This window comes from Larimichthys crocea, chromosome IX (genome assembly GCF_000972845.2).
Source record: "Larimichthys crocea isolate SSNF chromosome IX, L_crocea_2.0, whole genome shotgun sequence".
Lineage (NCBI taxonomy): Eukaryota > Metazoa > Chordata > Actinopteri > Sciaenidae > Larimichthys > Larimichthys crocea.
The window spans coordinates 5,821,675-5,893,522 of record NC_040019.1 but is presented as its reverse complement, the minus strand read 5'-3'; the positions used below and the strand labels follow the sequence as shown (position 1 = coordinate 5,893,522).

At 41.5% G+C, this 71,848-nt stretch overlaps 2 protein-coding genes across 4 annotated transcripts; both read right to left on the bottom strand.

Annotated features, from left to right (window-relative positions):
• Positions 1 to 13,452: 13,452 nt before the first annotated feature.
• On the bottom strand, positions 13,453 to 23,043 carry nrarpa (NOTCH regulated ankyrin repeat protein a). Of its 2 annotated transcripts, XM_027282040.1 has the most exons (4): positions 22,860 to 23,043; positions 22,285 to 22,410; positions 15,410 to 15,517; positions 14,720 to 15,204 (listed from the first exon to the last, which is right to left on the bottom strand). In XM_027282040.1, exons 1-4 carry the CDS (start codon positions 23,016 to 23,018, stop codon positions 15,082 to 15,084), a joined length of 516 nt encoding a protein of 171 aa, XP_027137841.1. In that variant the 5' UTR covers positions 23,019 to 23,043; the 3' UTR covers positions 14,720 to 15,081. The 2 variants fall into 2 exon arrangements, with proteins under 2 accessions (XP_010735253.1, XP_027137841.1); XM_010736951.3 differs by lacking the exons at positions 22,285 to 22,410; positions 22,860 to 23,043 and having other exon boundaries at positions 13,453 to 15,204; positions 15,410 to 15,589.
• Positions 22,448 to 64,513, bottom strand: exd3 (exonuclease 3'-5' domain containing 3). 2 transcript variants are annotated; one of them, XM_019272468.2, is made up of 21 exons: positions 64,236 to 64,513; positions 62,025 to 62,086; positions 57,676 to 57,740; positions 56,804 to 56,965; positions 56,213 to 56,398; positions 56,076 to 56,129; positions 55,862 to 56,001; positions 55,663 to 55,769; positions 55,503 to 55,576; positions 54,224 to 54,262; positions 53,946 to 54,112; positions 53,290 to 53,443; positions 52,970 to 53,168; positions 52,765 to 52,874; positions 51,920 to 52,103; positions 51,577 to 51,731; positions 49,831 to 50,049; positions 49,637 to 49,690; positions 49,409 to 49,540; positions 24,229 to 24,295; positions 22,448 to 24,046 (listed from the first exon to the last, which is right to left on the bottom strand). In XM_019272468.2, the coding sequence occupies exons 2-21, from the start codon at positions 62,050 to 62,052 to the stop codon at positions 23,697 to 23,699; spliced, it is 2,646 nt and encodes an 881-aa protein (XP_019128013.2). In that variant the 5' UTR covers positions 62,053 to 62,086; positions 64,236 to 64,513; the 3' UTR covers positions 22,448 to 23,696. The 2 variants fall into 2 exon arrangements, with proteins under 2 accessions (XP_019128013.2, XP_027137840.1); XM_027282039.1 differs by lacking the exon at positions 64,236 to 64,513 and adding an exon at positions 63,710 to 63,847 and having other exon boundaries at positions 23,120 to 24,046.
• Between the last annotated feature and the right edge of the window lie 7,335 nt (positions 64,514 to 71,848).

Here is a 71,848-nt window from a genome sequence, read left to right as displayed (position 1 = left end):
GAGAGGGAGGAGGGGTGAGTAGTAATGGGGTGACGAGGGAGAGAAAGGGAGGGCAAAGGGAGAGACAGAATGTGTGTGGTGGAGACGTCATTATGCAGGATGACAAAAGAAAAAGGGATTCTCTGGTCAGCTGCTGCTGCCACTGTCTATTGTCCTGCCGACAGAGGACCCCCCTCAACACACACACACATGCAAACACACACACACACATAACACACGCTCACTCTCTCTCCCTCTATCCCTCTCTCATGGGACTCTCTCATCTTCTGTTGGACATCACTTTCTTTCCTTCTTCAAGTTCAACTCTGATTACATGGCCCACCAACTGGCAGTCCCCAACATTTAAAGACCCTGCGAGCCCCCTCCCCTAAACCCCAGCTGTGTCATCTGAGTGTTTTCAGCAAGTCTGAGATCGAACAGATGTTTGCTCCAAGTCCAGAACATTTTTTGAAAAGGAGTTCATGCGTGGGACACACACACACACACACACATGCACGCACAACAATTCAGTACTTAAATATTACTCGAGTAGAAGTGACATTGTTTGTGTTGAAAAGCAGTCAAGTAAAAATGCTAAAATATTTGCTTTGAAAAAACGTGGCCTTCTTAAAGCGAAAGAATCTTTCCAAGTCAGCTCTTTGTCTGTCAGCGCCTGGGTGACCAGCAGCTGTCTCGTAAATAACTTTATGAGAGGCGAGAGATTCGTAAAACATTTAAATGGAATATCCACCTGATTGTGTCAAAACACGATCATGGAAAAAAAGAGTTTATAGAAACATTTATTAAAGGGTTTATAATTTACTATTACTTGACTGAACCTTAGATTCAAAGTTATTGGAACTAACCAACACTCTTTCATAAGTGGATAAAAAAATGACCCCTATTAGAATAATTGTTAAATTACTAATTCCTTATTAACTTTATTTACTCTGGACTTGACTACTCAAACTTCCTCCTCAAACTGAAAGTCACTCCTTCATCTTCAACTAGTTCAGAATGCAGCAGCTCAGCTTACTACTGGTTTTCACTGTGGTGTTTGTATCTTATTATTAGTATCTATAACTAACAAGAGAGGATAAATTATTATAAATATCCATAGGAATCATATATGAAAATGTGTATGAAGAGTCTGAGTAATGATAGTGAAACATAATTTTCTTAAAGCAGCTGAGGTAACAAGAACATAACAGTTCCTATTTCTGGGGATTATACACTAATGGAAACACATTATGCAAGTTATATTCAGTTTCTGCCACGTTCTATGAATAGAGCCCCCAAAATCTTACACACTGGACCTTTAAATAGTAGAAAATACATTTAAAAGAGGTGTTTCTCACTTTATAAACCTGGAAACCCAAAAGTTAATTTAAAGTGAAATGCCAAAATATAGATTTATAGTATTCTTTACAACTAATAAAGCTGTGAGTTACACCTTACACAGCCATTAAATGGTAGTCTACCTAATCCAGACTCTATCAGACTTTAGTGAACGCAGAGTCACTGATTTAAAACTGTTTTTAAAAAGAAAAAAGTGCATGAAATAGATGCTGAATCGGACTGAGAGTGCTTGTAATTAGTTTTGTTCCACATATTGAGAAGTTTTATTGTTTTTAAATAAAGGATTTTTTTATAAGAGGAGGCGATAAATTCAGCCAACTAATAGAAGCAGCTATGAATGAAGCCCCTTTCTTCCCTTTGTGTGTGTGCTGTGTATGTATGCGCCTCACGTAGTCGCCAAAGGTGCTGAGCTCTGCATTATCATTTATCTACTTCCCTGGCATTTCTTCTGGCACTGCGCAGCGGTATTTGAGTGTGCATCGCGTTGACTGAGAATCTCAGCATGGGATTACATGTTTGCGTTCATATACGGTCAGTGTGAGCTCATAAATGTGTAAACACAATTTTTCTGCGTGTCTTGGTTTCTGTGTTCAAATCAATCTAGACCAAATGACCCTTGACCAAATGACCTCAAGAATATTCAACCCTCCACTGTCTCCGCACAGTGTGTGTGACACAGTGGCCCATTCTCCTTTGATTGGCCTTTCTTTGACACACACAGAGGGTATATGACCACTCAGTGACACTCGCAGACAGACAGACACAATAGGAGACCCGGCGCATTCCTTTCCCCAGGTGGCATAAAAGACGCAGCCAGATCAATGGCCTAATGGGCTCCAAACCAATGGCCGACGATCATTAACCCCCGACGAGTGTCAGTTCCTCATACCCCTAGCCAGACTATTGTGTGACCACTGTGTGCTTGTATACAGACTATTGTGTAAGGCTTTTTTCTGTCATGTGGAGCTGGTTAACTGCTGGATGAGGGGTCTAACTTAGGGCATGAGATGTTGACATTGTGTCTTGTCTTGACCTGACAAAACTGGACATTAACATATGCCATAAAAAAGGTGCATGAAGTGATAGACAGTGGTGGAATGGAGCAAGTACTAAAGAACAGTTTAGAGGTATTTGTACGGACTTTTCAGAGTTTAAATATAAAACAAATGAGCATCTTATATAATATGACCTATTGGTATTTTAAACTACTGTATCTAACAGTATATAAAATTGTTAATTATGTTTTGTAATGTTTTACTTGGGTAGAATTTTAATAAAGGATTTTTACTTATAATTTAGTATGTTTATATTGTGGCGTTGCTGCTTTTACCTGAGTAGAAGATCATTCCACACCACTGTTGTTTCTCTAAGTTTGTTTTTAAGTTACGACTTTCTGGAAGCAGTTCATTATAAGTTATTTATTAAAGTGTCAGACATTTTGTGTTTTCTCTAAATTCAGAGTATGATGGTTTCTAATACATCATCCTCCTAGGGTGGATCGAGCACCACATCCGATGGATTCTGCAGCTGTTCTGGTTCATGATTTGTATAATATAACTTTACAAAGAAATTATTACTTCATCAACACAGAGGAATGCAGTGTGGTGTAATCGCTGGTTCAGCTACAAAACAGCTCAGAGTTCTGGACCAGGTTGAGTAGGTTTCATATTTTATACACACAAGGTTTAAGAGCACCAAAACAAACACAGAAAAAAAAACCCATGATGTTTCTGCAGGATAATTATACCAAATAAAAATAAGAATCATAATTTTATTTCCATTCCTGTACGCCATCCATTGTTGCCCTCTCTTCTTCTTCATTTCATCCCCCAACAGCTCCCAGATTCAGCAGGAGCTCACTCCATCCCTCTTTCTCCTCCAGGCCTCCACTCCAATTCCACTGAGTCCCTACAGCCGTGTGTGTGTGTGTGTGTGTGTGTGTGTGTGTGTGTGTGTGCGTGGAGGGCTGGTGGTGGGAGGACAATGGGCAGTAAGGGGGCTCGCTGAATAGGACCATTGAGTCTGCTCAGCCAAACAGAAAAGCATCTTCCATCTCACTTCAAAACCCACAGTTTCACTCTGTACAACCAGACCTTTATTCTCCATAATTACTCCCTGACACACATGTATACACGCATGCGTGCACGCACGCACACACACACTGTACATACACGTACTTCTAAATATATATGGATGCCCTAATCCCAAAAGTAACACAGGCAGGCTGACTCTTGACAGTCTAAAACTGTGAAAGTGTTAAGTGTTGTGTGTGAAGTGTTAGCTGTAAGCCCTTTGCACATACATCTATGAGGAATGAAAACTCTTATTGTATAGGTAAAGAGTATTTACTGTATCATCATTGCAGACACCCACAACAAGCACAAACAGAGCGTGTCATTCCTTAAAGACTGTTGTATGCTAGTAAATATACAGTTTCATGGCAGTAGGTGAAGGCTGATGTTTTTTTAATGAATAAAATATCTTCATTCAAATCTTCAGTTGTCGTTCATGCGTTCACACTGTTTAAAAACTTAATGTCACTAATTTTTCCGACATAACTGAGATCATTTTGATAAAAATCGCTGATCCATGACAGTTTCATATCCGAACAACCTGCCTTGTTGTTCTCTCTTCTCGTCATGTCACATTGACACACAATGTGTGTGTGCACTGCAGCTAGAGTACAGTAGCTTATATACAGCTTTGTTCAAGTCAAGATCACTTCCATGTGGCGGTGAAGAAGCTTACTGCTCTGCGTAGAGAGCTGCAATGTGATCCCTTTGAATGCCGTTGCAGTTTCTGCTGTGTTATGATGACAAATGTTGCAATGACAAATGTTGCAATGTTTTAATCTGTAGCAACATTGTCCATGACAGTGAGTGATAAGGTATTACTACATGTATTGAGGAGATGTTTTTGTGTGTAGTATTTGTGAGTTCTGGGACTTGAATATGTAATTGTAGATATCATTTGATGAAGAGCTAGTAGAGTTCAAATGTTGCCTGGTTCAGTCCAACAAAGTTTGGATCAAGTCTTTTTCCATCCCTTAATTTGTTGTTCACCTGCATCTGACTGAACTATAATATGGGATATGCACTCAGTCACCCTCCTGCATTCTTTGACACATACGGCCAGTGCATACGGAGATTCATTTCCAAAGCTATTTAGCTGCAACAGATGTGTCACAATATGTATTAACAACCTAATTCACTGTAAGCCCTTTGACAAGAGGTATTAATGTAGCCAGCCTGTCAGACAAAGGCAGCAGGCCTTGACAGAGAAAGTGCTGTCACAGAGTGCAGTATCACCGACAGTTCTTGTCAGTGTTACACTGAGCCATTTAAACTCCACCATGCTCGTTAGCCTAGATCCAGCCCTGCGGCCAGCCTTCTCATTGTGCGTCCAGCACACTGAATCATTGTGTAGGAGGATAATCCATACAGGGTAATTGTTACACTCTATTGCCATCTATCCGTCCATCTATCTATACGTCTATCCATCCATCTATCTATACGTCTATCCATCATCTAACTAACTAACTAACTAACTAACTAACTAACTAACTAACTAACTAACTAACTAACTAACTAACTAACTAACTAACTAACTAACTATCTATCTATCTATCTATCTATCTATCTATCTATCTATCTATCTATCTATCTATCTATCTATCTATCTATCTATCTATCTATCTATCTATATATCTATCACCCATGAAGGAACAAAGGGTGCAGGCAGCAGGAGATGTGCTGTTGTGTGTGTCAGGGGGGAAGGCTGTGTTGGCTGTATGTGTGTGTGTGTGTGTGTGTGTGTGTGTGTGTGTGTGTGAAGGAGGGGAAGGGGGGCTGTTGAAGCTCCATATGGGCACCCCACCCCTTGTATCAGCCCTCCCTCCCCCTGCAAACAGACAGATGTCAAATGGGACTTGCCTCCCTGATGGGGCACAGGGTCACACTGCACAGGGGTAAATAACAGAACAGGAGGGACAGAGAAATGCCTTCCTGCCACCCCTCCCTCATCCACATACCCCCATCCACGCTCCCCAAAACACACCAAAAGAGATGTATACACATGCTAACCAGAAAAAAAAAAAGCTGACACAAACATGCCAACACAGCCACAGCCACTGAATTACAATCCGCTTACAAAAAACAAAACAACAAACGTCTGGCATATTAATCCTGACTGTTCCATCCAATCGAGTCATTCAAAATCGTTTTCATGCAAGAAAAAAATAAAAAGATGATAAAAATGTATGTGATAAGTATATATATATATATATATATATATTATATATATATATATTATATAATATATATATATATTATATATATATATATATATATTTATATATTGATAATATTGATAATATGATTCATAATGATTGTTTTTTTATCAAGTTCATTGTATCATTTACATTTATATTTTATATTGAATATAAATTTAAATCAGTTTATATGTATGTTTATTGCTTTATTATCTTTCCTTTTTTTCCTTTCACAATAAAAGTCCATCCAGGAAGAAGCATTGCAAATGAGCTTAGGCCATAAATGCTATATTAAGGGTCATTATCACATTTAGTCTACCACCATTGATAGAAATAGGGTGGACAAAATAATGAATTGCAACTTACTAAAACAATCATGGAGAATGGACAGCTCTGAAACTGTTTTTACTGAACATTGAACTAACTGTCATTAAGTTAGCGCAGATTGCAGGGCTGTTTTGTATTAAACTACATTTTCCGCTTGGTGAATAAGTAGACATCTGAGTGTATTTCAGTCTAAATTACTCAACACCAAACTGTGACTGGTGTGTGTTTTGTGTGTGTGTGTGAAGAATGCATGTGTCTAGCACTATTTGACTCTGAAGGGAGATGCAACTCGACTCAAGGACAGGTGTCACTTGTATGTGTGTGTGGAGGTATGGGCTGCAGTCCTAAACAAAGCAGGGGAATGGACAGACACACACACACACACACACACACACACACTCTGTGTATTGAGCCCTGAATGGTTACGCCCGCAGGGCAGGAGTAAGGTTACTTTACATACTGCACTTACAGCTCCCTTTACCACTGGGGTATAAAATGGATTTAAATGAGAAAGAGGGAAACAGAGGGGTGGAGGGAGGGGGAGGAGAGGGGTGAGAAGGGGGAGGAGGGCCGGGGGACTCCCTTTGTGTAACAGGAGGTCTGCTGCTGCTCTGGCATGGCTATGGAGATGGAGGAGCAGGGTCACTCTCCCTGCTCTCCCTCCCTCTGTCCCTTTACTATAGGCTGGCTGCTCTGTCTCTCCTCCTCATCCCTCCCTCCCTCCCTCCATCCCTTCCTCCCTATTAGCATAGCAGCTGCCTGATACATGGCGTAGGGTGGGGAATGGCCAGGTTGCTGTGTGCATATGTGTGTGTGAGGGTGTTTGTCGGAGGGAGGGATGCTAAGGGGGGGGAGGGGGGGAGGATAGAGGGGGGTCCAGTCAATGGCGGTCCGTCTGGCTGGTGAATAGCAGCTAAAGCAGGCCCCCACAAGTTAGACAAAGGAGCCGGGAGGGAGGGGATAGGGTCGGGGTGTGTGAGGGAGATGGAGGGAGGAGGGAGGGGTGGAAGAATGAGGCAGTGAATGGAGCGCCTTGTCACTAGTGCTATGGAAAGAAGCCCAGAATGAACTGGAAGAATGAAAGAAAAGTTCAAAAAGGAGCGGAGGGCAAGGAAAAGACCGGCCCGACCACCTGTCTCTCTCTCTCTCTCTCTCTCTCTCTCTCTCTCTCTCTCACTTTATTTCTTTTACTCCCCTTCTTACTCACAGGCAGACTTTGGGGAGGGGGGGGGGGGGGGGGTGTTCACTCGGCGGTGTTTAGCGACAGACATGTTTTTATTTTCAGGGAGAAAGTGTTGTATCAGCAGGATTTAAAGCTCACTGTCATCCACCAGCATCACTGACTCCGGGCTGATTTCATTAAGGTCTGGTACTGTGGTTGAAACGATCACCATAGAAGTAAACCAGCATAGTGCTAGAGTGTCAAAAAAAAGGATTTCACAAAGAAAAAGTGCTGATGAGTTAGTAAATGAGAGGGACGTTAATATAGACACCAGGGAGAGTAGTTGTTGCCAAGATAACATCTAAACGGGACAATAGTGAGTCAGTTTATGGACTTTTTACAGATATCCATGATTTTATCACATCCGTAAAACAACACAAACAAACACACAGTTCACCCATCACAAGATGATTAGAGAAACTGTCTCAAGAGAGTTGTTGGGAAATTCAGTGTGCTGTTATCCTGAGAATGAGATCATTCCAGAGATTGACGTTTAACTTGTATGATACCAGTCTCAGGCAAACATCAGTTTTTTTAACTGTAAAAAATAATTACAATAAAGCTGTGAGCACAAAGTACATGCCAGGACTGCTAAAGTTCACACCCACACAGGTATTTTTTAATGACTCTGACTGATTAGATTGCTTGTCAGGTAGAAGTTGGGTGCAGCGATGGATGAGAAAAAAATTGCATAACCAAACTTTTATTCAGCTCATTTTCACTCCCAAGTCACCAGATGCTGAGGGTGAAAATGTGTTGCTGCTACAGAGGTGTAAATGTTAACAGTAGAGGCAGTTGTGGTTTCACTAAGGCCTGTGGGCTGTCAGAGAAAGAGCACGCCCTCCAACAATGTGTTGGGTGGAGAACAGGTGGAGTGATTCAGATTGCCACCTTTACCCATGCTGTCACAGTTTCTTTGGTATCTTTGTGCACATATGCAGTGATGACTGATGGGTTATATGTTTGTTGTTGTTATCTAATGTCAAGAGTCTCTATTTGATCATGTGACATGATACGATATATACGGTGGCCCATCATAATAGCTCACACTGAGGCTCATTGTAGTTCGCTTATGCCACTGGCCTGGTGCGTTCAAGTAACAAACAAAAAAAATCTTGCCACAAGGATAAATAGTTCAATTGTAGAAAAACAGTACGTCAGTTCACCTGAACAGCCTGACAGGTGACGTCCTGGTGTCATGTGGAGGGCAACATGAGGTGAAATCATAACCTATTGTGTAGCCTAATTCAAGATACTGGAACAACTGTTGAACGTTTCTCTAGGTTCCTCTTTATGTGGCTTTCATCACTGCACAGGTTCCCACAGTAACTCTAAAAGGCTCTCATATGTACACCCTGCATTTGAAACACGTCGCATACAAACCAACCGTTTGGTATTACGGTATTACCTAATCACCGAACCACTTTGAGGAAGTCATACACAGGGTCTCACAATCAAAGCTCCTAACCATTGTACGCAAGCTGAACATGAGCAGTTGTAAAATGAGGAAATCAGTGTTGCAAAACCAATTAAATTGCATTACATATATTACAAGATGTTCAGCTAATCTTGTATCTTACAGATCCTGTGTAACGCTTCAGATGAGGGGTGTAAGCATGGATATGAATATTTTATGAGCCCCTGAACAATGGCCTTTTGAATGGAGATGGAAGATTTTCACACAGATGCACTTGATTGCAGCTGCTGGACCAGCAACAATATTTTACTCGATTTATCTGTGGAGTAAATAGACAGACAATACATACACATAGGCAGGGTTATATTTGCCAATGTGGCCTGTTTATCATTAATAAAATGATTTGATGCAGATCTCTTAAGTTTTCTGGACTTTTTGCGATTCCCCAGATGATTTTTCATCAGATTTTTCTCTTTCTGCAAAATTCCTCCCAAAATGCCTTGTGTTGCCTGGCTGACTAAAGCAAGCTGCTCCATGCACAGGCCAGACCAAGAGAGCGAGGAAAGCCAAGGCACATGAAGAACCTATTAGGGGGCCTAGCAGCAAGCAGCAACCCTGGGAGGCCAGCCAACTCGGTGTGTGAACAATAGGGAACCCAACTCAACAAAAACATCCTGCAGAAGTGAGAGACTGGGAAGGAGAGAGGAAAGGGCAAGCGAGCAGCAAGCCAGATAGCCCGTTCGGCCTGCCACAGTATCAAAACACAGAGGGGCTGGTGTTTAGAGGAGCTAACTTTCCTGGTGTTGAGTTGGACAAAGAAATTCATCAGATTGGTGCACTTGGTGTGGCCGGTGCAGAACATTTGAGCTGAGGTCATAGACGGTTCAGCTGAAGCCCAGAAAGCAAGTTTAACGGCCGCTCTAACAATAGCACAAACTTTTACTTGCCAGATCAGATGTAAGATACTACTCCTTTTTATTCTTCACTCAAATTCAGGATGATACTGAAATGAAAACCACAACTGTCATTTTCGTCACACTTGTAACCCTCTTTACTCAACCATTTGCAACAAGCTGCAGGTCGGCAACCAGTGAATGTTACAACACAAACAGGTCCGACATGTGGAAAGATGTATTGTCGTGTCGCTTTTCCCACGACCCTCCCACAGCCGTGCAATATCAGTTGCAAGCCAGCATTTGCATGAAACGGGGGAACACATGACTCAATCAAAGGTTTCTTTTCAAATAAACAGGTGCAGAGACTCATGAGCACAATGCAAGCGGCCAAGATGTAACCCACAGTTAGTGCTTGTTTTACCAGTGCGAGGAAGAGATATAAAAAAAGAGAGAAAGAAAAAAGGATAAGACGCCAAAAACTGACTGTGCACCACAGAAAATGGTTAAAAATGAAGCTTAACTCAAAAATCACATCAGCTTCTGTTGGCTAGTATACAATGCACACATTAACACAGTGTTTCCTAACATTCTTTGGCTGCAAATGAATCGAGTTTCTTTTAAAATCATGACTCAACCGAATGAGGTGAGAGTGGTTAACAGTTTAACCGACCGTAGGGCCGTTTCTTGCATCATTACAGAGAGCCAGGAGACTTCAGAGTACATATTTCACAAGATAAATCACAAAAGAGACAAAAAAATAAAAAAGTTTCGTTCCTGTCCGAGCCTCAGACAATTGCGAATCAGCAAAGCTTTTCGAGAAGTAGAGTTTGAACTGCTTGCGGGTTTAGTAAAATGAAAGGAACAACGATCATTTTTTTTAAAAAGCGTATAGATAATGAATGAGATGTACTCAAGTGAGAGGCAAAAGCAGATCGCAAGCAGAGAGCTGAATTGTAGCGCAAAGACTGGGCCTTGGTGGTTAGAAAGAGAAGCACAAGAGAGGAGTGTGTGTTGGAAAGTTTTTTGAGTGTGTGGGGGTAACATAAAACCAGCTCTCCCACAACACACACAGGGGAGGGGACCCTTCTTTAAACTGAGCCTACCCACAATGCACTGGGCTCTTTTATCCCGGCAGTGAAAGGATGAGGCCAGATGAATGACAAAAGAGAATGGGGATCTGGGTTGGGCCCGGCTTGGAAGACAGGGGAGGGAAAAGAGAGAGAGAGAGAGGGAGAGAGAGAGAGGAGGGTAGGGGTGTGTTTCCCAAACCAACCTTTTCTATGAAAAATGCAGGAGGGAGGGAGGGAGGAGGGGTGATCGTATGCTTGGGAGATGAGGAAGAAATTGTATGCATACACAGAGAATTTGAGTTTAATGATTTCTTTACTGGCTTGTACACAAACGTACAAAAATAATACAGCACTCATCTCCACATGACATCACGTCATCATCACAGTGTTACAAACGTTCAAAAAAAAAATAAAAATAAAAGAATACAAACAAAAAACAAACAAATCAAACATGATGGAACATCTGCATCACTCATGAAAAAATCAGCTGTTTCCTCTTGCTTGAAATGAAGCAAGACCAGAAACACAACTTGGTCCAAAAAGAAGTCAGCACTTTTTTCTTTTTTTAAAAATCATCTCACTCATACACCAATCCGGCAGCTGGCTCCTTACATCATAAATGTTATGACCCTGGTAAGCCAAACAACCACACAACCGTGCAATTTTTAATCATGTTACAATGATCTTACCATCAAATGTATTATTCCCCTTTCAAAAAAAACAGGAAGACAGCACTTCAGAAAAGAAAGTGCCCCAAGATATCATCATCATCATCATCATCATCATCATCATCAGCGTCGATATATATATCCATATGTATATATACATACACCCAATCACAGAGATACACGCATCTTTGTTAAAAAAAAAAACATCATGTTTTTTTCCCACAAAGTAACACACACATTAGGACATTATCACCTGGAGCATATATTTATACAATAGTATTTTGTTGTGTTTGTTTTTTTTTCTATTCAGAAAAAAATTAAAATGTTGACACATAAAAGCCAACTTTTCAACAACAGTCATCAGTGCAATATTCAAAAAAACAAAACAAAAACAAAAAGAAAACAAAAAAAACCCCATCAAGTTTAAGACAAGCGATGCATCTTTCATGCATATTTCATTTGTTGCCTGATACCAATCTATACCCTTGATGTAGTGGATCTATCGCTTCAGTTACTTGTGGTTGTTCCAGGTTTTAAAATGGGATGTTGTCAGTCTGGATGACTGTTTTCACACGGCGACACAGGAGACCTCATGAGAAGCACACACACACACACGCACACACACACTCACACACACTCTTAACTTATCATGAGGTGAACCAGTGTTGCTGTGAAGCTTCTATACAACTGTTGGCCATTTGAGCAGTAGGCTTTAAAAAAAAAAATAATAATATCAACATCATCAACAAAAAAAAGAAACATACATACAAGCAGCATTGATACAAATGTTAGGGTGCCATGACTTTCAAAATGCAGCAGGCAAGTTTATGAAACCAAATTCTCTTTTTCTTTTTCCTTTTCTGTGACATCCTGCTTTAGTCATGTGTTGTTATTTTCTTAAGTCTTCATCGTCCAACAGTAATAGGGTCCTGCTCAGTAGTAGTAACTATTCCAAAGCCTTGGCTCCTGCAGTTACCCCGTACAGACACTGGGGGCGCACAAGGCTCCGCATTTTTTTGTGCAATAAAACTCCCTGCATTTATAAGTCATGCGATATAATTCCATTTTTTTTTTATGTATGACTGAAAAAAAATATATAGAAAACAAAAATCATACAGGCTTGATGAAGACAAGAGAGAAGAAAAGAGAGCGAGAAAGTGGAGGTTCATAGGAAAAACATGCAACAATGGCAGTGTGTGTGAGGGAAAGAAAGATACACAGACAGACAGACAGACAGAGAGAGAGAGAGAACAGACTCTCTTGCAGAAAACACAAAACGATGCTTTGCTTGTCAGAATTGGTTTGGTTGTAGTGTAGAATAAACTGTCCCGGCTGAGGATGCAGGATATGGGTTCATTGCATCTTCTGTATTGAAGTTGATCCATCGTGTCTGTCAGGCTACATACAGCACAAACATTTATAGAAAAAAAACAAAAAACATACTGGCATGCGGATGATCACAGACAAATTGTGAATCTGTTCAGGCTCCAAACAACGTGGCAGAGTGGTGAAAGAGAGCTGAACAACTTGAGAATACTTTATAGTCGAGGTAGCTGTCAAAAGGCAACCAAACACAGTCCTTTTAATGGGGGGGAGGTGGAGGTGGAGGAGGAGGAGGAGGTGGAGGGGAGAAAGTCCTCTTGATGGTCAACAGAGGGGTTTCTGGGGTTATGGTGGTGGTGGTGGTCTAGGTGGGGAGTGGCAAGTCTACCTCCACACGGGACAGTTTATACTACGAGTCTGAAGCAGCTTGAGTCACCCTAGATATTCTTACACTTATAGATTTGGAAAAAAAAAAAGAAGAAGAAGAAGAATCACGACATATTCAAAAATGCATCTTCTCAATGTACCTTCATAAATAAAAATAAAAAATAAAAAAAAGTTTTAAAAAACCCAGCCTGCTTTCACAGTGATGACTAGGATGTTAATAAAATACTGAAAGGAGATTATAAAGTGAATTCCAAATGCTGATTTTTTTCTATTTTCTTTTTTTTTTCTTTTGATACAAAGCGAAAGCAGCGGGGGGTTTTCTTTTTTTTTTTTTAATAACACAATGACCACTGGCAAAGTTGGTCGCAAACTGGCCTGAAAAAGGTGAACGCCAGCATGGCAAAAAAAAAAAAAAAAAAAAAAAAAAAGATCTGCAGCGCGCATCCAGCTACTGTCTCTTCTCTTAAAAAAAAAAAAAAAAAAAAAAAAAAACTCGGGCCCCCCACCCCCCCCTTTTTTTTTTTTTAAAAAAAAAAAAAAAAAAAAAAAAAAAAAACAGAAACAAAAGTAAAGCTATTGTGTACAGTACTTCACAACAATGATGGAGTCAGTTGTTGTTACATAATGATTACACATCTGAAAGCGTGTTGGATAGCCATAATGCCGCTCTTTGAGTAAAAAAAATAAAATAATAATATTAAAAAAAAAATGGATCAAATTAAAGACCTCTGGTAGCCAACAGAGGGCAACCCTTCTTCTCTTGTTCATGTGTCTTCCCTTTCAGATATTCCAGCATGCAGCCATGTAGCATCAAGTGCCGTGTTTCATATAAAATAACTTAAAAAGGGGTTTTACAAGTGAACAATGAGGAGCAACAGGTCAGATCTGCTGCCCTCCCTCACCTCCCCCTCCCACAAAGAAACTATTCAACTGTACTGGGGATGGGAGGTCATGGATAGGGAAGAGAGAGGAGAGGAGAGGAAAGAAAAAAAAAACTGGGCCATCTGCACTCTGGAGTACAAACACACACACAGACTCACACACACATGTGATACACAGACACTGGCTTCTTTTATAGTGGACGAAAAAGATCTAGTATACACATTCAAGAGGAAAGCTTTAGTACCAACAAAACTCACCGAAATGGCGTTTTTTCTTTTGTTAAAGATTCGTGTTGAAGCGCTGTGTATGAACCATGTGGTGCTTCACTCAGGAGTGCACAGAGGGCCCCGTTTGGTTTACAATGAGGGAAGATTATTGTGCAGGCCTTTTTTTTTTTTAATTTTCATTTTCTATAGAATTTGGCACAACTATGTAGATAATGGCAGTTTTTTTTTTTTTGTTTTTTTGTTTTTGCTTTTACAAGAGCCTGGCTTTCCCGTGTGTTGCAGTTTTATTTTTTCCACTTGTTGATTTGTTATTTTTCTTATTTTACCTGACAGCAGAGACAGATCACCGGGCGCCAGAGGAGTACTTGGCCTTGGTGATGAGGTATAGAACAATGTCTTGGTGGCCCCCGAAGGCGGCGATGTGTAAAGCGCTCCACCCTTCCCTGTTGGCCAGCCGGATATCTGCACCAAACTTCACCAGCAGTTTTACCAGCTCCAGGTTGCCGTCAATGACAGACTGGTGGAGGGCCGTCTGTCCTTCTGGCCCGAAGGAGTTGACATTGAACTCGCAGTTTGTCATGTTCTGCAGCAACGAGTGCAGCTCCTTGGTGTTGCCCTTCTTCACCGCCTCCTGGAAAACCCTCTGCGGCGCGGAGCAAGTCGACACATCCGCCTGGCTCATGGTTGCAGCTCGCTGGAGGGTGGGGAACCAGTAATCCCGCCTGGGCTCTAAAGCTGATAATGATCGTCTTCTCCCTGTTGAGCGTCTCTGGTCTGGTGACAATGCCACAGTTACACTGGATTATAACCAGTTATTAAGGCACTTTAAAGTACTAAAACAGAAAAAAAGGAGCACTGTATATATCCAAAAAAGGACAAGAAAGGAAATAACACACGTGGTGTGCAAAAATGTTAATATTTGAGAGATCCTAGAATCCCTAAAACATAAAAAGGGTGCTCTCAAGCGATCCAGGGGTCTCTATAGATGTAGTTCCCCCTCTGTAGCAGCAGCAGGTAGCCTATAGCAGGGGATGGAGAAGAGACACCTCCGACTTCACTTGGGGAAACTGGAAGTATATCTCCAAAGGGCAGCCTCCGCAGGTTTTCCTTGAACGGTCCGACCTGTTTCTTGGCTACACGTCCTGGCTATATGTCGCTGCTCATGTGGCCAGGGTGTCTGGGAAAGACAAAAAAAAGACAAGAGAAGTCCGTATGAATCCCGATTCCTCACCAACAGACTGCGAGAGAGACCCCACATTCCGCCACATCCAAGAGCGAGAGAGGAGACCTCCGTGCGCACACGTTTACGCACAGATACACTGCTTGATTTTTTGCCACTTAACATGTCTGGAAATATAATCCGCTGCAGATTTGTGACTTACCTGTGACAGATGGACGGGTCCGTAGCGACGAAAACGATACAAATCCACCGTATGGCCCGGTCTGTGTCCTCCGCGCGGTCCGTGTGAGTCTCTGCCCTGCGCTGCGCTCTGGGGGAATATTTTACGCGTCCTTTATTTGCATGACAATACCATCCCAAAGAATCAACTGTGGAGGAATGGGCGGAAACCCGGGGAGGTTATAGGCTGCCGGCTCGGTTAGGGGGAGGGATCGGGGTCCTGTGAATCTGCAGGGAGGGGGCGTGGCTTTCCGAGGGGGGAGCCAAATGTTGCTGCCGAAATATTAAACAAGCCGCCCGCAGCAGTATTACGGTGAGCTTTGCATCCGATCTCCCGTAGCAGACCCCAGGAAGCGGACAGAAAGCCAGAGGCATGGTGCTGCCAGAGCTGTAAACTGCTGAGAAAGCGAGCACGTAGTAAAGGATCATCCACCGGATCAGCAGCACCCAGGAGCTTAAAAACAAACGTCTCCACGTCTCATTGAAAGCGATGTAAATTGTGACTAAAGAGCATCAGAGTGGGATTTTATTCATTCAAAGCTGAAAAATCTATGGAAATAAAGCCAAACTGCCACTTTATTATAAAACAAAAAAGATTTACCACATCAATGAGACATTTTTACGCAACATCAAAATGTGACATTGGGGCCTATACACTTTTATTTTAACTCACACAAGAGGTGGAAGTTCACAAAAAGGAACCATATTATCTAACTTCAATCGTTGGCTCATGGACTACACATAATATTAGTCAAAATTGTTTATTAAAATGTATTTTATGCGCACCATTAACACCCTTTCATGTCAAATCAGGACAGAGAAGGTGCTGATAATAATACTGTTCAAGACAAGGTGTGGTGTATTTCTATGTGCTGTTGTTGGAGCTCTACGTAGCTCAACTTTGTCTGCAGTTTGACCCTGAAGTGACGATGAACTGCTATGTTAGCTCTGAAATGTGCCTTTGTGGCTCGAATGAAGAGGCTGTTGGTGCGTAAAGTTAAAAGCAGGACACACAAAGAGGTTTATAAAGCTCACTGGAGACATGTTAATGTGGTTTTTAACAGTGAACGCATCTTATCACAACAGAATCTAAAACCTAAGGGAGCCTGTGCGTTCTCTCAAGACAGTGATTGCCTCCGAACCAAATGGGAAGGACAGTAAAATACAAACCCCAAACGGTCGCAGCGCTCCATATAAAAACACCCCTGAGGAGGAGATTATAGGTGGCTGTTTAAATCATAAACTGCGGATATATTCCAGTTGTTTTTCAATGACTAGACTGTGGGACTTCAAATAACAAAAGCCCTGCGCTACTTCCTTTTTGCAAGTGAAAAGAGGTGACGCTGTGCGCAGATTGACACGCCGCTCTGCTCCCCCAGCCACCGTGGGAACTGGGTGCCTGTGTGCGTTTGTGTGTGTGTGTGTGTGTGTACGTGTGTGAGAAAGAGAGACGGGGAAGGTGGTGATAGATATTGATAGATAGAAACAGAGATCGGCAGAAAGAATGCATGTGAAAGTGACAGATGGATAGATAGGGGGATAGAAAGAGAGAGAAATATGTGGAAACCACACTAGGTACATCTCAGCCACCCTCGGGCCTTTTGCTCCGTTTGGCGGATACTTCATCTCATCTGTGTAACACTTCATAAACCGCTCTCTGCTCTGATGGCTTGGTGGCTTTCACACTGTCCTCTTTTTCCCACACTCTGAACTGTACATTTGGCGCACGTCTGTGGCTGCATCTGTGTACGTGAGTGTGTGACATTGTGCTACTGTGCTCCAGTGTGGGTGAGACAGCAACGTTTATCCCACAGGTGAAGGTCACAACGTGTTTTATGCAATCTAAAAAAAAAACACTGTATGTGACTGAGAACATGACTGCAGCAATAAATTATAATGAAGATAGAGCCAGGTTCATTATTTCAAATATAAGCACATTAGCGGTGCATTATCATGACAGATGTTTGTTTTACACTGGATGGCAGGTGTCCATTTAAGTGATGATCTGTGTCATCTAAAACACAGTTTAAAATAAACGTATGAGCTAGTTTATTAAACCACAGGTAACCATAGAGACAGTATTGATGCACAGAAACTAAACCAAACAGCTACACACTCTTTAAAAAAACAAAGGATATGATATACTGTGGCCATATAATAATCTTCCCCTTTTTTTTGGGTAGTCATAGTGATGACGCATGTCAAAGTATCCCAGCATGTCCCAAAACATTTTTAGCAGAACTGCCACTTCATGGGAATTATCACATCCATGCCTGTGCATGCATGCGTGCATTATCCTCTATAACAGAACACCTCGGTGTGCATTATCGAGATTTAAACCATGCCCTCAAACGTTATAAGCATTTTAACACTTTTTAAAACAAATTTGTGATTTAACCTATTGATAAAATTAAGTTGCACCTTCGGTAAGGTGAATTTTAACAGCATTGCTACTATGGTCACCCACAAGTTAACGTATCATGCATGCTGACTGGGAAAAATGGTTTTAACGGATGCACTACGTTAAAAAAGTGTAGAAACAAATATTTCAGTATGCCACTGTAGATGTTGGTCATAGATTTCTTGGACAATAGACCAAACATTTTGAGTGGAAGACTGTGATTCATCTGCTTTGGGCACTTTTAGGTGCATCTGTAGGTGACTGTGTGCTACTTGTTTACTGTTTGTTCCTCTGCACCCACAGCTGCAAATGCTCCAAAACAAAGACTGCAGGCCTGACTCATTCATAGAAATGTGGTGAATACCTAACACAGATCTTTTTTTAAATGTAGGCTTGAATAACAGATGTGTTCCTTTCCATAGGGCTCATATGACACAGCATTGACCCGCACGGGCCCACTGGCGTGTTAGGTTTAAAACTAGACATGGAAATGTACAAACTTTCTGGGGTTCTGTTTACTTTTTCAGACTTCAGATTTGGTATTTTTAGGATAGGTTTTTATTACATGCACACATACTGTATATATTTTTTAGGGTTACTGAATAGTGCAGAACATCTTCTGGAAAATCAGGAACATCTGTCCGCTATCAGAGCTTTGGCTACAGTGCGTCTGGACACTTGGAAAACATTTGCACAGACCGCAGGAGCCAAAAGTTTCTCCGACTGGATGAGTTTCTCCCTCAAACTCTGTGGCATTTGCTCTCTCTCTCTCTCTCTCTCTCTCTCTCTCTCTGCCTCCCCACCACTTCGCTCCTGAGTCTTTCCTTGGTAATGTGTGTCCGGGAAGCAGCCAAAACCAGACACAATCATGAGACTGTTGTGTAGATATACTTAGATCACAGATGGAATACTTTGGCAATCTCTTAATTTCAGTTTGACGGGCCGAATTAGTAACACAGTTATGTAAAGGCTAAAATCCAGTTTACATGAGCTGATCCATGCGTGCGTAAAAGCGCTCTCCAATCACAATTTGCAACAATCGATCTAAAAACAAACATTTTAGTCATCCTTAAGTGATGATTATCAGGTTTTGTACAGCTAGGATGAGGGGTCGCCTTGGCCCAGAGGCTGCGCTGAGGCCGATTCTCAGTAAACTCTACGAGAGCGAGAACAGAAAGATAATACGAGTCTATTCTGGTTCTATTTTTGCAGCCATATCTCTGTTCTATTGCTGTGTGTCGATAAACAAGACGTGTGTTGTTGTTGTTTTTTTGAGAGACATAGAAAGAACCCAGAGTCACACAGTGTTGTGTGGCTGTCTCGTAAAACGGAGCGCCGGACAGATCGAGGCAGATCCGAGAGAGTGTGTGCCGAGTTTTGGCGCCGAGACCCGGGGGCAGCCGGGGGCAGACAAGACGGGAGGAGCCACCCCGGTGCGTCCCCATCATGTTGCGCGCATGAGAAGTCACATACCGGGATACACGAAGGAGAAAGAAATGTTAAAGTGTTGTGCAAAAAAATGTCGATTTAAAAATGACAGAGAGCGTGTGGGAGAGGGAGAGAGAGAGAGAGAGAGAGAGAGAGAGAGGTGACGTTTTACCAAGAGGGAGGGTCTTCTGAATCCAATTCATTCCGGGCACCACGTGTCCTCAGAGCGTGGGAAAGAGGCGAGCTTTTCTTCCCAGCAAAGAAAGAGCAAGGATCAAATAACACGGTGCTGCGGCAGAAAGCTCGCGCTCCGCGCAAGAGGCTGAGGGGCTGCGACCACCCGGACAAGGACGGGACAAGACACACAGAGAGGGGCTTATTGGAGAGGCTGGGGGTGTCGACTTCATTCATAGCAATAAAAATACTTCAGGGTAGATTAATGTTACTGTAGTTATTATACAGTCTGTCCTTTAAAGGCAAGATGCCAAGACTTCTTTTTTTTTTTTTTTTTTGGTATGTCAGGATGTATGTTTGGGAAGAAAACAGCCTACGTCATCTTAAAAATAAATTATTATGAGCAACTACAAAAAAAATGACAGACTAATCTCCCCTGCTGGCAAGATGAGTCCTGCTTTTTCCACACCTGAAAGTCCAATTTGAGGTGTCCTCATCTAAATGCATGACTGAACTATTTTCATAATGGCTTAAAACCCTGAGGTGTTCTTTGGAATTTCTTTGGTATCTATGAACTGATTCCATGCATAATGGTGTAACCTTTTAAATAAGCCACTCTTTATAAAGGGGGTTTAGAATATCTAACTAACTTAATTAATTAATGTGTCCTCCCACAGCATGACACTTTCTTTGTCTTTTCTTGTCTTCTTTGTCTTTCAGGTCCAAACCAAGACCGCTCTCATTATCTGTAACCTTACCTTACCAGCCAATTAGCTTAGCTTAGCATAAAGACTGGAAATAGATGGAAACAGCTAGCAAGGCTCTGTCCAAATGTAAAAAAAAAAAAAAAAAAACCCAAACAAACCAGATGTCACCTCCTGATTCCAGTCTTTGTGCTAAACTATGCAAAGCTGCCAGCTCCGGCTACATTATCTAGACATAAACATACTTCCCAAAGTGTTTCTTTAACCTTCTGCTGCAGAGAACATTTATTTATAACTTGTTAACATTGCCCGGTGTATTTTGAGAACAGCTAATGCTAGAGCAACCTGTGGATTATAATCAATCTACAAAGTATTGATACGTTTTTATCACTAACCACGACATTACTGCTAGTCTACAAGTGATACAAGTACTATATATAGCTGGAAAAAACAAATATTCTAAATGTAGATAATTACACTGTATTCTAAAACAAAGTCAGTTGAAGAATAACTCTAAACTAAGCATATCATCACAGGATGAGCTGCTTGAGAACTTCTAAGTCATGTCTGAGACAGTAATCCACATGATCTCCTTTGTCCAAGACAGTTTCATGTCGAATTGGCAGCTACAAGGTTCAGGTCCGTCCGATTACAACAGCTCACCCAGCGCTCAAAACAATGAGCAGTGGATGTTACATTCACAGACATACGTTTTGTAACATTATTCTTCAGAAGTGAGAATACTTATGTCCTTGGCAGTAATGCAACAAATCCCGTAAAACCTACATTTTGCAACGCCTTTAAGATTATGCAATTGATAATACAGTGTTATGTGATTCAAGCAGGATGATGAAAAATTACCAGTAAAGCCCATGGACCTCCTTCCAAGCAATTTTCCTCCCTATTTTTCTTGTAATAAATCTTACAGGTTTAACGTTTGATATCTGTAACTTCAATGTGGTTATTAATTACATGATAATCAGGTCTGGAGAACTGCTTTCACTACAGAACATTTAAAAAAGAAGGATTGAGATTAGTTTCTGACCTCCTGCTGCAGCTGCTGTGACTCAAACGCAGTCATTGAAAAGACATTAACCTCTGTGATTCACAGCAGGACCTGTCTTTGGAAGTCGCTGTGGCTTTTTTTTTATGCGTTTTAAGCGATCAGTTAAATAAAGTGCACATCTGGTTGTAGGGTTTTGTAGATTTTATGAGCGCAAAACTCAGGCTTCCAGTGTAGTCTGAACAAAATGCCTACTACTTGTCCAGAAACAGACCCAGAACATTTTTAATTGCGAACTTTTCCACATTAGATCTCTTAAAACCCTTTTGGGCAATCTAATTTTCTGCAATCACACAAAGCCAACGTGGGATTTGTGGACAGAAGAGAGGAGAGTTTGAAAGAAAGGTATGAGAAAATATGAAGGGATTCAGGCTGTGTATGTGTTGGGTTACTCTCTGTGACCCGTCTGCTCTTCACCCTCAGGGCAGGAAACCCCCACACTGTTAGTGTTACACCTGACAGACATCAATGGAGCTTAGATGATCTCATCAATCTGTACCCTCTTAGTCCTTTTACCATATGCTTTGTAAAGTCTGAAACAAAACCGCAGACCGTCAGAAACGATTACAACTTCTTGCTTCGCATGCCCATTGCACATGTTTCTCCTCTTGGCCACGATCTTACCTCTGTGAGAGCCAAAAGCATAAATGAGTTCATATCAAAACACATAAAGCTTTAGATCAAAATTCAAGAGTGACATTGTTATAACATCTGCACTCTGCTGCCGTCTCCTCAGGTCAAACAGGAGTTAGATTGAGGCGTGTAAAGATGAAATACTTTTTTCCACACATGAATGACCACCCACTAAACAACCCCGGCGGCAAGATGGGGTCACATCCCTCCCTTTAAAAAGGTCTATGAGCAAGCACACAGCAAATAATTGAAGTTCCGGAAGATAACAATGACAATATGAAGTAAGAATGTACACTCATCATAAACAGTGTTTGATCCTTCAAACCACCACACGCACCACAAGAAAGTCATTTTAAATGTTACGATGTCATTAGTTAGAAGGAGAGTTTGAATCCTTTGTGTGCAGCTCAAAGTGACACGTACAAATGTCACAATGTATGTCACTTCCTCCTGACCTGACCCGTTTGTTGATAACAATGATGATGATGATGATGATGACAGAATGTTGGGCAACATTTTAGACACGTCCTACACAGCATGTGTTGCCACGGGAGCATTCCTTTCTGAATGGTACCAGTGCCCTGAAAAGAAACCACATGCAATGATGGAGCAATAACGTCAGCTTTATTTTTTATTTTCTTCCATTGTGTCAAATCTGACAGGAATAAGCAGCTCCGCTTCATACTGAAATACAAATAGATAATTGACTCATAGTTGCACAGAATTGCTCGAATTTCTTAAATGTAAGAAGTTCCATTTAAGTAAAACTATCTAATTTACAAACAATTGTCCCGTTCAGAAAATGACTGCCACCTCTCTTAAATCCTTTCTGTTTACTGGTACTTTAGGTATTTAGGTTTTCACTCCAGCCTCTCACAAAGTTTTGGTTGATGACTTTAGATATATAGGACACTCTAAGCAAAAGACAAAAAAAAAATACTAGAAATATTAAATTAGATTTTGAGTAGTGCAAAAAAACAAAACATTTACCAGTAGGTTTTCATACTACATCACATATTCTGTGTTTTACCTTGATGTCAGTGATGTCGCCCTTCTGGTAAATGTGCATTACTGACTTGGCGTCTTCTCTGTGAGTTTTACTTTCTCGTCTCGCTGGTTCCCGTGGATTGTGATTGTGTCTGCTGCTGTGGTCCAGCTTGACACCGGCTGCTATTACCTCAGTAAACATGTTATGATTTAAATTCTGAATGTTTTTATTATCATGGTTATATTGGTTCTTTTTGTTCGCAGCAGACTTAATTCACAAAATGATGCTTTCAACGGGACATCTTAAAGATTTTCCATTCATTTTTATTCAGCTTCCAGCTAAATAATTACTATCACAAATACTATCACAGAGAATAAAATAATCACATAAGGATCTGAGGTGTTTTAAATCAATCATTAAAAAAAAAAGTTGTCACAAAAAAATGTGATCACAGAAAGTATTAACTGGAACAAACTTAACGCTGACGCACACACCGACTTCATGCGCTTCCTAGGATGGTGATGCGAATCCCTGCTAAGTGTTCTTGAGGAATAAATGTATTGCAATTCAAATGATCTCAATCGGATCTGAACCATAAATCACCATGAATGTGCCATGGTATAACAGTAAGTTAAATCAACAACAAAAATGAACAATTTTCTTTGGTTCTTGACAATCCTGAACGTGACTTTAAATAACTAAGAACTCTAAAACCGTTGAAATGATAAACATCTGAAAAGAACTTTCAAAGATGTGAAAATAAAATGTTCATCCACTGTATTAAAAAATTAAAATCAAAGTAATATTAAAAATGAGGCAATTTACTTGTATTTGATGACAGCTCAGTGTTTTTTAGATAAACTGCTAGCTGTGTGTCAGTCAGTTCTGCTGAGCTGCTGTAACGGCTGCTGCAGCTGATTCAGAGTCTGTAATGTGCAAGACCTCCTGGAACATGGAGAGGACACGGCCGAAGTGAGAGCCTTCCCAGAACACCTTGCCACATCTGGTGCAGACATAGAAGAGCGGTATCCTTGGCAGGAGGGCAGGGGGCACGGTGTGGAGCTGCATGGCTACCCCCCCGGGAAAGGTGAGGGTGTCGGGGTCCAGATCTGAAAAGGGGGCCCATTGACACTGAAGGGAATACCTGGGGAGGTCGGGGGTCACACTGGGGGTCATCTCTTCATCCTGTTGTTGTGTGTGGTCAGTGCTGTCCTGGTCCTGCAAAAACCCTACAAACAGAATACTAAAATTTAATGACTTCAACAGTCAAAATAAAGTTAGATTATTACAATAAAAATACACAAAGACATGGGAAGTAATGGTGTGTAGATACATTCTTGTATATACTGCTCTGTGTCATGATTCCACTAAAAATAAACCCTCTCCCATGGTACAGTGTAGCGTGACTGACCTTTCTGTTTAAGCATCTTGGTCATGTCCTTTCTGGGCACCGCCACGTACTGATCGCTGTTACACGCCTGGACAAACAAAGGTTAAAAGAAATGTTTTTCAAGAACTTTCACTCCTCAAAAATGTCTTGAAGAGGAAAAAAAGTCTCATGGAGCTTGACGGTAACACTTGCCAAGTTGCCATAGGCAAACATTTAGAAAAATTGGCAACCAGTTCTTTGCCTTTGGTAACCATCACACACTTTTTTAACATATAAAAAAATAAGGAAAACAGAAAAACATGCACGGCAACATAAATACACTGACGTACAAACTGCATCTACAACTTTTAAAAATTCGTTTTGAGCTCTGTCTCTGGAGTTTTAAGTCGAGCCTACTGTATGTTAAAACCTGGCGTAAAGATTCACGCCGGTAGCAATCAGACATGTTTCCCTGGTGGCTGCTTTGGTGTGAAAGAGCCAGAGTGTTACAGAAAGATCAGATCAGTGTGTGAGTGTATGTGTAGAGACAGCGTTTACGCCTCAGTAACATTCACATGTCCGTGCCGTCCTGTCCTCCTCCATGGTGAAGGTTTGCCTGGTGGGACATTAGTGACCTCTTGTTCGCCGGCCCCTAACGTGCACACACACTCGTCTGTAAGCCATCCTGACAGCATGTCAGTGCTAAAAGCCTTGTCAACACACCTGAGCTCCACCCAGCAAACAGCATTCCACTTAGTGATGGGCTGTAAATCAAAGCACACTCGCAGACCTCACAAAGCAAGGATTCCTCCATTAGCTCGGCTTATTTCTCTGCACAAAAGTTTAATGAAGACTGCAAATCAGAAAAAGTGTGTATTCTCATCTGTGTGCACATGCAGAGCGGTGTTTGCCTCTGTGGTAGCTGAGGTCAGGACAGGAGAAAGCGGCTAGACAGTGGAGGTGTGGGAATAGCAGAGGTGTCATCTCCTGCCTCGCCTGTGGGAATGAAGCTCATCTCTCCCTCAGTATATTCTGTATTCTCCTCTTTGTATTCTGCCTTGCACACACACACACATACAGGCTACGCCACAGTGCGCATAAACCACATGCATACAAGTGCTCAAGGTGCATACACATGGCTCACAAATACAAGCGTGGCGGCAGCCAGGAAAACAGACCCAGCTATTTGCTCAGCTCAAAGTTTCCCAGAGTTGAGCAAGCCAGAACCTGCTCTGAACTCTCAAGGCTAAGCCGTGGACCGGCAGGCACACACGCACACCGGCGCACACACACGCAACCTGGATGCAACTAACTCCCAACTATAATTAATCAAAAGACAGCTAGTTACAAACGCAAAGATCCTGCAGAGATTCATTAGACAGAAAAGATGAGAAGGAAGTGAAATCATGTCAACTTACGACAAACACTGCAGTGATGTTAACCATTCTGCAGGTAAAACATGTCAACCGGCGCTTTCAGCGCATTAATCTTACAAAACAAACTTGAGCTCTTGCAGTGCTTTACACATTTTTTGAACGAACACAGATGGTGGCTTTGCGCTCGACCGGATGATTTCTGTAACATTTTTTCCTGTTTTTGGCTCGCTGCGGGACACGAAGGCTCGATTTTTCCACAGCACCGCTTAAGTGCTGAAGTCTTCAGGCACGCAGTTGTCACAGCCTTAGAAAGCACAAAAGGTACGAAGGTGCCCTCTCTTGCAGCTCCTCCTGCACGCCTGGCCACACGAAAGGCTTAAGTCTGACAGTGCCGTCGAACCAATTCAAACCTGGCATGTTTGCACAGGCAGAAATATCATGTTTTGCGCTCAACAAAAAGCACGACATGTGGCTTCAGTCACCGCAGTCTGTGCCAGTTAGTCAGCTGTACTTTCGGGTTTTTTTTGTAGAACTGATGCTTCAACGTGTCTTCAATAACTGCAGCTCACAAGCGTCTTCATATAGCACTGGATGTCCTGACTCCGGATTCTGTTTTTTTCCTCAATTTGACAGCAGTAACCATGCCAAAATATATTTCAATACCGGCTATAGGTCAATTAAACCCAAATACTCATTTATTTTTATTCATTTCACACTTTATAAAGTTTCAGGCAGTTGCTACATTGCTTCCTTACTCTGTCAGTCTTTTGTTCTTTCTGTGTTTTTCAGGGAACCTCCTGCATTCTCACACTCCGTGTGGCCGTGCCAGAGAAAGAATGCTCCTTGCCGTGACAACAAAGGCTATCTAAAGTGTGATACTGTGTTTCAAAGGATGGGAGGTGGTGGAAAAAAAAAAAAGGAGAAAAAGGGGGATAGTGGAGGGGAGGTAGGAAAGAGACGGAGGGGGGGTGGGAGATTTTTCCCTAACGTTCTCAAACACACACACACACACACAAACTGCACTGGCTCTGTAGGCAGCTCCCATGGGAAAATCCTAGACCAATCTCAAAAGGCGGTGCTTTTTAAGGCCGATGTAGGTCACATGGTCAGGGCAGCCAATTGGCCGCTAGTGATTTGATTCAAATTGTGGCAAGTCAGGTAAGGGGCAAGCGTGGGAACCGGAGAAGAAGAAGAACGACGGGGGAGCAAGAACTGCGCCGTCGTTTCCTTTTGAAAATGTTGTCTTTCCTTTTCTCGATGTGAATTTCAAGTCCAAGTTAAGTTTAAATATACTTAATTCCACTGTGCAAGGCTGCTGCGGTCTAAAACATACACACAATGTATAAGAAAAGAACATGTCTACTGTATCCCTTCCAAGAAAAGAAAAATAAAACATAGGAAAGCAGAGATTCATTGTTTGCTCCCATCATCCCATGTCTGGGATGTTCTGCCATCTTTTTATTCCCTGTCATTCCGTGAAATGATGCAGGTCCATTGGAAGTGAGATGGAAAGCTGAACTGGAAAAATTATCCTCATACTAACGTAGAAATGATGAGTAAGGAGAAGCGAACTTGCCAAAAGCTTGAACCTTTTTCTCTGCTTTCCCACACAGCACTGATGTCATGCTAGGTGATTTGGACGCCTTCCAGCAGCGATGGACAATCTCGCACGTGATTTTTACTGACTGATGCAAACTTCGAACAGCCTGACCTGTTTTAATTTTCTTTGGCTGGACAGTAGGAAGGAGGAAAGGAGTGTGGAAACAGTTTACTTCATTTTAGCACTCTCCCCCACCGAGAAAGCTGACATCATTTCAGTTAATCATTAAATCAAGTTATCTTTGAGTGGAAAATGAAGCCGGAGTACCAGCCGTCTGTCTGCAATGTAATACCAGCGCCTAAGGGTTGTGTCGAGAGAGTCACGAAATTCTCTTTACTGATAAAACACTTACTGGAAGACTTGATTTAAAATTAAAGAGAGTCTGCAAACAGGCTAAAATCGAATTTTATTTGCTAAGATACATACTCAAAATTTGAAATACAGCCAAATTAGGGTGAATTCAAACAATTAATACCACTTTTTTCATGATGGAGGTATATGGGTAAATCATTTAGGAAATATTAGATAGTTCATCAGAATTTACTTAAAACATATTTTAAAAAATTATGTAAAGATTGTAATTGTAAAAAAAGTAAATGTCACCAAGATGGCGATGCATGCGGATCCCTCTGTGTTGGCCGCATTTGTCATACGGACGCACACAGACCCGTGGGATTCTTTTTAGATTATTTTTAATATTTCTTTACACTTGTATATATTTTAGATTATTGCTTCATTTTACACTTCAGATATGAGGGAAACTGAATTTCAATTCTCTGTATGTCCTGGCCGTGTTGACAATAAAGTTGACAGTGCAATTGCAATGCATGTGCAATGTGCTGCAAAGCAGTTTGGAAGATCCTTTTGAAAAATAATTCTTTTTGTATATGCTGTATCTAAACACCTGGAGTAAGAGGTCACTCTTCTGCTGCAGCAGGGACAGGAGGGAAACACAGCAGTGACCTACTAAATGTACTTTCCCACAGTATCCTGAGGGTATCTGGCCAGTGTCTCAGACCGACAGTCTGAGGTAATTACCCACTCTGTTAACTAACCACAACCACCTGACAGCAACCTGAACTTGGACCACAGCAGAGCCTGTCTGGGCTTGACATCACGCACACCTTCCTCTGACTCACTTCACACACACATGTACAAACATACACGCTCGCACATACTTCACAGGCATGCAGAAGATGTAAAAAAAACCTCACATGCAACTCTCACACAAAACGCTCACCCTTTCCCTGACTCACGTTTGCACCCACTCATTTCACCTCCGTGAAACACAAATTATAGAAGTCACATTATTTCCTTCCTGATTTTCCCAGGGATGCATCCAGGTGTGTTACATCAGATATGACCACGAAGGCCTAATGCTATTTGTGAATCTAGAAGTAGGCATGCATAAAAGAGATATTACAAAACCAGGGAACATATTTTCAAATCACCCGAGACAGATGTGCTATGTTTTCAATATTGACTTTGCTTTATTTTTTCAGCATTGCTTAATTGCTCCTTGGACTCTACTCGGTCAATTCTCGAAGGGTTGAGGGGGAGTGAAGTCGCCCGCCAGCATCCATTTCTTATTGGCAACAATGTCCGTGGATAAATTCTCTGAGTTTTCTTTCCCTCTTTAAACGAGGTTTAGGATTTAAATCTGTTTCTTTAACTTTTCTTTAACCTATTTATCCTTTAATGTACTCTTACTCAAAACATTTATTCTCTAAATATATGAAATGTAGCATGAACTTACAGACTGAAGATCACTGAAGTGGTTGTATTATGGCTTTTTTTTAAGACATTAGAGACACATTGAAATAATAATAATGACTAGACTGATTTTAAAAAGATGCTTTGTGTTCATCAAAGCTATTGTATCTTTGTTTTCTTTTGTGGTTGACTTAGTTAACAGACAAATCTTTGCATATAGTGTAGTTTTGTGTTTATTATTTTTTGTATTATTTTATTATGTCTTTATTTTCAAACGCTTAAAATGTAGTCATATTTAGTTCCTGCATTCATTTATGGTAGGTAACACAACATGAATGTGAAATGTACCATTAATATTTCTTATATATAGAATATTGTTGCAACATCCACGACTTCATGCCTCTGCCCCTAATACGTAGAGATCTTTCTAATTTCATGCATTGCTCCTTTAGTCCCGCTCCCTCCATCTGTTTAACTCTTGCTCAATCTCGTTTTTGTTGCTTTCTCGCGTCAACCTTGTTGTCCACTTTTCGACCATTTTCTCACCCTCCACTTAGCCTCCACATTTCTGCCTTTTCTTCCCTCCCTCCTTTGCTCCCTTAGTCCGTCTTTATTGGAGCTCACTAAAAGGGGTAATGAAGAAGATAATAGTCTAGAGTCTAGCAGATAACAGTCTAGCCGTCACACAAATAGCACTAATGCTTTCCCTTCGCTTGGCACAGCCAGTTCATTCAGTTTTTTACCCACTCAACCTTCAACCTCAACCTCTATCTCTCCCTCTCGCCAATTGAACCTATGTCTTCCTCTCTTGTTGTCTGCCTTACTTGAAGCTCCATCAACCGCCTAGCAGTGTTCCCTTCAATCTGCCTCTCGTCTTCTCTCTAGTTGTCTCTCACCTCTAACCTCGTTCTTTCTCTCCTTCTCCAAGTACGTTTTTTTCTCCCCTCTCCCTCTCTTCAGACGCCAGATAGCTGGGGCCGGTTCTAAGCCGAACAGCTGAGGAAAACAACTTACTGAAAAGGTCCGCTGACAATGCTGCTCACTGGGCAATGACTTTTTGAAGAGGGGGGTAAAAACAGCTCATCTCAAAAACATAAGAAGCTGGATTAAACCGTCGGCCAGACTCTTTTGATATGTTGCTTTTTGGGATTATGGGTTGAAATGAAAACAACCAGACAAACATTCAACAAGTCGGAGGGGCAATGGCGACACATGACATTCAACACTTGCCCTACCATGGTAGTTAATTCCCATGTGAGTGTTGGGTTGGGTCGCAACTGAAAATTGCTCAGTGCATCAGAAGTTCAGATGGCTGAGAATTTGTATTGAGTGTTTCATTAGAAGCAGATCGGCCAATAGTGAAACAATAAGTCCAATAAATTGATTAGATGATGGACAGAAAATTAACTAGCAACTATTTTATTAACAATTCTTGGATAGCAGCTCCTCAGTTGTCAATCTTTGTTTCTTATGAACATAAATATCCCAGTCTTGAACTGTTGGTTGTAAAAAAAAAAACTTGTCACACTTGGCTTTAACAAGCAAATAATCCCCAAAACCCTAAAACCAAAGATTGCATTGTATTTTAGGATGTGATGTCAGAATTTTGGCTCGCTATTTATTGTGACAGAATCACTTTTATTGGCCATGTATGTGTACATAACTGTTGTAACTGTAAGAAGTAACTCTGTGGTTTGACTGAGAAATCCTAAATAATCATTGCTTGTAGATTCAGACGTGAAACAAAACAGTGCTTTGAATTGTCATCACAACCTATTGAGGAAAAATAAGCTGAGAGAAAACGCCACATGCTTGACTGCAAAAGTCGGGGGGGGAACCTGGGATCCTGCTCTGCCCGTTTTCTTTTGCAAAACATGGATTGTTGCGGAGACAAATGCTGGGTTTTGTGGCGCTGTCACATGTGCAATTAAGACAACTGGTTCCCTCGAATATATTATCCATGCAACTGTCAGTTCGTTACAGCATTTGTCGTTTTGAGGCAGACCTGGTGCTCCAAATGGTTTCCCCACACGGTCGCCTGGGCAGTGTGACGTTTACACACGGTTACACGCTAGAAATGGTCTAAATATGCAAATTATTCCCATGCCCTGAATGTACCCATTCAACCCAATAATATTACGACATCTACAGCTTCCTGCGACATGCGCTAACAGTTCTCAAACTGTCATTACACCCACACACAGCAAACTGAAATTCCACCCACTCGACCTGAATCCATCAACCTGAACTACATCTGCGCACACACACAGACACACAAAAACACACACACACACACAGAGCCCCGTCATGGGAGAGCCACCGGCAGATTCCTTTGCTCAACCTTTATCGCTGCTGGTGCATATTTCACCCTCCAGTCCCCCTCTTCTCTCACTCACACTATTCGCCCCTCTTCCTGATGTAGAGGCACGCAGGGAATGTTATTGTAATGCACAGTGATTCATCCAGGACTGTAAATATTGACAGTGGTGGCGGTGGTGGCTGCTGGTCTAGTCTGCTCTCTCTCTCTCCTGAGGAGCTATGAGGGAACGGAGAAAAAAGACTCTCTCCCACATGGCTTTTTGACAGACAAGGTGTCAGCATCGGGGGGTGGGTGGCTGAGCAGCAAATCATTTTAAACCATACTGGTCTTCATGTTCGACACATGGCTTTAGATAATGTACTAGAGGATGGGGAGAAAAAAGATCATCTGTGGTGGAGACGCAAACTTCAGAGTCTTGGCTCGTCTCTTAAGTTTTTCTTTCAACTTGATCTGATGCATCTTTACTTTTCCGCTCTCTTCCTTCTCCTGACTTCATGGGGAGTGGTAGAAATTCTGGCTAATTCTGCGGTTTAGGCATACACCGCTGGCCAGATTGATGCAGGTGTGGTTTATTTTTTCATGTCCAAGCAGGATCCCAGTGAGACACGGATGGATGCTCCCTTAGGTGCAATAGGATCCCAGTGAGACACGGATGGATGCTCCCTTAGGTGCAATCTGATTAATAATTGGGCCGACTAAGTGTAAGATAACTTTTTTTTTTTTTGTGTTGGGAAAAAGAATTGCATCATCTTTTACATCATATTTTTCAGATACAGCAACAACATCCCAAGGGTAAAATTGATGGTTTCCGCCTCAGTCTGACTGTGAGGCTCCGATGTGATGTAAATTTGTCATCTGCTCATGTTTGTGAGGCTCTGCATGGACTGTAAGCACAGACTGTACACACCCAGTTCTGTGTATGCAGAACTGCATGTGCATCCACTGCCTGCTTGTCTTTTTGGACTTTATCTGGCATGCATTATATACTTGATCAGCCTTAGTTAGGACCATGCGCATAATCTCCACAGGGAGGACCCAGAGGTCACGTCTCCCCTGATTTACAAAAGAGGGAATGTGACCCCTCCAAAAATGGTCATGATCACTTTCAGTTCAAGTTCATACTCTCTTCTGTGCTTAATCATATTACTTATTACTTATATTATTGCTATGCAAACTAGTGCACGACAACAGAAACAAAAGAAGAAGATATTCCGGGCATACATGTATTCATATGTGTGAACAGGTGCACAGACCAGTAAAAAAGTGAGACAGTGGAGGCAGACAGAAAGCACACTGCAGGTTCAAGGTGAGCACCAAGACATTGCCTAACAATATTCTTGGCAGCGAGTTACAAGTTGAATTAAAGTTCATTTCAGAGTTTGTCCGGGATGTAGAAGTTGGCTAGCAGTCAACCTCCATATCTCTAGCTGTGTCCTAAGGCCTCTGTCTCTCGTCAGCTTATTTGCTTCACTGAAACTATTATATATACTGATAATAACCAGTACCAAGAAGCTAGTTGTCACCTGTCTCAACACTGCAGTTTCCAGCTACGAGCAGAAGAGTTGGGTTGTTATCCGCCATGTTATAAGCCACATAGTCAAAACCATAAATATAGAAAGTATATAACTACATAAAGTATTTACATGAGAAAAAACTCACAGGTGATAGCACTTGTAGTTACAGTAAAACTGAAAGTGATAGTGAATAAAGTGAAATGTAAAGATGTAAGTCAAATAACGAGAAGATAATTAGCTTTAGAAAAACTAGAATTCCCCCTATATTCAATTTTAATTATTTGTTATGTGTTATTTTTTTGTCAGATGACTCACAAAACCTTCTATGAAGACTACATATGACGAGATATGTAAGTGTGGGTTATGCATTATGTAGCTGTGGAGAGGATTGTAGCTGGGTAGCTGTGCCATTTGTGATGCCTGGCTGCAGCCCTTAATGTGCTCTCCAAATAGGATATAGCAGCGCTTATCTCCCAAGGAGGGGTTGCTGTTTGTTATTTTTGTGTGTTGTCCATGTGCTTAGTAGCATTTGGCTTGAGAGGACCCCCCAAGTATTGGCTGGGACAATTTGTCTGCCCCTATACAGACGGTTCGTAGGTGCATAAATACCCACCAGCAGTATGCACGTGAAGACTAGGGTGCAATTAGTCAGTTTGGGCTAGGCAGTTAGGAGGGGGCACTCCATAATCACTCAATCCCCCCATGGTTGTGCATTGTGTGACTCAATGTGACGACGTTGAACATGGATACTGGGCATAGTAATCTTTTGTCTCGGAGTTTCTACACACTCTGAGCACTTTAAATCAGTTTGCAAAGGCAGATTTAGTTGATTTGGCAGCACAGTTGGATTGGTCAAAACTGAGAAGGTGCCAAAAAAGGCTGAGCTATTGTTGTTGTATTGTTGAGGGGCTAGCTGTATCTGCCAAGCTTTTGGAGGTAGTTCAGGCTCCAGTGGCTCCAGTTGTTCTTGTTTTGTGGTCAATTAAACAGTATATGCAGAAGGAAAAAGCAAACTGGAGAAGCAGAGATTACAGTTTGAGTTGGAATATGAGAAGCTGAGGGTTGAAGTGGCACTGAAAAGGGAGAGAGTAAAAGTAGAACAACTAGAGTTGGAGCTGATAAAAGAGGGGAAAGCACAAGGGTCATTGATGGCCAGTGGTAGAAAAAGTAAAACTCCAGGTGTGTATACTGGTTTTCACATTGGTGAAAGCTTAATCTTTTGCCTAAGTTTGATAAAAACGACTCAGATGCATTGTTTGAGCATGTGGCAGAGGTAAGAGGATGGACGCAAAGACATAAAACTTTGATGTTGCAGTTTGTTTTCACAGGCAAGTCCCAGAGAGCTTTTTTTGCCCTTAGCTCTGCTCAAAGTGGTGGTGATTATGCCAAGGTTAAAGGGACAGAACTAAAAGCATATGCACTAGTTCAAGAATCACAAAGGCAGATATTTAGGAACTGGAAGGAAGAGCACAACCAAAATCATGTTGAACTTGTGCAAGATATTTTGGCTCATTTTACCTGCTGGTACTCAAAAACGATGTAGCAATGTATTGTTAAACTTGCAGCACCTATCAGTCACCCAGAAAGGTCAATCAAACAGATTACAACAACTCCATTTTGCCTGATTCCAGTAGCTGAGAAGCCATTTGAATACCTGTTGCTTGATCGTGTGGATCCACTTCTAAAGAGTAAGGCTGGGAGTACTTATTGACAGTAATGTGTAAAAGTAATTACTATGCTGCTGATTTCCCGTTGTGCTACATAAAGAACAATCCAGGGCTGAAAGCGTTGACTTGCTTTATGATTATCTTTGGCATTCCTGACCAGGTGAGTAATTTCATGTCTTGCACTTTCTCCCAGGTGGTAAAACAGTTGGAGGTTAAACATCAGGTGTTTAGTGCATACCATCATGAGTCGCAAGGAGCCCTTGAACGTTTTCTTCAGACATAGAAGTCTATGTTCCTATTGTACTGAATTCTCTTAAGATTGGGAAGAGGGCCTGCATTGGTCGCTATTTGCAATACAGGAGGTGTCTCTTGAGAGCACGGGTTCCAGTCCCAATGAACTGGTGTTTGGACACAGTTTAGCCATATTAGGTGACAAGATGAAAAATGCTGAGCTGCCTAATAATGCAATGTAAATGGGTTTCACTGCAGCCTGTGTGTCCCCTAAATTACTTCTCACAAAATTAGTGTTTGAACGATAAACAGAAGCAAATCAGCAAGAAAATATCCTTCAAGTCATTTTATGTCAGAGTCGTCATATATATTATCAGGACAGGACAGCTCAGAGTGGACAGGCTATGGGAGGGTGAGATAAAGGCAAATACAAGAGGGAAAGGGCTCAGGGTTAAGTGGCAATAATGATGCAGAATAAGACATGTGTGTGTGTGCGTGAGTGTGTGTTCAAACTCACTTCAAAGTGTCTCTGGTAGCCTTGTTCATGTCAACAGGAGACATAGTATTAAAAACAGAGAGAGGTAGAGAAGGAGGGGGGAAAAAGGAGGGGAGAGTTGGAGTAGGGTGTGTGTGGGGGGGGGTAAAAAGGAAGCAGTACACGATGGTGAACAAAGAGGGAAAGAGAGGACTGAGATTGGAGGAGGGTAAGGAAGGGTTAAGGAGAAGTGGGTCGGAGGTGAGAGGTTGGGGTATTAGGGCAGGAGAGGGGAGGGGACTCGCGGTGAAGGGGTTCACCTCTAGTGTGAATGCAATGCAGCGAGGTAAAACCAAAAGAAAGGACGATGGAGAGAGTTCCCGTGTCATACACCCTCTTTAATTCCACCCTTCCTTCCCTTCCCTCCCCCTCCTCCTCTTCTCTGTCCCCTTCTCTCCCTCCACCATGGCTCCCTCTCTGCGACCGGCCCCAGCAAATTCCCTAGGGCCAGGGGCAGTCCCCTTTCAGTCTCCAGTGACACAGTAATTAGAAGTGTGGGAACTGAATCCATCCCTCTTTCTGAGCCCCGCACTCCCACCCGCACCCCTCCTGCCCTCCCCTCCTTTCGCTGGCCCTCGCCTGCCCCTCACCAGCTCCCAGCTCCCTCCACTTCCTTTGCCACCTCTCTTGTTGCACCCCACCTCATCTCTCAATCTCAGGAAGTAGCATCTACCCTCAGAAAGTGGTCTCACATGGCATTAGAAAGATGTAATGTTCACATCCAAGGCTGATATTGACCACACACACACACACATACATAATATATATTAGACATACATAATTAACACATTAATACATTAAGTATCGCAATACCAATCATCTAATATGATAACACATTCAAATACATAGAGCAGATGACAATTTTAGAGGTGCTGAGATATGCATATGACCTACTAGCACAATCAATTAAGAATAATCATATACCAACGAACATCCATATGGACTGCATCCTCATGAGCCACTGTGATGTTCATGGGAGCAACACACACACACACCACACACACTCAACCATACCCTACAGCACCCCCCCCACCCACCAAATCCCCCCCCCCGCCCCCACAGCAACATAGTCCCCTATCTCTTCGAACAGAGCAACGCTGTCTCTCCTGCTCTCTGTCAAGCCCACCACCACCACCACCCCAACCCCCCATTTGCTATCTCCGCGGCGATAACCATGGGAACAGCAGCACTGTGGGAACGGGCCGCCAGTTGACCAAAATAGACAGCAGGAAAATGGAGGGAAAGAAAGGAAGAAAGAAATAAAGAAAGAAAGAAAGAAAGGGCTCCCTGCATCCAAGGCAGCCTGTAAGGGAGTGTGTGTGTGTGTGTGTGTGTGTGTGTGTGTGTGTGCGTGCGTGCGTGTGGAGGAGGAGGAGGTCCATGGGATCATCCAGACAGACAGGTACTCAGGCACTCCAGTCACCTCTGGTTTCCACTGGCAACAAAGGGGACGCTGGGTGGCTTGAGTTGCTACATTAATTCATTAGTGAATATGCGGCTTTGGTTGGAGTTGGTGGGACATACAGAGAGCTCTCCTTCTCACACACTTTTAATGGTCCTACAGTTACTAGATAGCAGCGTCCCACGCAAAGAGGCTACACCCTTAACCACAAACACCCACACCCAAACAGCACACTAATACTACCCTATCACACACACCCAATCACACCCGCAAGCACACACCTCTGAAAGCACACGTGCAAACACAAGCATTCAGTCTAAAAGTTAAGTTCAGGAGTCAGATGACTGGAATGACTGGCATCCAAAAACTTTAAATACTTTTGGTTAAAATAACTTTGAACCTTATGTACACTTACTGTTACAATATTATATCAGCTGTTTACCATCTCTTTATCATCTTAATCATCATCTAATTTCCTTTAACTTTATTATAATGCACATGGTAATTAATATTTTATAAATTGAGCCCATTATTATCATTTGTATCTGCTTTTAGATGGTTATTTTGAATGTATCAGAGCTTCACTAGGTCCTTGGTCGTAGGAAAATAGATATCAGAGATGTGATTACCTCCAATGATCACTTCACAGCTTGAATACAAACTTCTGTTGATATCAACAATAAAATAAATAGCATTTGTGACCTATGTATCAACACTGTTAATATTTACTGTACTGCCATGTTTATATTTTGAGCATATGTAATGCAGCTGGTCTCTGGAGAGTACACACAAGAATACATGCATCCATGACTTCATGGCAATGCTGGGCTGCCGTTCCTATGAGAAACATTACACACTGGTTTTCCTTGGCCTGAGAGAGGAGGAGGAGGAGGAGGAAATAGGGAAAGACGCAAGTTGCGCATCATCATAATCTTTTTTTTTTTTTTCTTTTTTTTTTACCTACTGCTGGTCGAATTTTCCATCCCTTTTATATCCTGTGTGTCTCTAAGTAGCTCAGAAGTCAAAGAGATCCAACGTCTCTTATTTTAATAACTGATCCCCTGAAACTTATAGTTATAATTATTCATATTCAGCCCATCTCCGCCTTTCACTCAGCTGCTTTATGTGTTGGTCATACATCTATTCTCTGTACTTTCTCTTTGCTCTTTTCTCTTCTCATTTTTATCAATCCATCCACCCTCTCTATCTATCTATCTACACTGCCCCCCTTTTGCTCTCTTAGGCCTTTCCCAGGCCAAGCAGACTGACCTCTCCAGCCTTCTACCTCTTTGCTCCCTGGGGGTAGAGAGGGAGGGGAGGGTGTCTGCCTATGACCATTCCCACCCCGCAAGGACTTTCACTTTAATCTGACTCTGTGAGTAGCAGAAGAGAAAGAGAGAACAAAACAGAGAAAATGTGTGTGTGTGCGTGCCTGCCAAGCCTGCGGCTCCCAAAGCAAACAGACTTCTAACCTCCTGATAGCATCACATCACGCAAACTGCAGGCTGTAGGAAGAACCATGGCAAGACTTGAGTTTAAAGTTTTAAGGGCTGTGCAGGCCTCACATTCCCAAGACCTATAAATCCACGTGCGAGCTGCACAACACAACGCAAATGCAGATCAGACATGTAAAGAATGTTCACAGAATGTACAGACCGACGCTCAGAACATAAACTGTGAAAACACACAGTCACAACGATGGCCCTTCACAGTTTCACACATGAGAGACGAGTAAGAAAAACAGCAATACATCACGGGAGCTTCGACACAACACAACACACAGAGTACAGTGGTTGAGTTCTCAAACCACAGACTATGTGGGGGGTTACCATCTATTATCTCTGTCTCCATGAGGTTTAAATTTAATTGCTGACACAACTCATTCTCGGAAACTGCACACACACACACACACACACACACACACACACACACACACAAGGTTGCACATGCATGCACACACAGAGGGGTGTTGGCAAAAAACCCAAAACAACTCAGACCACAATGGATGGGGTTATTGTAATATAGATATATAGGTCAGCGGTTCCCAGTCTTGATGGTTTCTATCAGTTCTATCAGTTGCATAAACGCATTCTCAGGACACTAAACGTGTAAATCACTTCTTGATTGATGGCTGGAATAAAAACCAGCAGGACTCTGGTTCCTGTGAACCAGGATCTGAGTTCCTTTATACATATGAGAGCTTATTTCTTGGACACACTATAAGATTCTACAAAAACTGGAAATGACAGAAACATCTACCTTTTCTGGTCGGTAAATGAACTCAAGTCGGTTGTTTTTTTTTGTTTTTTTCACTCCCAAAACTCTATAAACAGTCGACAGGAAGACACGTATAACCACAGAATTTCAATACCCCTAACTCTTGAGAGACTGTAAGCACAAACAACAGACCACACACATTCATCACGCAGGGAGACAGCAATCATGAGCTGAAAGGTAGGTAAAATTATGAAGTTAATAACCTAACATTAGCAAAAACACAGCAGGGAAGGAAAACATGATTTGCTTCCTATAACTCCTTCATGTCATAAAGGATGTTGTTATTGTAAGCACAAACCTGCCCGGGATGAAGTACCTTTTCTTCTCATATATTGTTTTATACCAGTGTTTATACTGGTGTCCTAAACATGCAAACAAAAAAAAAAAAATGCTCCACATACCAAACCATCAAGTTTTACTTTATAATTTTCTGTAGTTTAGATGTGCTATGATGCAGTTTGAGCATGTAATTAAACTGGAATAAAATCCTACAAACTTGAGAGTAAATTGGTGGAGTGACAACTACAGTGTAATAAGCAGTCTTGAATCAATCAGCAAACAGAAGACTGGCTCCATGTTAACGTATTAAGTTGTCTGCCTGCACAACAACTGATGTAACCCTTGTATTCTCGGCTTAAACCTACAATCAAGTTATTCTCTCTTCTGGGAGTCACAGCAATTAGATCCCTATAAAAAAAAAAATGACTCATTTATAATATCATATGTGAGCAAGCAAGGTTGCCTCAAAAGCTTGACTGCATGTGGAGGAGTTACCTAAGCTACTAAAGTGTGTCCGTGTGCCAAAGAGTTGTGATAATAACAACCCTAAAACCTCTCAGCTATTTCTCACTGGCAGGTATTAGCACGGTTGACAGGAGTGTTCTTTATCATCCTAGATGTGAGCGACACAAGGCAGTCAGAGTTTGGATGGTTTTGCTATGTCACACTGCATGTTGAGTGTGGGAGAAATGATTTATGATTCACTAAGCTCCAAAGAACTGAAGATCACATTTCACTATCGCAAGGGAAATCATTATACCGTGACCACAGACACAAAAAGATATACCAGCAGTATCCGGGTTTCTCAAAACATGATTGCTCCAGCTCGTTCTCACAACATTTTTCTAAAGTTACCTATTAGATTTCTGTTTCATTGGTGCAAGCTAAATTTGTGGGTAAGTCCCCTTAAATCTCCACAAGATAACTGCACGGGTATGCTCACTTTAGAGGACAAAAACAAATCGAATCCAACTGTTCTCTAATATTTTGAAAAGTTCTAACCAACAAATCTCTGACCTACTTTTGCAGTTATTTTCATACTATATCTCAGCACGCCCTAGATATGTTTTCACCAGGCCAATACCAAAAAAATGCACACATTTTTGAGTTACTCAACCCGGTGAACAATGCATTTTTAATGGCTTCATATCTGTTTTCTGTGTGGTACTGTTGTCATTAGCTGACCCAAGCTTTGTTATTATACTGCAAAGAATTCTGCCTCCCTTAGGAGACTATTTAGAAGCAGAGGGCAATCACTCACAGCAGCACAGTCTGGCTGTGCAGCTACTGTGCTCTGAAAAACATGAGAAACTTCCTCTTTCTGTGTGTATGTTTCAGAGGAAGGCATCAGTAAGTGGTTCCCTCTCCCTGAGCGGCAGGGGAAAGTAGACCCTCTCGAGTGCCTCTCGGCTTCCCCACCTCCCCCATGAGCCAATAACGCAGTCAGACAGAGACACACACACACATATTCATGCTCACACACATGCACACACACACACACACACACACTCAGACACACACACACACACACAGTGTGGTTTCTCCTCTGGAGGGGAACATAAACAGGGCTGTCTGTCTGCGAGCGGAGAGCTAGTTCTCATGACATCACCACCCAGCAGGAATGCTCTGCTCTGCCCCGTCAAAACCCCTCCACCGGCCAGCAACTCGCACACACACACACATATACACACACACACACATACACACACACACACACACACACACTCGAACGGACACACATACACAAAAACACATGTTGAATGATTTATGCACGTCCACATTTTCACAGGGAAATGTACCGCATATACAGCACGCACTCAAATGGCATTTTGAGTCATTTTCTCTCGTCTAGGATTTTCTCACTTCACCATTGGTTTTTTGTTTTTTTTTCATTTCTCACTGCTCACGGACATCTTTGTCACACTGTTTTTGCTCATTCTTCACCGCCTTATTTCTCATCCACTCATACTTGTATTGCCTGCGCTGTCTGCAGTGTCAGACCACACACAGACCACAGAAACAGAGAACAAGCACGAGAGAGAAATGAGAAAGTACTTAAGTATAGTCACCTGAATATGGAGAATAAAGTTGTATCAGCTATGAAAAAGTGTGTGTGTGTGTGAGAGAGTGTGTGTGTGTGTGGGTGTGTGGGTGTGGGGGACATGGGAAATTACGCACTACTTCATTGTATTGGTGTTTGGAGGAAAAGCCCTATTGAAGCTCTCCCTCCTTCCTTCTCACCTCTCTTCCTCTCTCTAACTCTCTCCTCCCTTTTCCATCCCTCCATCACTTCCTGCCTCATCTTTCTTTTCTTAGCCACCCCCTCCCCATCTTTTCTAGCCGGTTTCCTCCTTCTAATTCCATCTTCTCGCTTCCCTCTCTCCATCTCAACCTATAACTGTAATGATTGCAGGCAATCTCTCCCCCTTTTTCTTTTTCCTCCTCTATGTTTCTCTCAGGCTTTTGGGGAAAGCAAGGGCAGGAAGCAGCTTGGCTCTCAGACAATGGAACACATCAAAAAACAGCACCAGCCTCACCAACTTCACACACACTCACACTCACACACACACATACATACACACATACACACACACACACAAACAGAGCAAGACAAACAGGACATTCCAGCTGCCGGCTGCACCGGATTCCTCGCCTTGGCTAATCTGAAACGGAGGAGAGTGAGACTGGGAGTGGATCGGAGCAGGGAGGCAGGGTGAGAACAGAGGCTGAGAGAGAGAGAGAGAGAGCAGGGGAGATGGAGGGAGAGAGAGAGAGAGCCAAGCAGAGGGTGAGAAAGAGAAACAGATACAAAGAAGGAGGGAGAGAAAGAAATGTTGGGGAGCAAAAGAGGGGAAACTGGAAAGCAGGGGATTACAGAAGGTGAAGCACGACTAAGAAAGGGTTTGCGAAGAGTAAAAGAATGATGTGTTACTGTAGAATCCATGCATACGACTGTGTGTCTTCATGTTGTCTAAAAATGCAACGTTTACAAAGGATGATACGCATATGATCTGATACTGTGAGCACCAGATGAGGCACAGCAGATGGAGCAGAACTTCACTGGGTCCTTTTTGTTAGATGCTAGTGTTCTTTTGTACAAATAAATTTGATGTGATTGAACTGAATAGAATAGAGTGTGGAGGTGGAGAGAAGAAATGTGTAGGGAGAGAAAAAACAGGAGTGGAAGCAGATGAGGAGAGAAAGGGGGACATGAAAAAAAACACAAAGCCAATGTCTACAGCATTGCGACACCATTTATAGTTTATTTAAATCGTGACATTTAAACAAAAATCAAACATAATTTTTTGTAAGTCTGCCGCCCACACTCAAAAACCTCCTTCCTCCTTGCTTGTCTTTCTTGTAGTTGGCAAACATCGTCTATGGGACAGAGCTTACGTTTTCACACGCTCTCTGTATTTATTTTCTGTTTCAATAGACAGATCGCACAACACAGGTGCTGACTTCATTTTCTGTTTCTAGTTCCAGAGAAGTGCATTACTGTAAAACACTATGATTTACAGTCACAGATGCAAATCGAAGCCATTTGTCTAGGCTAATCAACAGGGGATCTTTGTTTTACTGTTAAAATACAAACGGAAAATGTGTCAACGACATATTCAAGGCAATCGGCTGTGCTCGCAGAAGCCACCACAGGCAAAGCTGGCTTCATGTCAGATTATCGTGTTTTGAAAGAATCTCTAATTAAATGTCGTTAAAAAGAAACAAACATGTTTTCATCCGCCCGTCTGAATGTAAAGAGACACCTCAGTGAGAACAACTATAAATTCACACATACGCAAGCAACCACACATACACACATGCAGATGCATATCAAGCGCGTACCCGCACACACAGGTGTCATTGCGCTGCTATGCTGTCCTGGGGCCAACTAGACTGTGAGAGCAGGCATGATTTCTTAAAGAGCAGCTGCTTGTTGAGTGATGGCTCATCTTCGTCCTTATCTGTGTGTGTGTGTGTGTGTGTGTGTGTACCTGCTATTGTGTCTGCTCAGGCAGCCATGAGAATCAACTTCAGAATGAGTCAGGGACACTAAAGACAACCCTAGATTTATCTGTGGAATTTTCACACCACTTCCAAAAAACGGCCTGCTTCTCATAAATTTAAACACATGTTACTTTCAGCGGAAATGTATCGTGATGATACGATCTTAGGATGAATTAACTCTGAGCAAGCTTCGATTTACTAACTTTTTAAAATTTTTTATTTGCACATACAAAAACTTTGGTCTGCTTTGGAAATCAGTATTGTCTGATTGATTGTTATTATTATTATAATTATAATAATATGTGATTTGCTATATCATAATTACTATTGTTGTTATAATAAATGTCAATTAATGTATAGTGATAATGATTCCAACACACAAACCACCAGCAGCAAACCACTCACCATTCCAGTCATTTTCAGTGCACACAGTAATATGCTCCCATTTCTGAGGAAAAATTACTCAGTGAGTCAACATCTCATTCCACTCATGAAGTCATTTCGGCAGAAAACATTGCTCGCCTGAGTGCCAAAGTGAAAGCTTAATATTTGTGGTCATGTCTTGCTCATTCATTCATAAACCCACACGTTTGGAATGACACAACAATCACAATGGCCTTTCCTGATTTGGCTCCCCTACAGACAAACAGAAAGACAGCGCGTCGCCCCTCGAGACGGACATACAGGCTGCCCATCAGTCACTCGTAGCTGCGCCCGCTAACTATCTACATGTGTGTACGAGTGACCTGTGTGATGCATGAACAACACTTTCTCCCAGCGTGTGTGTATTCCCTTTTAGCACTTTCTCAAACCGTATGTGTGTGTGTGTGCGCATGTAACAGGAGACGCAAAGCTCTCACCGCACACAGTGGGAAATATTTGGGATGGTTTCCCTCGGAATGTCTTGGCGTGCCTATGGAATGCCCCCCTCCTCCTCCTCCCACCGTCTCCCTCCTCCCCTTTCTCGCTGTCGCTCTTTCCCCTTCTCGAGAGGGGAGACGAGAGGGGAGAGAGAGTGGGAAAAGCGGCGGGGCGCACAAATTTGACCCTTGTTTTGTCGCCACCAAGACCGATATATAGCGCAACAGGACGGCGACATAAATGCAGAAGAAGCAAACGTGAGAAGAAGTGTTTGGGTTTTTATAGTGCATGACCAAAGTGTGACAAATGTGCATATCTGTGGCCATCTGCATGTGGCCACACTGCATGCACGTGTATTTAAAAATGACAAATATGAATTAAGGTGCGAGAATATGCGAGTCTATAAAAAAAAAAAAAAAAGTGGCTTCTGTTTTTCTTCTGGGTTTTAACACATGCACATCCTGAAACTGACTTTCCTTATTTCACTCACACGCTCACATATGCACAAATATACCCACAGAGCCAGTGAAGGGTAACTTTAAACGTGTCTCAACCTCTCACATTCCTCCTGTTTCTCAGCCCGCGGCTCTCTTTGTAGATCAAAGGACAGGCAACAAGTCTTTCTATCGCCTCGCCCTCCTCCACCCCTCCTCTTCCTTCAATGCCACCTTTCTCAGACACTCTCTCTTCCTCTCGCTCTTCCTCACTCAATGGACACTCATCTCACTCGCGCACCAACTGATTATTTCCCACACAATCTCTGTGATGCAGTCTGAGCTACTCCACGTTATTTTTGTCTTTCTTCCTTTCTCGGACTTACTTGCTCCTGCTCATTTGCTTTCACTACTGTTCCCTTTTTCTCTCTCTCTCTCTCTTTCTCTCTCTCTCTCTCTCTGTCTTTCTACCTCTCTGCCATCACCTCTGTTCTCACTTCTCTCCCTCCCTCCCCTTTTCCTCTCCCCAACCCCCCCCCCTCCATCTCTCCCACCCCTCCCTCTCACGGTGTGGCGGTTCCTGTTGCTCTTGTTTTCACTTCCCCAATAGTCTGGTGCGTGGGAACCAGTGTTTCTGCTGCAATATTGTCTATGACATGAGTCTGAGTGTGTCTGAATCTGTGACCAAATCTGCTCTAATCACACCACTGTGTGTATATGTGCTGAGTTAACTATGTAAGTGCGTCTGTGATGGTGTAAATGTGTGTTTGTCAGTTTGGGGTTTTAAGTGTGTATGTGAATCACTGTATATATATATATGTGTGTGTGTGTGTGTGTGTGTGTGTGTGTGTGTGTGTGTGTGTGTGTGTGTGTGTGTGTGTGTGTGTGTGTGATGTGTGTGTGTGTGTGTGTGTGTGTGTGTGTGTGTTGGTTTAATGTCTATCTCTCAACATATCTGTTATCTCAACATGTCTATAAAAAGGCCAGTACGGGACATCTGATGGAACGGCACAACCCAACGGAAGTGTGTTTGTTTGTGTGTGAGTTTGTGTGTGCACGGAAAGTATAGACGCAGCAGGCATTAGTGGTAGGGATAGGATATAGCTGAATAAGGAAACTGTAATGGACCAATCGCCAACTCCACCCTGTTACCCAACCCCTCGCAGGAATCCGCACAGATGAAACTTAAGGACAGACTAAAGCCCCTTTTGAACAGCCTGTTCAAGGCGGGAATGTTGTGCTGTTATTCTGTCTCGCCATTCTGTATAAAACATGGCGACACAGAAATGAGGGGCATCGCAGTGCCGCCTTTGAAGTGGCAGTGGAGGTAGTATCAAAGCCAAATCGACGTGTGTGTTAGAAGGGCTGAGCCGGCAGGACGGGACACAAACTCGTCACACTAGACGCCGAAGTTGTTGTGTTGTACACGTCAGGCTTCTTCCGGGACACCGCCATGCTATCTAAAGATCACTCACTGAAGTAGCATGACGCCAGCGTTGTTTGGTTCTGTGTACAAAAAGCAAAGCTGCCGTAATGATTGGTCTTCTCTGCGACAGTATTACGGGACCTTTCAAAGGCCTTAAGTTCACTATAAATAAATACATCATGTATGTTTATTCCAGTAAGGTCAACACTCAAACAAATCCATTGTATGCTCCTGCACTTTTCATTTGTGCCAGAGGAGAGCTGAAAAAAACGATCCGATAGTCGTGTGAAATTGTTAACGAGGAACCAAACAGATTCATGTTTTATCACACAAACTACTCAAAATGTTACATGTGACTACAAACCAGAAACAGGCACACTTGGATACATGGCTGGCATACAGATTATGGATGATAGTAAAAATGCATTTCAATTAATAACTGAAAAGCTTTTCCCAGCCACGTTGCATTTATTCTTTAAATTCTCCTGCCCCTGTTTTTATTTTTTAAAAACAATGGATGATTAGCTCAACCATGTTCAACATTTACTTATTTGGTTATTTATTCTTATAGGGACATATAAGACCAAAGTTCCTACACGCAGACATGACTTTAAAGTTAACAGGATTCTACCTCTTTTACACAAATAAATATTTCTCTCACATTATTTGTATAACAGGTCTCAAATCTCTGTTGTTCTGTTGTCAGGTTCTCTCAGGGCCACACTGATAATAAACCATTCGCAGATAAACCAATTAAACATCACAGAGAGAAATTTCAAATAATTAAAAGCAGAGGTTCTATTCCCCTTTTTCACCACTTCATTATACTCGAGTACGAGTAAGTATGCAGACAAGGACACACATACACATGAGGCCCTTCTACATCTCCTTTTCCCTCTTGGGGTCTCCATGGTGGACACACATTCCTATGCCTCTAAAATCTCTGTTGGGTCTATTGATACACAGACACAAACATTAACCCTTTCCCTGCACAATCTTGACACACACACACACACACACACACGTGTATACAAGTCTGTGGTTAATCTCCTCTTCTCCCTCTCTCTGTCCTTACTTTTTTACTCCTCTTTCCTCATGACATTCATCAGTGGTGTATGTGCATGAGGGAGAAACACAGAGAGACAAAGGGAGAGAAACTAACCCATCCATTGATAATCAGAGAGCTTTACAATCAGATAACAAAGGGGTTCACTTCGCCTGGGTGGGCCATGGAGAAGCCCCCAGGGTGAAACTCTCTCTCTCTCTGACACACACACACACAAAATCATGGCCACCTTAATTCCTTAATTTGGAATAAGCTGGCATTTCAGTAAAATATAAAACTATTCAAACAGTAACCAATTCAATTTAAACATGAACTACTTGTCATGTTTTATAAACTCATCTGTTGTTGGTCTTCATTTTAAGAAATCACATTTTCTATATTATAAACTTCATCCATCCACCATTGTTCATCAAACCCAACTTAAGTGGAAAGGCAAAAGCAGGTCCTCTTTTTCAGGAAGCTATCATTCCCATCGATTTTAGGCTAAGGTTTTAATGGTTTTAAAAGATTACCCACATGCTGGGACAAAGGTTTTCTCAGGTTTGCCGTCTGAGCTGATGGGAAAGATCTGAGGAAGAGCTGTTACTACTGGTTTTTTAACACTAAAATCACATTTGGCCTTCCTTTAGCCATAATATATCAAAGCGACTGCCATCGGGAGTAATCAATAGGGAAGCTAAGTTAATGACCATTTGGTCACTGGTCATTTAGGCAGATTTCCTGGTGTGTCTGTGTCTGTGTTGTAACCGTATCATCAAGACAGGAGGTAACATCAAGGTGGTCCAGGTTTTTTTTAACGTTTTGGGTCTGGGACAAATGCACCAAGTGGTGTATCTTGACAAATTTAGGGCCCCCTACCAGGAGAAGGCCAGAACACCCAAGTTTAGAAACTATCCTGCAAAGATTCCCCCTTCCCAGATACACAAACATCACAGCACACACAGGTTGCCCTAAATAGCCACCCATGGAGGTATCTACAGGTCAGGTACCGTAAATCTGACAACGATGACTGGTGGCAACAAAATGACTAACAAACATCTTTTCCAGGCTCCAAACACATGATCAGACAGGAATTTGAAAAATGCAATGCATGAGATCTGTAAAATATTAATATATCCAGTTTCCTCCACTTTTCATCCAGGTTCAACTCATTCTATCCTGGTTCCCTGGTGGTTAAATCACCTTTAAAATCATTGTGTTACACCACCTGGTGAAAATATCTTTGTTTCTATACTTCATGTTTAATTCTTGTTGCTGAATGAATTCCCCCACAGTCCACTTATTTACCTATCCCTCTATTTTCCAGCATGTGTATTCAGGTTGTGGTGACAGCTCAGACATCCTTCTCCTCAGCCACACCCTCAAGCTCCCCCCTGGGGTCCCAGATGAGGTGATATGGGAGATGTAATCCCTTTCAGTGTTTCCAGGGTCAGCCCCAAGGTCTGGACATGCCCAGAACAGATCCACAGGGAGATATCCAGGGGGGATACAAATTAGACTTTAACAGTGCCGTCTTCAACGTGAAGGTGCAGTGGTTTAACTTTGAGCTTCTTCTGGGTTCTTCATCCTTTCAGTAAAGGTGAGCCCATTTTGGCTGCTTGTATATGAAACCACGTTCACTCTGTCATTCAAGAACAACACCCACATTACTGTCAAGGTCATACCAATTAGAAAACCGATCTCTCACTCCGTTTTAATATTACTCATTGCCAAAGACCCAGTCACGGTCACATTGAGGTAAAAACTCCACCACCGTCTCCTCTTAGCACTGGGGAAGGAGATATTTTGGTTCCAGAGCCAGGGCTGCACGCAGAGGTCAGCCAAGCTGTATCAGTTTGTGTACCATCACCTCTTGCGCTAACTGCAGCAACTTCCCCAACAGAGAAGTAATAATTCACATCCAAACAACCCGTTTCTGTAGTTCAGCATGTCAAGGGCCCGACCTTTGTCCCACTGACAACACTCCAAACGTTACATTTTCTCAGAAAGTAAAATACATATTAAAGCCTTTCTTCTCCATTCCCCCTTATCATGTATTTTTTCTTCCCCTTTCATTCAGGATTATAAAACACCACAGACACCACAAGCTTTGTTCTCAGAATTCAGGAACTTAACCAGTTCTGCATTGTTTTATAACCACAGAAATATTGCCTGGGTATTCATGAATACTGATACTGATACAGGAACTGAAATGTCGCCGTCGGTGTGAAAAATATTGAATTACTTTTACTTTTAATTGTATGTATGCATGTATGTATGGATGTATGGATGTTTTCAATCAGCATTTACCTCTTTCACTCCAGCTGTCTATCAACCTCTTTCTGTTTTATGTTAGACATCGCTTGGTGAACTTATGAGTCCCTGTGCTCATTGTCCTCACCATTTCCCCGTTTGTATGTACTGACAATCAACAACATTTATTTAGTAAGGAGACCAACACAGAATGCAGCCAGTGCTGAAGTTCATACACTGTTCATTTCTAAAAAGACATTCAGTACCAGTGTGAATTTCCTTACCTGGCAGCGACTGAATATGTCACTCGGAGTGGGCTGGACATTGAAGTGTCTGAGGACTCGAACAGCCTGGTCTTTGGCCTTCTCTGAGCAGTCAAGGGATAAGCAACGACCTTCTCCTACCTGGGAGCGTAGCTATATGAGGAGATGGAGTATAGACGTGTATACAAACAAATAAGGAACATGGCACAGAAATGTTTGTAGATTTGAGGTTTGCTCGTGAGTACTTACACTTTGGAACGGTTGTCCACAGGTGAGTATGACACGGCCTTCAGCTTGTGCTAACTGACATACAACAAATACTCATCAGAACAAAAGAACAAATAAATAATATATTGTATTATATATTTAGCTATAGGATCCTCTTGTATGTGGTTATTGTCTGCATATAAAAAGCATGTCTTTAGCTTGTGTTGCTAACTAACCTTTGCAGCTAATCTGTGATCATCAGTGTTCTCCAGCATGACCACATCGACTCCTAAACAGCGCAGGTACCTCCCGAGTCCCTGCAGCATGTTGTCACACACCACCCGCAACTGCTGCGGGGCCAGAGGGGGGGTTTCTTCTGAAGGCTTCTCGCCACACAGGAGGCCTTTCTCTGTGTCAGAGCGTGGGGGACTGACCCTTTGAGCCCCCTGACATTCCTAAATGGACAGAGACAATAATGTGATACTTAACTGATCCCCACAGGGGGATTTTCTTTTCACTTGCACCACAGTGCAGGGAGGTCAAAGCACAGGGTGAGCTATACAACTGCACCCCCGGAGCTGATAGGAACTGCTGAAGTGTCTTGGTCAAATCCGTATTGTCCCTCCCTGCAGGTTGGATGCTCAAACGCCGGTTCTTCTGTTGGAGATTTTCTCGAAAGCTCACTGCTTGTTACAGAACTAAGAATAGATGTATTTGCACAGTAGCTATTAAAGTAGCAATTGGCTTGGTTCCATATCATGTTAAGCAGACATCGGGAATAACCCTGCCATTTTGCCGACTGAATGTTCTAAAGACGCAGAGAAAAGGAGTTAAATTGGTCCAACGAAAAGAGAACTCTTTTTGTTTTACCACGTCCATGGAGTCGAACCCCACGAAAGGGTTCATTTTATTGTTTATGTTTTATTGGAGTGAAGTAACAGTTTATAGATCTGAGATAATGAGAATACTTATACAGACTCGAACCCAAACTTGATAAGGTCAGAGTCAAGAACAGGTCAAGTAGTAAACAGATTCTGGGTTTCTCTGTTTCTTGTCATATTAATGAAATGTTCCCCTCTTGATTTCAACATATCTGCATCTAAAGAAACATCTGTCTGTCTGAGATCTGTCCAAAAAAAAGAAACGAGAAAGGAAAAGTGTTTTTTCTGAGATGCATGTTTTTGTGTGTTTAACTCCTAGACCACTTGTGACTTTCATTCAGCATTTGGTATCCTAAAGCCTCAACTGGCTGTTTGAGGAACTGCAGTTTTTGGCACTTGCGCGTTGGCTTCATTTGAGGGCCATGGAGGTTGCTGCAAGTCAATGAGTTTTCCACAATACGTTCCTGCAAATGTTTCACAATAAAAGGCTTGTTAAGAAATTAAGGGTTTCTTTCCATTTAAAACACTAGAGAGCTTTTAATTTGAAACAGATGCAGGTTTTGAGTTTGTATTAAAAAAGATGATTTTGAATGTGGCAGAAATGGAATATAATACGCATAACTATGTTTTCATTGGTGTTTAATCACCGAAAATAAGAATCTTTACGTTTTTGTTACTTTAGAATGAATCTTTTATATCTACAGATGTTGCAGATCCTTTTCCACAGAGTCTGCCACATTGAACCACCGTGTTTCTACGGCAACCTAGCATGGACAAGCTAAACACTGGCTCTGATTTAATTTCGTTTTGCAGCTACCAGAGTTTCTCCTCCATGCTGGGAAGGAAAGGGTGAAGTGAGGGGGTTACAGTTTCAACCATTAGTGAAGTGGCTGTTACATTTCAGTATTATTTTCTGATGTGCTTGTCCTCTGTGTTCAATGTCACTAAAAGCTGCTATCCCTCAGAGCGTCCCTTTTTAATTTTAATACATTATACAATGATAAATCCTGGATCAGTCTGTTTGCATAAAATCAAACCAGTATAAGCTCAAACACGTGACCGGCAAAAACGTAATTAAGAAGTAGTAAATTGACTCCTGACCTCTCTGCCATGGGTCTGTTTCTCTTTGTGTTTCTTGTCTCCGCTCTTCTCTGATTGGCCTGAAGAGATGCTGCGCAAGTCAGCTGGTAGCCCAAAGTATGCCGGGTTGCTGGAGAGGACAGAGTACACATCCAGCAAACAATAGGCATCTGCCACTAGAAGGAGGTTAAGAAATGTGAGCGGGAGAAAGAGAGAGAGAGAGAGAGAGGGGAGGAGGGGGGTGAGTTTATTGGTTTGCAGTTCGTCAGGGGATAACAAAATAATCTTTGATATTCTATCATGAAAAGAATAGTGGCCATCTGTCTCCCTGTCATTGTCTGTCTGTTCAGGCATAATACCTTACCTGCATATCTAATTTGGCTGATGCGCAGTGGCCGTTTCTCCCAGTTGGACATCTGCTCTGTCTTGTCCAGGGGCCTTCCCAGGACCTGTTGTACCAGCAGACTGAGGCCTTTCTCTGCAGAGTCCTCGCCTACCAGCACCCCTTTAGGTCTATTTTGAGTCCTCTTGACCTTACTACGCTGGATCTGTAAAAAGCATTAGAGAAACAATATAATAAAAGAAAAATAAATACGTTTTTGGACATTTTGACAGCCCTACCATTTCTTGTAATATTCAAACATATTTCTTCGACTTTTCCTGCAACATGCAGCCTACTCCAGCAGATGGTGAAGCAACCTCATCAGTTACAGACCCATGTTGCCATTTCCACATTCTTGTCCACCTTAGCGACTATGAGAGTTCAGCTACAGCTATCTCAGGCAAACTAATGGGTCATAGCTGGAGTATGTACCCGAGGTCATAGCCAAGTCATACACAGAAAAGAGCAGCTCTGAATGTAGTGATAGCCTAAATGTAACAATACTCTGGTCCTGTAAACCTGGTTACTGTGAACAACTGACAATGGCAACACTGATGCTTGATGAGCTGAACCAGGCTGTGCCTCTCAGTACTAGCCATTCTGAAGTATCAAAACTCAGGTCCTCCTCCTGTATATATGCTGCTGAGAAACTACTATCCACACTACCTGCTGGACCCATTCTGAAGTTACAAGTGATTGCACATATTTATGATGAAAAATATTAGTAAAATATTACAGCCCTGCTAATTAAGAAAGTATAATACTAGAACTGCAGGATTCAATTCAGAAGTAAATTACATGCAGTTATGTGAATGACAGGATATCACCTTCTGGTGTATATTAAGAAGATCAAGCACCCCATCCATCTTCAATGGCTCCTCTAAAAACTGGTGCCAGGTGGCCAAGAGGCACTTGAGATCCCCTGACATACCGTACCCTGAATGGGAAGAAAGGAGAAACATCAGAGACAAAAGCAAAAACAAGAACACCTCGGATGAATCTGATTTTATCTTAGTCATGTCTGTTGCTTACCCAGTTTAAGAACATTTTTCCCAGAGAACAAGCTTCTGATGAAGCTAATAGTATCTGGGTGTTGGCAGAATCTGTTTTCACAGATGTCTAATAAGAAAACTTCGTCAAAAACTGCAAGTTGTATCAGAGCAACTTTCTGGATTGAGATACAGCCAAATGTGGGCTGCCACTCCATGTCGACTCCAACTATAGCACCTTCCTAAGAAAGGACACAAAACAAACAAAAATGACTCACCACTAATACTTCTGATATCATTTTCCCACCCATTACACAGAGCGATTTTCATTCATTTTTAAATCAAGCATTTACTTCTCTGTACCTTCAGCACAATGTTTCGACATCTCTGGAGAGCTTCCAACGTGTCCACAAAATGAACCTTGTCTTTGGTGATGGGCACCTGGTAGAACCTCTGACAGTGAGACTGAGATGGCTTCCAATCCTCGGTTTGTGCTGAACCACTCAGACGTATCTGTCTAAGCAGAGGCGAGAAAAAGTGTTTTTGTGTGAGCATGCACATTAAAAGGAGACAAGAGTGAGCAATGGGACAGAAAAATCCACAAATACAGACTGAGAAATGACAGGTATCATTGAAGAGACACCAAAAGATTTTTAAAAAAGAGACGACAAACCAAACATTTTGACTCATTAGATCCTGTGCATTAATAGTGTCTCAATGAAAAATGGGATATGTGGTATCTTTAATATCTAGAAAACGTCATTCAGAGTCAGTTTTATTTCAAATTCTAATGATAGCTTCAACCCACATTAATGTTTTAGCCCACACAATCCATCACAATAGTCAAAACACACAATTCAGTTCAAAATATGTGCTAATAAGACAGCATTGTACAGCTGTGGCTAAAGAGGTGACAACAGTGACATGCAACTATTTCTCTGTCTATGAAGAAGTACAGCTTGTACTTTCATACCACAAGTTGCATAATAGGTTTTGTTTATGCATATTTTGTCACTCACTGTAGATCAGGCGGTAGACTCTGCTGCGTTTCCCATACCCCATAGGGAAGTCGGTTCCTTGGGATGTTGTATCTCAGTGACCACTGAGAGGCTTTCTGAAAATCAGAATACTTCACCAACATCTCCACCAAGTGGATCTGCAGCTCGAGGTCATCTGCCACGACGTACTATGCATAGAAATCACACATCCTGCATTATTTTATTGATATTAATTCACATACAGCATATACAGAACAGTATGACTGTCAAATGCAGACACACCTACAAGCTTTACCTACCTCTACATGGTCACTCCAATTCTCCTCTGTCATGCTTTTCTAAAAAGAAAGAGGGTGAAATACAGAAAAAGAGTATTATTAATTAACTCTTTAACTGACTCTGATATTGCCCGATTTGTGGTGTGGTGTTGCCGACACAAAAATAAACCAAGAATGCTATGGTAACAATAACATAGTGAGGTATAAGGTATAAGGTATAAAGTGGACATAGTTAATTTTCTCTCTCAAACCCACAGACCTGAGCAGAAAGGTTATTCTTTAGAGAACCTCAAATGCCTCCCACTGCTCATGTTTTCAGAAACTGAATCTTTGTTTCATTCTAAAATCAAGGTTCCACTGAGATCTATTACAGGCTTTTATTGGCTAAAAAGACGGAATTACGTCAATTTTGACAGTGATTAAAGTTGACGTATGTGTAACCAAAACGGCAACATGAGATCTGCAGAAAAACATGACATTTTGAATAAGCATTTCTAAGATACAATTAAGTGCAGACACGGGGTGTACAAACAAATCTAGTGTTACCTTGGTTTCATATATATATATATATATATATATATATGTGTGTGTGTGTGTGTGAAAAACTGAGGAAAAACCCATGGGCTATAGATATTTAATAGAACATTATAAGCCAGCTAGGCTTGTCTTAACCCTCAGAGATTTGAACATTCTTCTGAGAAAGTCTTCCTCTCATATGCAAATCATACTCATTCACATGAGGCTAAATCCTCTCTCCTTTGCACTGCTCCAGAGAGTAAAATCTAGAAAATAAGAGATATAAGTGTTGTATTGAAAAAACATCTACAAATCTGAACTACAAATAGGTCTGTACCCAACTCAGTATTTTGTGTCACATTTGTCTCTTTAATACAAAGGTTCAACTATTCGTTTCCCATTAGTCACCACAACACAAACACCCATATTAGGAGTCTGGCTTTGTTGAACCAACAGTCCAAAACCTAAAAACACTGAAGGCACAAATACAAATATTATCTAGCATACTATATTCCATTTCTGCCTTACTCTATCAATAGAGGCCCCTGAATCTCACAACCATTCAGCAGCTGACAATAAACACGTGTGATGAAGAAAGTATGAAACGTGTATTCTGGACACTAAACTGACAGAACTGACGTCTGCGTTTCATCTTAAAATTACTACCATTATTGCCAAAAATTCATACTAGCTAAAACAAATGCAAGTCACTGATGGGTTGCCTGCTGATGTATATCTGGTACACATCATGATGTTTAAATTAGAAGCCTGCTTCATCACTTACCTCCATAAACCTCTTGTACATGAGGAAACGCAAAGAGTCCAGTCTCCTCTTGTGCAGAGCATTGGGACATAGTCCTGTATGAAAAAGACAAGGTTACGTTCACATCTGCCTGAGCCGTACACCCATAAATCAACAACTGCACACGGGCTCAATCACACACCTTGGTCAATGTTGAATTTCTCCATCAGCCGGAAGACTTGTTTGGTGAGCATTTTAGCCTGGAATTGGCTCATGCTCTGTTTGGACAGAGAGAGGCGAGGGAACTGTCTGTGGAAACACACATGTGCAGCGTCATGCAAAAACCATATGATGCCTACACACATACAGAATGTTCCAATGTGTACACACATGCTCCATACTTGCAGATATCCTCCACAATGAAGTTGGGGTGGCACCACGAGTCTAGCAGTGTGACCAGTTGTTGTTCTAGATGATTGTGGCCCATGACATAGGACTCTGCCATTGGCAACTTGTTCTGCAAGATTAGCGGTATGCACATCTGCAGGAGAAAATAAGAGATTTTAGAGAGGCCACTTCTTTTCTTATGAACAAAAGATGTATGTCCTGTCTCACCTCCTCCATATTGAGTTCTTTCTGTAACTGCAGCTTTATGCTGAGCACTGCTGCCTGCGAGAACAAAAACACAAGGTCGAAATCAAAACAGCTTTTGTTTCAGCATTAATTTGACTTCCACCAAATGAGGCACTCACCTCTTTGTAGCAGTTAAGAGCCTGCAAGCTCACAACATTCAGTCTGAGTATGGCCGGATCCAGGGTATTCAGTCTGTAGATGTTTATTAGCCCGTCTACAAAGCTGGGATGGGTATCGGCTAGTAGGCTTAGAGCCCGGCGCTGCACCGTGACTGCTTGCTGCTCTGAGAGTGAGCTCAGGGTTACCTGGTGGAGAGGACATGAATGATAAGAAAGCAAAGAACATAAACAAGAATAGGAAAAAAAGAAGAGCCAGGAATATATAGCAGTAACTGTTGGAACAACTGGAACTCTAGTGTGCTGCAGTGTTGTTGTTTTTTTAGATGCAAAGCACCTCTGGAAACTTCACTCTGACACATGGACGACCAGAGTGAACACAATTGTTATGGTTTAACTGGATATGTAAACACATTTTATACAGCATGATGCATGTCTTCTGCCTTCTTACAAAGATGGCAGTGTAATAAAATGTACATAAATAACAATTACTACAATATATGCACATACAATGTTTAAACTGGTCATTTTAAAAAAGGTTCTTGTAACACTCATTCTTAAATTTTAAAAATTAATTAGACGAGTCTCGTCTACCTGTGGATGTTCCGTCATCCATGATTGAAATTCATTGAGGATGTGATGGCCGAGGGTGTGGCTCCGACCCTTCTGTTTGCCTGGACAGCCCTCCAGGATTGTTACCAAGCCCTCCAGAGGCTCAGACAGCTTTGAAAATCCATGGAGGGCCGCCCAACGTAGCTGCGGGGGATAAAAAAAAAAAAGAGGTGAATTAAAAATAAAATGATAAACTTGTGTGCACAGTTGTTTCAGTCTGTAAATAGTGCTTGGAAACCATCATTTACATACATGAACAATGTGTAAAAAAATCTAAGTGGTATTCAATATTCAACAAACCAGCTGGAAAAGATTTACAATAAATATCACAAGTTTTCTAGTAAACAAGTTGATTGAACTCATCACCCCCTTGCGTTGTCATCGTCCTCCTCCTCTCGTCTAGCATACACACAGACTTGTGACACATTTTAGGTCTCAGCTAAAGAATGTAAACTCTGGCATTACAAACTTCCTACACAGGAAAATAATATCTGTGTGAGAAAATGCTTCGCGCCGTGTCTTAATTTGCAAAACAGATGTCATCCACTCAATATCCTCCTCACAGAGATCTCAAGTTCATTCAGTGCAACGCAAATTCCTTCCTGCCTACTGACAGACACTCTGGTTTCCTCATTAACACACACAGACACACACGCAGTTACACACACACACACACACTGCAGAGCCTCATTTTAACATGCCGGTATCCCAAGCTCTCTCCCTCTCTCCGGTGTTCCTTCCTGTGCAAGTGCTTCTTGCAGACACACAAAGACTCTCTACCTTTTGTAAACACACACACACACACTTAATATTGCATGTGTGGAACTGACACACGCTGTGAAAGTGATTCTCACCGTCTGTAGATCTTTCCGGTTCCATAGCTCAAAGAGTTCGTCTCTCAGCACGGCAGGGTCGAGACCTAGGGAGATCACACGCGCTTAGATGAGGTGGGGTTTCACTCTGACCTTTGACCTGTCAAGAAATCAAACCTATGGGCCATATGAGTCCTGATGACTTTCTAGTCAGTTCTTTTGGTTATTACAGGGAAATTGAAGGTTCTCTAGATCTAATTCTCAAGGCTGCCAACAATTACAACCCATTTTGTTTTTCTGCTAAAAGCTTCCAAAGGCAAGACATTCATTTTATCTAGGTAGCACAATTGCCTGCTTGAGCAAATGTTGTTTATCACCTCTTCCTGGTTATAATGGCCTATGAGTTTGGCACAAATCATAAAATCTATTCTGACAACAGCAATGCCGATTTGGCAGTAGCTCTTAAGAACGAGTCGTGTTAATAAAAAGGTCAAATTTGTTGCCAAATGGTCTTAGAATATCATGTTTTGTGTCCAAGCTAAATCTTAGCTTATAGGTAATGTGATATACTGGAAATGTTGTTTGTTAAAACAGGCATAGCTGAGTAGCCATAATGTTAAATATTATTTCTTTAACAAGCATAGCAGGAGCAGCCATAACATCGGATTAACAGCTGAGGCTGGTTGGATAGTAGAGGAACCCGGCATTAGCTCTGCATTCCAGCTGAATCGGCGGCCAAAATACTTTAGAGAAAACTCTCAGGGCGCATTTTTCAGAAGGCCAAAGTGGGTAAAAGGGCTGCGGAACAAGAGGAGATGTAAGCATGCATGTGTGTTTCACGTTTTGTGTCTGTCTGCCTGTGCGTGTGTTCCAATGAGCCGTCCCAAAAGCTCCGGCTTCTTTCTCTGTCGCTCATGCTGTGTGGGCTCCACTGTACCTGCCCCCCTACCTCCCTACCTCCCTCCCTCCCTCCCTCCCTCCTTCCCAGGGCTAGTTTTCCTGTTCTCCTCTCCCTCCCTGCAGCAGCCTCTCTCGGTTTTGTCTCGGATTTCCCCAGGAAAGGGCTATGTGGTGGTCATGGTGTAAAAAATACAACCTTCCTGATGCATAGCCTGGGAAAGCAGACCAAAAGGCCTCTCCCTCTCTCTGTGCTGGCCTCTTTCTTTTCTGTATCTCTCCTGGCTTGACACTTTATTGTCTCGTTCATGTTGCCTCTTAAATATGAACTTTAGCTGCTTGATCCTGTGACTTGGTTCAGTGTTTTATCTTAGAAATTGCCAACAGTGGTGCCATGCCAGCCTTTTTTTTTTTTGCATGTTCTGACCCATTTAGCACAGATTACACATACTTCCAAAACAGACTCTCAAACAATCAGTGGGAAACTATATGCAATAAATTGAATATCCACTTTTATTTTATACTTGATAGTGCAGTAATAGGCTTTTCAAATTAACCTACACTTCAGTGATGCCATAGCTACGTTACATCATTCTATGGAAAACAGCTAAGTAGACTTGATATGTAGTAAATGGGCTAAGAAGTGCAAAAACACTGTTATGCTCCTCTGAAAGGTCCTTTAGATTCAAACATTTGAATAGGTACAGAGTTTCCTTTGCTGTTCTGCTGTTATACACCCCACTCCAGCGCCATTCATCCCACTGACGAACATGCGTACATGCACAGAGACTCACACAAACAGCACAACCCACTTCACTTCAGTCTCACTGTTTGTGTGAGGTGAGGAGAGGAGAGTGCAGGGAAGGAGAGCAGAGGAATGTGGAGCATGTAGCTTCTTTATATTCTTGTGCTTGTGGGTGAATGACAGAGCTGGAGGCACCCCATTCACTATAACATAATAACCTCCATCACCACATACAAATACATGGACGTACATACAGTAGATGCACCCATTCACCTCTGGAAGGGTGATTTTTTTTTGCTTTGACACGAAATAATTCGAAATGCGAGACAATGCTGCATTTTGCACTAAGTGGATTTGAACGTAACCAGACACGATCTTGACCTCCCACTCTTACGAAACAATAAAAAGTCACACTTAAATTTCAGTAAAATTAGACAGAGATTAAATCAACAGGCAGGTCTAACTGTCTGTTGCCAAGCAGCTGCCAAAATAAAGGATACACAAAGATCAAGTGTCTAAATAGGGCATTTGGTGTCACTACAGCCACCAGAACAGCTTCAGTGTAACTTGGCAGAGGGTGTGCAAGTGGCTCAACTCCACTGGAAGGATGCCACAACATTCTTAACAAGCACTTCTCTCCCTTTTGTATTGTGTTGTAGGTGCTAGAAAGAAACATTCAACAGGTGCCATTACAGAATCTTGAAAATGAGGCGAGTACTAGCACTTGCAGAATTTCATGCTTTTGCTGTTTGCATGATGACCTCTCCAGAATTGACCCACTACAATTTGGTTTCTATCCAAATGTGAACTGTCACATACAGGCTCTCCAGGGAAAAAAAAAAAATGATGATGCCGATATCATTGTGCACTCTGAGCTCTTTGTTTAAATCTCATGTTGCCAAGAAACGCATGTAAACAAAGCTAAAAATCAGAGATGAGTCAAAGTTAGTCACGGGGCTGTGGTAACACATTTATCTCCACAAAATAACTGTAGCTGAACAAGTGCTGGAAACTGTTGGGATACAGTTTCAGTCATCATATTTTTTTTAGGACACGAACATGAATGGATGATTCAACATAATCAGTTAATAGTTTGAGCACATCGAAGTGCTGGCCAAAACTCAATAAGTCAATCAAACCAGTCTAACATGCTTGACTGACTGCTATGGAAACTCCTGTCATAATCAGAGTTGACCTGTTACTTCTTTCTTCCGGTTGTAAAATGGTATGAAAAAAATGTATGTGAAACCACACGTCTTATAACCACACTATGAAGGCTATGTCACCTGAAATTAATGACATGGGAGGAAATACATATTTAACTGCATTACTCACCCCTGTACCTTTGGAGCATGTTTACCTGTCATTGCACCACAATTCGTCACCACAAACGGTCATGTGTGTTATTTACACTTGAAACCAGAAGTTTACATACACTCTATAAAAAAGACATATGCTTCTGACATGAAATCAGACAATAACTTTTCCTGTTTTAGGTCTGTTAGGATTACCAAAATTATTTCTATTTGCTAAATGCCAGAATAATGAGAGAAGGGTTTCTTAAGACAAATTTTTATTACTTTCTTCAGGAGTCAGAAGTTTACATACACTAAAATTACTATGCCTTTGAACAATTAGGGATAGCCCAGAAGACGATGTCATGTCTTTGGAAGCTTCTCTGACAACATTTGAGTTAATCAGAGACACATCTGTGGATGTATTTTAAGGCACACCTGAAACACACTGCTTCTTTGTGTAACATCATGGGAAAGTCAGAAGAAATCAGCCAAGATATCAGGAAGAGAATTGTGGACTTGCACAGGTCTGGTTCATCCTGGGAATGTCCAGCCATCATACCGCTCAGGATGATGTGTCCCAGAGATGAATGTGCTTTGGTCCGAAATGTGCATATCAACTCAAGAACAAAAGCAAAAGACCTTGTGAAGATGCTGGCTGAAGCTGCTAAGAGTGTGTCATTATCCACAGTGAAACGAGTACTGTACCAACATGGGCTGAAAGGCTACTCTGCCACACCATCCCAACTGTGAAATACGGGGGTGGCAGCATCATGTTGTTGTTTTGCTGCAGGAGGGACTGGTGCACTTCACAAAATAGATGGCATCATGAGGAGAGAACATTGTGTGGAAATACTGAATCAACATCTCAAGACATCAACCGGAAGTTAAAGCTTGGGCACAAATGGGTCTTCCAAATGGACAATGACCCGAAGCATACTGCCAAACTGGTTACAAAGTGGCTTAAGGATAACAAAGTCAATGTTTTGCAGTGGCCATCACAAAGCCCTGATCCCAATCCTATTGAAAATTTATGGGCAGAGCTGAAAAGGCATGTGTGAGCAAGGCGGCCCTTCAAACTTGGCTCAGTTACACCAGTTCTGTCAGGAGGAATGGGCCAAAATCCCTGCCAACTATTGTGAGAAGCTTGTTGAAGGATATCCAAAACGTCATACCGTTTAAAGGCAATGGTACCAAATACTGATGAAATGTATGCAAACTTCTGACTTTGAAGAAAGTAATAAAAAGTAGTCTAAAACGGACCTAAAACAAGAAAAGTGATTGTCTGATTTTATGTCAGACAGTGAGAACAAACAACAACATGTCTCTTTTTATATTGCGTATAATCTGGTGTCAAACTGTGTGTGTGTGTGATATAGATAATATATATATATATAATATAGATATATATATAAAATATTAAGAGAGATGTGCGGTTAAGCTGCAATACACACCGACTGTTTCTGGAGTAGTATGGCTCATCTCTGTCACCGCGGGATGGTCCGCTGCTGTCACTCTGTTGAAGAAGGCACACGCAGGTCAAGTACAGGCACTCAGACAACGAAATGCAGTTTAGCATCTAAGCAGTAGAAGTGCAGTGCATGTACATATAACAGGGATCTATAAATAACAGTGTACAGTGTACTTTTTCGTGGTCATTGTGTAGTTTAGATATTTCTGTCTGTTTATTGTGTCTCTTTTTTGTTTTGGCCTCCTCTACTTTTGTTTCTATATCTTGCTGCTGTCACAAGTGAATTTCCCCGCGGTGGAAAGAATAAAGTATATCTAATCTAATCTAAGATATATATATATGAATATTTTATAAAGGTGTATATACAGTATGAATAGAGTGAAATTCATATACCAACTTGTATACAGCAAAACTGTGATTACAGGTGTAAATATATATATAGTGCGTATTTATTAAAGGGGATGTCTCCACTACAGGTACTCAAATATATTATCACAACATCAGAATCAGAAATACTTTATTAATCCCCGCAGGGAAATTGTTTTTGTTACAGCAGCTCCCAAACGGTAAGTGAGATAGCAAGAAAACAAAACTTTAACCCTATACACCTATACAATATCCGATTTTAACACTATACTGTATAAATAACAGTTAAATAAAAGCAGTGACAGTGAACTATTACTGTGCAATAACTCTGCTCCTACCTCTCTCTCCTTCTCTTTCTCAAAACTGTGCACCACATCCTACCCCTAATCATGACCTTGTTTTGCACTAATATTTATTTATTTATTCATTACCAGGTCACGCATTTTACCAGTATGACATTTTTTTCTATTTTTATGACATTTTACTACCTGATGTTTTGAAAGACAGTTGAGTGAATGTATGTATGTATGCAGGGCATGTGCAATGACTGATAGGCTGGATGTGTTGTTTTTGTGCAGTGTGTGTATGTGCTATGCGTTTTTTTTTTTGTTTATTTTCTGTTGCTGTCGTTGGGCTGATATGTTGATTTTGTGTAATGTGTTACATGTATATGCTGCTGGACACCTTAATTTCCTTCGGGATCAATAAAGTATCTCTATCTATCTATCTATCTATCTATCTATCTATCTATCTATCTATCTATCTATCTAACTATGCAAGATGTAAATCTAAAACCTTATAAAGAATTTAGTCTTGGAAAGAAATAACAGTTAAGTAGAACCAGTAACAGTAAAATAAAAAACAAATAACACGAAGAAGGTAAAGATTATTGATTTGCTGAAGTCAGAACAAACAACTTGGAAATTGTTTTTGTTACAGCAGCTCCCTAACGGTTAGTGATAGCAAGAAAACAAAACTTTAACCCTATACACCTATACGATATCCTATTTTAACACTGTCTTGGAAAGAAATAACAGTTAAGTAGAACCAGTAACAGTAAAATAAAAACCAAGTAACAGTGAACTATGCAATATGTAAGTCATGAAGGTAAAGATTATTGATTTGCTGAAGTCAGAACAAACAACTTCTTTTGAATGATGTCACCATGCCAAAAAAACAACAACAAAACAGAACAAAAAACTGAAGTGAAAGTCAAAGGAGAAGAAGAAAATGTAACATGGTTATGATTCAGTTTTGCTGATATTATAATTCATGCACACACACACACACACAGACAGAAACCTGTGGGAACAGCAGCCTGAGAAAGGGCAAGATGCCAGCTGGCTATGAGACTTGATTTGAGGCTGAGGATGTTTTTTAGGCCTGCAGCAGCAGCAGCAGTCTGGTTGTTTCTCCCTGTCTGATTGTCTGCAGGCTGCAGAGGCGGACTCTGACACTCAGCTGTAAACTCTCTCTCCTTCCTTTGGACCATGGAGGAGGTTCATTAGCATCTACCGCCACCTAGAGGCGACACACAACTTCTCCTCCTCCTCCTCCTTCTTCTTACTTCCTCATAATCTTTCTGTCAGCAAACATTAAAGCCTGGCTGTCTCAGATAAATCAATCACAGCCTCTGATGACACACGTGTTTGTGTTGGTTTCATAAGCGCTCGAGTGAGAGACAGGGTTTGTAGTTTTGTAGTTTTTTTAGCACAGGTTAGCTAGAGACTCACTGTAGCCAGCTTTAAACGTCACTGCTGGGCTCAGCACGCACATTTATCCAGATTATATTTAATTACAATGATGTTATGGATGTGAACGGACTCACCCTGTGCTACCTGCCTCCCGTTAAATAGCGTCACGGCCACAGTCCGTAGCTAGTTACTTCATCTGTGTAGTTAGTGCTGTTGCCGCGCCCTGCGCTCAGACTCCCAGGCAGCTCTTGTCCTGACACTGTGCACAAATCCGACTTTATTCCACAGGATTTGCAAATCGTTAACCCATTATTTTTTTTTAACCATATCGACCTATATAAGTATCCACAATGCCAGATAGTTTAAGGGATTAAGTAAAGTTGAAGCGTGAACAGTGAAGATAACGCTGCCTGTAAGTCTAAAAGTAGGGTTAAAAAACTCCAAAGGTAAGTCTTGCTCTTGTGTTTGTTCAGTGGAGGCTGTCACGCAGGCTCACAGTGCGGTACTGACACCTTGTGGACAAGATACATTTGTATTAAATGATCATTCGACTAGAATAACGGTTTAGAAAGCACACAGAGGATGCTTACTTAAACCAGTATACTTAAATATGTTTAAATGCATTTTAGGGCCAGCCCCTGCAGCTGGTTAGTTGTGGTTGTGGACTAAAGGATGCTCCACAAACTTCTCATTATCATGGACAATAACTCTCATCCACTACGTGACCTCCTGCTCAAATAAGAGAGAAGCTTCAGTCGGAAACTCTTGCAGCTCCACTGTAATAAGAGAAGCTTCAGTCGGAAACTCTTGCAGCTCCACTGTAATAAAAAAATAAAAGACCACAACTCTATAAAATGACTCCCCTGTGTGCGGAGAGAGGAGACTCATTCTGTAACAGTTGATTTGATTGATGGACACAATAATGGATGCATAATTGCACTCTCACCATTTCTCACAATGCACATTTGCACAAGTCATTGCACAAGAGTCAATATGTATATTTCTCTTAAACAAACAAGGAAATGGTCTGTACTTATATATATTACTTATATATAGCGCTTTGCTTTACACTACATATCTCATACATATCTAAATAAATACTTTCGAAATTATTATTATCATGTTATACTCTGCCATAAAATAATAAGCGATGATGGCGACTGGTGAGAGAGGGCAAAAGGAAGAAAATTAACAGTATACCTCATTTTTACACGCCGACAGTTGGCTGTTTGTACAAATCGGGCAGGGAAATCCTGTTTAGGAACCAGACAGAAATCACAGTGCACACGCCACATGCAGAATATCCTCTGCGGGTAACGCATTAATTTGTTTAAACAGTCAGTGTGAGGATTAGATGAAACACGCGGACGTGCCACAAGGGGAGGTCACGATAATAACTCCCCCTGATGGGAGTGGATGGCTATTAGGACCTAACAGCTGACACCTCAAAGTGCCTGCTCACTCTGGTCACAAGCCAAATGTGGGCCACTGGCATTTAAGCTTTCATGACCACCGACCATGCTGTGTTTAATCCAGGGTGGGGCAAAGGGAAGCTAAAAATAAAAATAAATGTATCCATGGAAACAGCCACATACATATTGTAGTCAACAGCTTTTTGGGTTTGCATCAGGTTAGCATGCAGCCTGGTGTTTACATGAGAGTTGTTGGTGAGCTGCTCCCCCCAATCACATGGTCGAAGCTATAAACTGGGCACTACTGAAAAACAAACACTAGCCAATAGTTTTCTAACAGTCGCGCAGTCAACTTGAACTAACTTCAATGATCAAACAGGCTTAGCTCGTTAGCACGTTTTAATACCGAGCCCAGTAAAAGGTTCACGTCTCGGACTTGTTACCTGTTGGTGAGGATAAACACAGCTGAAGCCCCTGCTGTTGAAGCTGGTCACTGTGGACTCTTCTGCGTTTCCCAGCCACTCCATCACTGCTTAGCAACTAGCTGCTGCTGGCTAGCTCCGCTGCTGTGTGTGTGTTGTGTGTGTGGGGGTCCGCTAGCTGCTAAAGCTAGCCGTGAAGCAGCGCTCTCTCTCTGATCAGCTGTTCGCCAGAGTTACGTCTGGTTAGTGTCAGGCGGAATGGAAGTCAGCAGGACCGACTGACGGATACGAGTCACCACGACGGAGGGGGGGAGTTCAGCTCCTGTACACCACAATAACAACAACAACAACGTTTAGCCACAGTAAAGAAAACAATCACTGGTTGATCCAAGTAACGCGGCTACGTCTATTTAAGGTGACGCGAGACACGTGGAACACTTGCCACGTGACACGGTCCAACTATTTCAAAATCAGAAGATAAAAGATAATAAAAAAACTACAAAAAACAAAACAAAAAAAAAAACAAAAAGAATAAAAAACAATAGAATAAACAACACAACAGCAACAACAACAAAACAAAAACTAGTATATAATACATAATAAAAAAAGAAAAGGGAACAACAACAAACACAACACACAACAAACTAATATACAAACAAACAAAAAAAATAAAATAAACTAAACAACAACAAACAACAAACAAAATAATAATAATAAAACAACAAAACAACACAACAACAATAATAAATACAATAAACAATAACAACAACAACAATAACTAATAACAGATAACAACACAAACAACAATAACAATAATGACAAAACAACAACTAATAAAATAAAATAATAAATAAAAAAACAACTAATAATAATAATAATAACTAATAATATAATAATAATAATAATAATAATAAGCCCAGCGTGACCCTGATGGGGATAAGCGGTTACAGAAAATGGATGGATGGATACCTAGTGGGATTCTGTCATTTGTGTTGTATAAGGATGTCTTTTGTTAATTATTTTGTTGCAGCAGCATTACAAGTAACAACAGGCACACACTATACTGTATACAGATATGAGGTAAAAAAAAAAATAATAAAAATAAAAAAGTTAATATTCCAAGCTGTCAGGTGCGTTAGGCCTGCTGTTAATGGTCAAATTTAATTATATCAGGCTGAAACTCACAGGACTTATCTGTTGTTGGGAAAGAGTATGAATTTTAAACGTGCCTCCTTCCTAGAACAGAGGAACAGTATCTGACAGTAATATTGGATTTAAGTGTTTTAGTCTTTTTACTGACTCGGATCTCTTACTCTCTGACATTAAATTAAACGAATCAGCTGGTAAAGGCCAAGTGAATGTAAAACTCATTTTGACAATTAAGTAAGACAAAAAGTAACAATTAATAAGTTCCTTAAAATTTTATATTATTATTATTATTATTATTTATTATTATTATATTATTATTATTATATTTTATTTATTTTATGGCAGAGTATAACATTATAATAATAATTTCGAAGTATTTATTTAGATATGTATGAGATATGTAGTGTAAAGCAAGCGCTATATATAAGTAATATATATAAGTACAGGCCATTTCCTTGTTTGTTTAAGAGAAATATCATATTGACTCTTGTGCAATGACTTGTGCAAAGTGCATGTGAGAAATGGTGAGAGTGCATTATGCATCCATTATTGGTCCATCAATCAAATCAACTGTTACGAATGAGTCTCCTCCTCTGCACAGGGGGAGTCATTTTAAGAGTTGTGGTCTTTTATTTATTTTTATTTTTATACAGTGGAGCTGCAGAGTTTCCGACTGAAGCTTCTCTGTTGTTTGAGCAGGAGTCATGTAGTGGATGAGAGTTTTGTCCATGATAATGAGAAGTTTGTGGAGCATCCTTTAGTCCACAACCACAACTAACCAGCTGCAGGGGCTGGCCCTGAAATGCATTTAAACATATTTAAGTATACTGTTTAAGTAAGCATCCTCTGTGTGCTTTCTAAACTGGTTATTCTGACTCGAATGATCATTTAATACAAATGTGATCTTGTCCACTGAGGTGTCAGTACCAGCACTGGTGAGCCTGCGTGACAGCCTCCACTGAACAAACACAGAGCAGAGACTTACCTTTGGAGTTTTTTAAACCCTACTTTTAGACTTACAGGCAGCGTTATCTTCACTGTTCACGCTTCAACTTTACTTAATCCCATTAAACTATCTGGCATTGTGGATACTTTATAGGTCTGATATGGTTAAAAAAAAAAATGGGTTAACGATTTGCAAATCCTGTGGAATAAAGTCGGATTTGTGCACAGTGTCAGGATAAGAGCCGCCTGGATCTGAAGCGCAGGGCGGCGGCATCGCACTATCTACACAGATGAAGTAACTGCTACGGACTGTGGCCGTGACGCTATTTAACTGGAGGCAGGTAGCACAGGGTGAGTCCGTTCACATCCATAACATCATGTTGTAATTAAATATAATTTGAATAAATGTGCGTGCTGAGCCCAGCAGTGACGTTTTAAAGCTGGCTACAGTGAGTCTCTAGCTAACCTGTGCTAAAAACTACAAAACTACAAACCCTGTCTCTCACTCGAGCGCTTATGAACCAACACAAACCGTGTGTCCCAGAGGCTGTGATTGATTTATCTGAGATACAGCAGGTTTAATGTTTGCTGACAGAAAGATTAGGAGGAAGTAAGAAGAAGGGGAGGAGGAGGAGAGAAGTTTGTTGTGTCGCCGTAGGTGGGGGGTAGATGCTAATGAAACAACCTCCCTCCATGGTCCAAAGGAAGGAGAGAGAGTTTACAGCTGAGTGTCAGAGTCCGCCTCTGCAGCCTGCAGACAATCAGACAGGGAGAAAAAACCAGACTGCTGCTGCTGCTGCAGGCCTAAAAAACATCCTCAGCCTCAAATCAAGTCTCATAGCCAGCTGGCATCTTGCCCTTTCTCAGGCTGCTGTTCCACAGGTTTCGTCTGGTGTCTGTTCTGTGTGTTGTGTGTGTGTGTGTGCATGATTATAATATCAGCAAAAACTGAATCATAACCATGTTACATTTTCTTCTTCTCCTTTGACTTTCACTTCAGTTTTTTGTTCTGTTTTGTTGTTGTTGTTGTTGTTGTTGTTTGTTTGTTGTTGTTGTTTTGGCATGGTGACATCATTCAAGTTGTTTGTTCTGACTTCAGCAAATCATAATCTTTACCTTCATGACTTACATATTGCAAGTTCACTGTTACTTGGTTTTTTTTTATACTGTTAGTTCTACTTAACTGTTATTTCTTTCCAAGACTAAATTCTTTATAAGTTTTAGATTTACATCTGTCATTGCTTTTATTGAACTGTTATATTATACATTTATAACATGTTAAAATAGGATTCGTATAGTGTATCAGGGTTAAAAGTTTGTTTTCTGCTATCACTAACCGTTCGGGAGCTGCTGTACACAACAATTTCCGTTTTTTTCGACTTCAGCCAATCAATAAATCTTTACCTTCATGGACTTACATGATGCATAGTTCAGTGTTATTTGTTTTTTATTTTACTGTTACGGTTCTACTTAACGGTTATTTCGTTCAGACTAATTCTTTATAATGTTTGTAGCTTTACATCTTGCATAGATAGATAGATGATAGATAGTAGATAGATAGATAGATGATAGATAGATAGATAGATAGAGATACTTTTGGATCCGAAGGAAATTAGGTTGCCAGCCGAGCATATTACAGTAAACACATTACACTAAAATCAAAACATTCTCAGCCCAACGGACAGCAACAGAAAAAAAAAGAACAACCCATAGCACATACACACACTGCACAAAAAACACACACTCCAGCCTGATCCGTCTTGCACCTGCCTGCATACATACCTACTACAACATTCACTCAACTGTCTTTCAAAACCATCAGTAGTAAAATGTCATAAAAAATAGAATAAAACTGTCATACTGTTAAATGCGTGGACCTGGTATGAATAAATGAAATAAATAAATATTAGTGCACTATTAGTGCAAACACAAGGTTCATGAGTGGGGGTGGGATGTGGTGCACCGTTGAGCAAGAGACTAGGGAGAGACGGTAGGAGTAGAGTTTATTGCACGAATAGTTCACTGTCACTGCTTTTATTTAACTGTTATTTTATACATGTGTGTATATAAGTGTTTAAAATCGGGATATTGTATGAGGTGTCTAGGGTTAAAAGTTTTGTTTCTTCTATCATAAACCGTTTGGGAGCTGCGTCTGTAAGCAAAACAATTCCCTGGAGGGATTGAATAAAGTATTTCTGATTCTGATGTCGGGATAATAATGTGAGTACCTTACTGAGACATCCCCATTACTTTAATACGCACTATATATATATTACACCTGTAATCCAGTTTTGCTGTATACACGTTGGTTATCAATTTTCCCATTCAATACGTATATACACCTTTATATAAAAACTATTCATATATATATCTTGATTAGATTCGATACTTTGATTCTTTCCACCGCGGGGGAAATTCACTTGTGACGCAGCAAGATATAGAAACAAAAGTAGAGGAGCCAAAACAACAAAGAACACAATATAAACAGACAGAAATATCTAACTTACACCAATGACCAAGAACAAAGTACTATGCTAACACTGTTAATTTATAGATCCCTGTTATATGTAACATGCACTGCACTTCTACTGCATTAGATGCACACCGCATTTCGTTGTCTGAGTGACTTTACTTGACGCTGCGTGTGCCTTCTTCAACAGATGTGACAGCAGCGGACGCATCCTTCCCTCCCTGCGGTGACAAGATGAGCCATACTACTCCAGAAACAGTCGGTGTATTGCCAGCTTAACCGCCTACATCTCTCTTAATATTTTTTATATATATAATATACACACACATCACACACCACACACACACACACACAAACACACACACACACACACACACACAGTTGAAACATTTATACGCCAATACAAAAGAGGACATGTTGTTTTTGTTCTCACTGTCTGAACATGAATCGCACATCACTTTTTCTTGTTTTGGTCCGTTTTAAGGCACTATTTTTTTATTACGTTTTGCAAGTCCAACAAGTTTGCATTACATCATCAGTATTTGGTACCCACTTGCCCTTAAACACTGTATGACGTTTTGGAATGCCTTCAACAAGCTGTCTAATCAATAGTTGGCTAGGATCTTGGGCCCATTCCTCCACTGACAGAAATGGTGTAACTGCAGGCCAAGTTTGAAAGGGCCACCTTGCCTGCACACATGGCTTTTCAGCCCCCCTCTGCCCATAAACTTCAACTAGTATGGATCAGGGCTTTGTGATGGCCAACTGCAAACAGTGACTTTGTTATCCTTAAGCCACTTTTGTAACCAGTTTTGGGCAGTATCTTCGGCATTGTCATCTGGAAGACCTATTTGTGCCCAAGCTTTACTTCCGGTTGCATGTCTTGAGATGTTTGATTCAGTAGTCCCACACAATGTTCTCTCCTCATGATGCCATCTATTTTTTGTAGTGCAAACCAGTCCCTCCTGCAACAAAACAAACGCCCACAACCATGATGCTGCCACCCCGAGTTTCCACAGTGGGATGGTGTGGCAGAGTGGCCTTTGCAGCCATGTTGGGTACAGTATCCGTTTCACGTGGTAATGACCACTATTACCACAAGTCTTTTGCTTTTGTTCTGGGTTGATATCACATTTCGGACCAAAGCCACGTTCTATTTCGGGACACAGAACCTGTCTTCTCCTGGAGCAGTCATGATGGCTGGACATTTCCAGGATGAACCAATCCTGTGCAAGTCCCTACATTCTCTTCCGGTATCTTGGGTGTTTTCTTCTGACTTTCCCATGATGTTGTACAGAAAGAAGCAGTGTGCTTCAGGTGTGCCTAAAATACATCCACAGCGGTCTCTG

Bases quoted from the DNA above. Each gene is read 5' to 3' on its own strand.
- nrarpa (XM_027282040.1), bottom strand. From the start codon at position 23,018: ATGTTTACTGAGGTAATAGCAGCCGGTGTCAAGCTGGACCACAGCAGC. The intron at 22,411-22,859 runs GTAAAACACAGA...GTTTCTTTTCAG, and splicing joins GCGACATCACTGACATCAAG to GGCACTGGTACCATTCAGAA. The intron at 15,205-15,409 runs GTAAGTCACAAA...TGTCTTTCCCAG, and splicing joins GACCCGTCCATCTGTCACAG to ACACCCTGGCCACATGAGCA.
- exd3 (XM_019272468.2), bottom strand. From the start codon at position 62,052: ATGAGCCATACTACTCCAGAAACAGTCG. The intron at 57,741-62,024 runs GTGTGTATTGCA...TGATCTCCCTAG, and splicing joins TACTACTCCAGAAACAGTCG to GTCTCGACCCTGCCGTGCTG. The intron at 49,691-49,830 runs GTTAGTTAGCAA...GTTGTATGTCAG, and splicing joins ATCACAGATTAGCTGCAAAG to TTAGCACAAGCTGAAGGCCG.